Source organism: Nicotiana sylvestris, chromosome 12, assembly GCF_000393655.2.
Source record: "Nicotiana sylvestris chromosome 12, ASM39365v2, whole genome shotgun sequence".
NCBI classification, from domain to species: Eukaryota; Viridiplantae; Streptophyta; class Magnoliopsida; order Solanales; family Solanaceae; genus Nicotiana; species Nicotiana sylvestris.
The window spans coordinates 82,300,433-82,372,521 of record NC_091068.1 but is presented as its reverse complement, the minus strand read 5'-3'; the positions used below and the strand labels follow the sequence as shown (position 1 = coordinate 82,372,521).

Sequence of the window (72,089 nt, the reverse complement as noted above, 5' to 3'; positions counted from 1 at the left end):
GTGATGGTATGCGAATATTAAACATAGAAATTGAAAAGGTTAGAATGGCTCTTAATTGGCTTTTTTATTCAAACCGTAGAAGTAGACTTAGAGAGTATTTTAAAAAATGTGATGAATATGGCCTTAGAGAAAGAAAGGTTCCTAAACCTTGCCCGACTAGATGGAATTGTATGTACGAAAGTTTAGTAGTAGCATATGAATATAGAAACCCAATTAATGCAACGTTTAATTCTCGGGTAGGTGGTGAGGATGATGATGAAATGCTTACCACTCAAGATTGGACTAATGTTAAAATTCTTTTAGATTTTTTAGAACATTTTCAAATTGCTACAAATGCATTTTCTGGGCAATATTATCCTACTATTTCAAACTGTTTAGTTTATATTGCAGCACTATCTGATTTGTTTGTTGAATTTAGTGAGGGTGGGGATATTTATGAACTTGCTATAAATGAAATGAAACAAAAGTTTAAAAAATATTTTTTTCCTATCCCTCCTATTTATGGTCTTGCTGCAATGCTAAATCCTACAATGAAATTGGGAGGTCCTCATTTTTGGTATTCAAATATTTATAAGGCTTTAGATCTTTCAAATGAGGAAATTGCGACACTTGCAGATGCAAAAGCTTCAATTAAGATTAATGCTCAAACAGTTTATAATGCTTATCAACTTGCCTTAGAGCATGCTAGGCCAACTATTCCAACCCCTACTTCGTCTAGCTCACAATCGTCTAAAAGAGTTGCGGGCTTAAAAGCTCTTAAATCTTGGACGGAGTTCAGGGGGTCTCAAGGTGAAAATTATGATGAAACTTCACATCTAAATGAGCTTCAAGTTTATTTGTCTCAGGGACTTGAAAAGGAGAATCCAGACGGCTCTTTTGATCTTTTGGAATGGTGGAAGGCAAGGGAAAAACATTTTCCTGTTCTTGCAAGGATGGCTCGGGATATTTTATCAATTCAAGCTTCAACTGTTGCATCAGAGAGCGCTTTCAGTCAAGCAAGACTGCAAATAGGTGATCATAGAGCGTCTATGAGGGATAGCTTGGAAAAATCAGTATTGTTTAGAGATTGGATCCGCTCGGAAAGAAGAAACTTTGGAATTGCAGAAGCACAACCGGCGATAGATGAAGCTTATGAAGAAATGATAGCGGAACTTGCGGAGGATTCGGCTTCGCCCGGAAGTGGTGATGAACAAGCTTCTTTTCCACCACCACCAACGCAACCTCCTCCGAACCTTGAAGGATTTATGAGATTTGTTAGAGATAATACATAGAATAATATGTAACTTGTATTTTGGCACATCTTCCTTAGTTTTTTTCCTTCTAATGGTGGTATTAGTACCTTGTTGTGCTCATTCCATTGGGGGAAGGATGACTAAGAAAGATATGCCATTTTTGGTAATAAAATTTATTGCTTCTACCCATGAGCTTCTTTTCGCAATATTTCTTTGTCTATACTTAGAATTATTTATAAGCTACAATATATACATAATATACAATATATATACTACAAGAAAATATATAAGAGAATATATATACATAAGATACAATATAATATACTACAAGAAAATATATTATGCGAAAATATATACATAATATACAATATATATATACTACAAGAAAATATATAAGAGAATATATATACATAAGATACAATATGTATACTACAAGACAATATATTATGCGAATATATATACATAAGATACAATATATATACTACAAGACAATATATTATGCGAATATATATACATAATATACAATATATATACTACAAGAAAATATATTATGCGAATATATATACATAAGATACAATATATATACTACAAGAAAATATATAAGAGAATATATATACATAAGATACAATATAATATACTACAAGAAAATATATTATGCGAAAATATATACATAATATACAATATATATACTACAAGAAAATATATTATGCGAACATATATACATAAGATACAATATATATACATAAGATACAATATATTATGCGAATATATATACATAAGATACAATATATATACTACAAGAAAATATATAAGAGAATATATATACATAAGATACAATATAATATACTACAAGAAAATATATTATGCATGACAATTTAGTGTTTTACTATTGTTTTGTTATTTTCTTTTTCGTCAAGCACTTTAATAATTAGATCTATATATGTACTACATATATATTTTTAATATAGCCATGATACTACAAGAAATTGCCTTTAAAAAAAAAAGCCCGCTAGGCCCGCGAAGCCCACGAGCCCGGCCCGTTAAGCACAGGACCATGTGGGCTTAGGCCCGTCACGGGCCGGTTCCACCCATTGAGCCCACGAAGACCGGGACCGCCAGGCCCGGGACCGCCAGAGCCCAGGACCACGAAGCCCGGGACCGCGAGGCCCGGCCCGTTAGGCCCACTAAGGCCCAGGCCCGGGCCAGAATACAGCATTAGATGTTATATCCCGCATTTTCGTACGTTGAAGTTTCGTCGTAAGTTAATCGACGTAAGCTCGGGAATGAGATTATTTTGAGGTTATAAGCATTTATGCTATTTCAAAATAAGCGATAAGTAAATTCGTGAAGGTGAGAGGTAAGCGAATCGAAGAAAATGAGTTTCGTCGAAGTTTGACATTTTGGGATAAAATACGGCCCGAGCTATAATACCCGGTATTTATGCACTGGTGTCATACATGATACCACATGACCATGATAATAAAACGTATAAAGTGTGTTAAAAGTAAGTAGTATTTTAAGTAATTTAAGATAATTCCTAATTATGTGGATAATTGGGTAGTTATAAATTTTTAGTGAGAGATTAACTAAGTAATTAAACTAATTAAGTAATTAAGATTATGGATAAAGCTTAAGAGGTCCCAAACGTGGCACCAAGTTAGGTGTGAATTAAAACTCAAATGAGTGACTCTTATACTATGTAGCTAGGTGGCACAATTAATGAGATTTGTGGCCAAGTCATCACCCACTTTGATAAAAACAATTAAGGAGGATGTATAGGCTTTCTAAGCTTATGGATGGAATTCACAAAAGCAATAATCTCAACATGATTGCTTCAGTAAATATCATACAAGGTTATGATCAAATTCACAAAGAGATCATAGGGAATTTGCCAAAAATAATTCATACAAGATTACTTAGCAATGTGAGAATTTGTGATTCTAAGAGAGCACAGTGCAATCTTTCTCTAGAATATACGGATTTTTCCCTACTTCGATCCGCAGCTATGTGTTCTTCGTAAAAGACGTGTGTTAGAGGGATTCTTAAGAGAATCAGCTCAGGTATGTTAAGGATAAGCCCTTCCTTCATTTTGGCATGATATCGTAACTACATGAGTTTGATAACGAGGCATAAAGAGAAGCTTGTATTACTGAATTTATATACATTATCCTAGTCTCATAAGGTACAGTATTCTCTGTATCGGGACTTTATATTCAATTGAGTATTATCTTCTTCCAGTCAAGATATATATATATATATATATATATATATATATATATATATATATACAGTATTATGGTATTTTCACCACCGTCAAGCTATAATAGGTGGGCAGACCCTATTGGGCAACCTCCAATCAGATGGTAAGTTATATACCAAGCCTATTGTGGCCGAGCGCCTATGAGCAACCCCAGAATGGCTGAGATACAGAGCCTAGTATGGTCGAGCGCCTATGAGCGAGCCTACTACAGCAAAGCAGTTATACATACCGAGCCTTATAAGGCCGGACAGTTATTTTACTTACTATATTGAGAGAGTTGAGACGGTATCAGCAGGTAAGCATATCTTCAGATTATCTTTGACTCCCAGTTACTTTCAGTTATTATATTATCAGTTATTTTATTGTCTTACATACTCAGTACATTATTTTGTATTGAAGTCCCTTTTTCTGGGGACGCTGCATTCATGCCTGCATGTATAGACAATCAGTTTAATGATCCCTCATAATAGACGAGGTTAGCATTCAGCGAAGGATCGATAAGACTCAACCTCATTCGCAGTGCAGCCGAGTTTATGAGTTATCATGTTAGAATTTTGTTGCAATATTATGGGTAGGCTGGTGCCTTGTCCCATTTGATGTCCAATAATCTTAGAGGCTTTGTAGACAAAGGTTCATTTTTTACAGTATGTCAGAGGCCTTGACGGCCCATATCTATTCATATTTTAAGAAAGATGGTTCATTGATACAGTGCTTTCCCATTTATAGTTATACATTATGAGTTGTGGCCATGTTGGCCTAATTACCAATGAAAATACGATAAGAAAGATATGTAATACTGGTACTTGGTTGAGTAAGGTACCGGGTGCCCATCGTAACCCTTCGGTTTGGGTCGTGAAAAAAGTGATTTTAGAGCAGTTCTGTCCTAGGGAATCTACAAGCCTTCACTCTTTCTTCTTACTCTAGATTGGGTAGTAGAGCTCAATTGTAAGAACTCAATTTCCTAAACTTTATCTTATAATACGACGATGCCTACATCTAGAAAGGCAGTTAGTAAGGAATTGAATGTGGTTGTGGAAGATTTGAATCAGAGGAACTCGATTTTGCATCATGCTTATAATGAATAAATGTAAGGTCTTCAGCATATCATGTGTATACTAATACGTGTAAGCTTCTTGATAAGGAGATTTAAGGCAAGAATATCTATCCACCAATATGGTGAAAAGCAATGAGCGAATCAAAAGGTACACGTTTCAACAAGTAAAAGAAGCAAGATGGAGAAGGACACGAGGTGCCCAGTTAACGAAGCTTATCAATATTTACAATTATGGCAGATGAATATAAGTCTTTTGAGTTACCTTCAATAATAACAGAGGTATGTACAATTGGCCACACCTATCACAGTTATGACCTATGGGGGATAATAAAAGAAGTATAAGAGAAGGACGGATATCAGGATCTGGTTGAGGTTAGAGTGACCAAAAATGGTGGATAAATTATTTGCTTTAATTGACATTTCTGAAGGATATTGCAAATGTGCTAATAGATCTTCTTGTGAGACACCCAGATGGTATACTCAAAAATAGTACAGCTAGATATGAGTACTACAAAGATAGGCACTGGAACCCTTGAAGGGATAAATATTGCCTTAGTATGGCTCCCGTCCCTAGTAGGGAGAAAATGTTAGGCAATTCGAAGAGCCAGTGGATGGAGCAAGGGGAACTAAAAGAAAAAGAATGTCTTGTTGAGGTTTTCAGAATAAAGTGATAGACATAAATGTTAGCGAGATATAAGAAGAGAGTTAATGAAGCATTATGAGTAAGATATGATAAATGGATGACAACTGTATATCAAAAAGATGACAGTATTACAGAGTTTATAGTTAACTGAAGGAAAAGACAAGAGGTGACAGGCCTTGAGACAACAAAAGAGTATAGGCCATAAATTCATATCCTCATTTCGAGAAATAAGTTCGTGACTCCAACGCAACTACCAGAAGGAAAAGTTAGACCCAGAATACTAGAAATCAGTATGGGCTAGTGAACAAGATAAGCTAAACATGAATTAGTGACTGAGTGAGTTGATAATGGTCGACCTCATCAGAATTTCAGATTTCGTACCGGCGATAACAAAATGGACAACAGAAGAAGATTCATGAGAAATTTTGAGAATGGTCATTTAGGAAGACGCTTCCCTAATGTACCAGTTATACTAAGAGACGCTTCCCTAAGAGACTACATGTACCAGTTATACTAATTGTCACCCTTGCGAGTAAGGAATTTTGTTATCCTTAGTACAGAAGGATTATCATAAGGCAAGTAAGGGTCATCGATGATGTGAAAAAACACCAAAGATGAAAAGGTAAAACATCTATAGGTAGATTGTCGTAGCTCCAACCCTTAGCACTCCCCTAAAGGAGGGAATATGGAGTGACGTGATATTAAGTCAGAAATAAATTGTCCTAGTAACTATGGAGTGGTAAAGAAGGAATGCAATAAAAATGAGAAAGGAATGAGATTTCACTTATCCGAATCCTACAGATATGCTACAATTCCAGAACATTATGCAAGCACGGCATCAAAGAGAAGAAGTAAGGGTTCTTGCCCAAGATGTTATTGATAAATAAGTCGCTAGTGCGAAATGTAAGTTAAAACAAAGGAAATAACCCAAGAACGGTCACGCAAAATATTGATATGAGAATGGGCCAACGAGTAGTTAGTAGTCGATTCGGGAAAAGACTAGTTTTGGCTAGCTTCACGACCCAAACCGATGGGCCACGGAAGGCACCCGGTACCTTACTCAATCGAGTACCAACGTACCGTATAAGTCTTGTTACATCATCATAGGTAAGTGGACCAAAAGGGACGTCATGAGATAAACAGAGTAAATATGAGGGAATACCCAACATAGAACGACCCAACCTGATATAGAAACGCATACATGTGACATACGGGCCTATAAGGCTAATGTGATCCATTATATACTTAACATAAAGGCCAACAAGGCCATACAAGTATCTGTATACATGACATCTGTCTATAAGCCTCTAAGAGTACATACTTATCATAAAGGTCGGGACAGGGCCCCGCTATACCAAACAATACACGTCTAAATCATACTGACCAAACAAGTAACTATGGAGTAAATGGAGAGTACCAATATCTTCCGTTGAGCTGATAGCCTACTTGGAGGACTCTCGACCTATCTATCAGGACCTGCGGGCATGAAACGTAGCGTCCCCAAGCAAAAAGGGACGTCAGTACAAATAATGTACTGAGTATGTAAGGAATGAAAATCAATAAATAATAGACAATAGACATGAGAGAAACATGGAGTAAAAACTCGGCATGTAAGTCTAGATAACTCTGTAAATTATGAAATACTTATAGTGTCATGCATATGCATATGAATTTCATGTCATCCATAGGTACATGTGTTCATAATATCATCAAGCCTCTGAGGTCATCCCATCATATCATCTCGGCCACTGTGGGCAAAATCATCAACGTATACCAGCTAATCAGGTGGTGGTGCGTATATAATGTCGTAACCTTTTCCCATATCCCATATACGTATATATACATATATATGCGTATATAATGCTATCTGGTCGTGGGTCAGTCTACATGTATAATTGAATGCAATGCATGAGAAGTACGTCAATAAAATCTCTCGGAGAGTCATAAGACCATTATGCCTTTGATTAATATCATAATGTAAACTTTATCAACTTACGTATTTTCTGAGACCCATGAACAGATGATAGAACAATAGGACACATGGGGAATCAAGAACATAGACATCTCTAGTATTTCTATGAATAGAGTCATTTATGAAAGTTGTGCATTTGCTTGTTTCGTTTGTATCGTATGGATCATGCCAAAAAGAAAGAAGAGATAGCCTTAACATACCTTAGCCGATTCTCTTGAAAATCCCTCTAACACATGTCAATTGCGATAACATGTAATGGCATATTGAAGTAGGGGAATATTCGTATGATATTCTTGAGAAAGATTGTACCGTACTCCCTTAGAATTTCAAATCACGTTGCTATTACATAATGCAATCCTGTATGGATTCTTGTTGTAGCTTCATCCATACCTTGCTCAAAGTGTATCACCATTTTATATGATACACTATTTGCCTAACCTTGTGGATTAGAGATGGCATTCTTCAACAAGAATTATAACTTTAAATGTGCACATAACTTAAGGTTATGAATGTTGCCACCACTACCTTAAATGGATTAGAGGTGAACATAACTTTAAATGTTGCCACCACCTACCTGAGGTTATGAATTAGTGGAAATTTGCTGCCATGTTCCCATAAATCCCACGTGGATATTGTCCCCCAACAATTATCCAAATCTCATATGAATAATTATCCACAAAATTTAATTTACAAGTTAATCTCCCACTTAAAAATCCATAATTATTCACATAATTAAGAATTATCTCAAAGTACTTAAAATACTAATCACTTTTAACACACTTTATTCACCTCACTAGCATGGTCATGTGGTACCTTGTATTGCACTAGTCCATAAATATCAGGTATTATAGCTTGGACCATATTTTATCCCAAATTGTCAAACTTCGACGAAACTCATTTTCTATGATTCGCTTACCCTCTCACCTTCACGAATTTACTTATCCCTTGTTTGAAATAGCATAGTACTTATAATCTCAAAATAATCTCATTCCTGAGCTTACGTTGATTAACTTACGGCGAAACTTTAACGGACGAAAACATGGGGTGTAACAACTACAAGAGGATACAGACAAATCACTAGATTGTGTGAGATAAACATAGTAAAACCCAATATAATTAATTCAGCCTCGCAGTTATGACATTGTAATAATTGAGATATATTCATATAGGAGTTAAGGCAGTTAAAGATACCGTATGAGTATTACAAAAATAAAAGATAATTCCACTAGGAAGACAGTCAAAATATCAGTTCAAAATCAATCGTACGAGCACATGAGTATGGAGCTAAGTAACTACGGATGATTATTGGCGAGGAAGGACATCAAAAATTCCGTCGAGTATGTGACGTAATAAGCTTGCAAATTTACAAGAGTCAGAGGGTCCTCCCAAAGTACTACAATAAAAGACTAGCTGAGAAAATAAGGAAGAAGACTTCAACCTAAACATGGTAACTCGAAGGAGAAATGGTCATGTAAAAACAATCTCACTACAAAATTGTATGTACTCCAAAAGAAAGTGGCACCTACTATGGCTAATGAACAGGGAGTAAAACCAAAAGTAATATTCGAGACCATATGATTTGCACAAAAAATTTGGCATGCATGGAAACTAAGATATGCTATGTCTGCACGCAACCAGGGGGAAGAAAAACCAGGAAAAGTAATTGCTTACGTTTGAAAAAAAAGCTGAGATGGAACGAAAGGAATTATTTAATCAATGATCCAGAGCTAGTTACATTATGAACGCACTTAAGATTCCGGAGCATTATCTATACAACATATATGTTGACAATCATACAGCCGTAGAGGACTCCGGTATAAGTAAAAGAAAAAAATTGAGTCCTGGTCATAGATAAAGGATGGAATTGTTAGAAGATTGTATCAATAGCTAATACCATGAGTTGCATATCGGAAGATAGCTTAAGCCTACATAAAGATTTATCAAAGGGGAGGGGAAACTAAAGAGTTACATCAACTAAGTAACCCAAGAGTTTGATTATTGTACCAGAAAATTGTGGTGATTGAGAACATTGCAGAATTACTCTTAATATCAGAGGTACGAGAGAGACAGTAGAGTAGCCATATTTTATAACGGCTCTATGATAAAGCCAGGTAGAAAAGTAACAGCCTCATAAGAAGATAGTATGAAGCTTCTACCGGATTGCGTGTGCACCAGAGGTGCAAGAGCTATAATAGAACTTCAAATTGTGGATGTGAAATTATACCTATATGAAAGGGAGGTTATGAAAGAGATAGAAGATGTGAGGCGATATTTTAAGGTAAGTGAGGTAAAGATGAACATTGTACGAGATACTCAGGTGTAGAAGGTTGTGAATAATCTATACTTCATATAGAAGGCTAGAAGCGCGGGGATTCAATATCCATGAACGATAGCGGCATTGTCAGTGGCATATCTTCCAGCCTATGATTTCTAGGTATCAAGATGTCTAGTTAAGAGAGTAAAGAAAAGTTAGAGACGAAGTGATGCCTCGCTTGATGTTCCAGAATAACACAAGGAAACCTATGGTGCAAACAAGTTGAAGGAAGGTTGCGAGTAATATAAATAGATGTGTGTAGGTCGCAACTAAAGTATGGTAGAAGACAAGGTTTTTAGGAAGTCATGAGTAAGGGTAAGAAAAGGCAAGTGAGAAGGTGACGATAATGGATAAGTCCTCAGGATTAAGCCTGTGAAGAAAAAAAGAGTTGATGGTTCCTCTAAGTTATAGAAAGCTCAGTATAGCCTGATTGAACTCAAGGGAGTTGCTTATTATAAGTAGTATTTAGAAGAGATGCAATGTTTCCTTGATAGTAGAATAAGGGTGTAATTGTGATAAATAAAGGATGATGTTTGGTCCTTGGATTGAGTAATGATTTGAAGAATTGTGTAGGATTAAAATACTCTCATAAAGAGGATCACATTGGGATGATATGAAATATGTTATTGAAGTATAGTATTGCCCCTAAGTGGATTAGGCAAGCCACTTCAAATATTCCCTGATGAGACGTAACCCCTAGTGGCAATGTATTACATAAGAAATTTTAAGTTACAAGTGGTAGGATGTAAATTAAGAATGGTTGGATAAAAGTTACAAAATATGAGATGAGATTAGGCCGTCATTCTTAAGATGAACAGTAATGAAGAAGCATTAAAGGACTTAGATTTATGCATACAGGATAAGCAATGAGAGTAAGCTGGAGTTTGGTAGAAGACCTCAGTAACGATAGATTAAAGTAAGAGTTGTAACCGTACAGTCATACGGATGGATAAACGGAACTATGAAATAAGGTATAGCAATAATCGTAAGTTCAACAAAGTAGCGAGCAAAGAACTTTAGTATACCCATAGATGCCCAGGACATCTTATCAAGCTCTGTGTATGTCTATAAAGTGAGGCCTAGAGATTGGCAAAAAACTGGAGGAAAAAGGAGAGAAGAGTCGTATAGGCACATTTGCAAGGTCAGAGTCGTACAGGCTGCATGATGGAAGGTAGCAACAGTTGTGGCATGAGAAAGAGGCCTAAAGGGGGGATGCCCTGGCTTGTGAATTCATTCACATAATAGTTGTCTAGATGGTAAGGAGAGTACTAAAGTATTCGGAAGACATAGGTTATGAAAATGATAAGTTTGTATCAGTCAACATTCGAGGACGAATGTTCCAAAAAGGGGAATATGTTACACCCCATGCTTTTGTACGTGAAATTACACCATAAGTAAATTGATACAAGCTCGAAAATGAGATGTTACAACCCACATTTTCATATGTTGAAGTTTTGTCATAAGTTAATTAATGTAAGCTCGGGAATGAGATTAGTTTTAGGTTATAAGCATTTATGCTATTTCAAAACAAGCGATAAGTAAATTTGTGAATGTGAGGGGGTAAGCGAATCGAAGAAAATGAGTTTCGTCGAAGTTTGACATTTTGGGATAAAATATGGTCCGAGCTATAATACCTGGTATTTATGGACTAGTGTCATACAAGGTACCACATGACAATGATAGTAAGACATATAAAGTGTGTTAAAAGTGAGTAGTATTTTAAGTAATTTGATATAATTCCTAAATATGTGGATAATTCGATAATTATGAATTTTTAGTGGGAGATTAACTAAGTAATTAAGCTAATTAAGGAATTAAGATTATGGATAAAGCTAAGGTGTCCCAAACGTGGCATCAAGTTAGGTGTGAATTAAAACGCAAATGAGTGACTTTTACACTATGTAGCTAGGTGGAACAATTAATGAGATTTGTGGTCAAGTCATCACCCACTTTGATAAAACAATTAAGGAAGATGTATAGACTTGCTAAGCTTATGGATGGAATTCACAAAAGCCATAATCTCATTGTCATTGCTTCAGCAAATATCATACAAGGTTATGATCAAATTCACAAAGAGATCATAGGGATTTGCTACAAAAATTAATACAAGACTACTTAGCAATGTGAGAATTTGTCATTCTAAGAGAGCACAGTGCAATCTTTCTCTAGAATATCATACGGATTTTCCCCTACTTCGATCCGTCGTCATGTGTTCTTCGCATAAGGCGTGTGTTAGAGGGATGATCAAGAGAATCGGCTCAGGTATGTTAAGGCTAAGCCCTTCCTTCATTTTGGCATGATCTCGTAACTCCACGAGTTTGATAACGAGGCATAAAGAGAAGCCCAATTCCTGAATTTATATACATTATCCTAGTCTCATAAGTTACAGTATTCTCCCTTATCGGGACTTTATATTCAATTGAGTATTGGCTTCTTCCAGTCAAGAGAGAAGAGGTTATATATATATATATATATATATATATATATATATATATATATATATATATATACACACATACATACATATAGTATTTTCACCACCATCGAGCTATAATAGGTAGGCAGGCCTCTATTGGGCAACCTCCGATCAGATGGAAAGTTATATACCGAGCCAACTATGGTCGAGCGCCTATGAGAAAGCCCAGAATGGTCGAGATACAGAGCCTAGTATGGCCGAGCGCCTATGAACAAGCCTGCTACGGCAGAGTATTTACACATATCGAGCCTTATAAGGTCGGACATCTATTTTACTTACTATATTGAGAGAGTTGAGTCAGTATCAGCAGGTAAGTATATCTTCAAATTATCTTTGACTCTCAGTTACTTTCAGTTATTATATTATCAATTCAGTTTCAGCTTTCTGTTATTTTATTGCCTTACATACTCGATACATTATTTCATACTAACGTCCCTTTTTCTGGGGACACTGCATTCATGCCTGCAGGTATAGACAATCAGTTTGACGAACCCTCATAATAGACAAGGTTAGCATTCAGTGAAGGATTGGTAAGACTCCACCTCATTCGGAGTGCAGCCGAGTCTATGAGTCATCGTGCCAGAATTTTGCTGTAGATTTATGGGTAGGCTGGTGCCCATCCCATTTGATGTCTAATACTCTTAAAGGCTCTGTAAACAAAGGTTCATTTTGTACAGTATGTCAGAGGCCTTGACGACCCATATGTATTCATGTTTTAAGAAAAATGGTTCATTAATACAGTGTTTTCCCATTTATAGTTATACATTAAGAGTTGTGGCCATGTTGGCCAATTACCAATGACAGTACGATAAAAAAGATATGTTACACTAGTACTCGGTTGAGCAAGGCACTGGGTGCCTGTCGTGACCCTTCGATTTGGATCATGACAATTAAGTACTAACATTGTCTCGCATCTACTTCCCATCGATCCTACCAGACCGTCGGTCAAGCAGAAACCCAGAAAGTTCAAACTTGATTTAAGTGACCAAATAGATAGAAGAGAATATGGTAAGGGTCACCAATTATCCAAGTTGGATGACAAACATTGTCCTATTACCCAAGAAAGATGGAAAGATCAGGATATGTGTGGACTACCGAGATCTCAATAAATCTAGTCCAAAAGACAATTTTCCTTTGCCAAATATCCATATCCTCATCGACAATTGTGCGATCCACGAACTGCAGTCGTTTGGGAATTGTTTCGTTGGGCACCATCAAATCTTAATGCATGAGGAAGCTGCAGAGAAGGCGGCTTTAACCATACCATGGGGAGTCTATTGTTATAGAGTTATGTCGTTCGGTCTCAAGAATGATGGATCCACCTACATGAGGGACATGACGACCCTCTTTCATGACATGATTCATGAAGATCTCGAAGTGTATGTGGATGATGTCATCATAAAGTCTCGAAAGAGTTTGGAGCACTTGGACGACTTGAGAAAAAATTTCGAACGCCTGTGCAGGTACAATTTGAATTTGAACCCAGCAAAGTGCACATTCAGAGTCCCCTCTTGAAAACTATTGGGCTTCATTGTAAGTAGGAAGGGGATTGAGCTGGACCCATCAAAAATCAAGACCATTCAGGAATTACCGCCACCGAAGAGCAAGAAAGATGCAATGACTTTCCTGGGCAAATTGAATTGCATCAGTCGTTTCATAGTCCAATCTACGGTAATTTGCGAACCCATTTTCAAGTTGCTAAAGAAAGATTCTGCCACAAAATGGACAAAAGAGTTCCAGAAAGCCTTTGACCAAATAAAGGAGTATCTCTCAAACCCACCAATGTTGGTTCCCCCCGAACCAAGGAAGCATTATTACTCTGTTTGTCTACCTTGGATAACACCTTTGACTGTGTGTTGGGCAGCATGACGAAATTGGGAGAAAGGAGCAAGCCATCTACTACTTGAGTAAGAAGTTCACGCCATGCGAGGCCAAGTATACTTTGATAGAACGCACTTGTTGTGCTCTGACCTAGATTGCTCAAAAACTAAAGCATTACATGTCATCATACATCACGCATCTAATATCTCGGCTCGACCCACTCAAGTACATTTTTAGAAGCCAATGCCTACCGAAAAGCTAGCTAAATGTCAAATTCTCCTTAGCCGACCATCTCGCAGAGAATCCGTAGATGGGGACTACGAGCCGATTACTACGTATTTTCCCGATGAAGAAGTATTATTTTCCAGAGAAGATATTGCATAATTATACCTTGGGTGGAGAATGTTTTTCAATGGAGCAGCAAATTTTGAAGGAGTCGGAATTAGGGCAGTCCTAATTTCAGAATCCAGACAGCACTACCCTGCATCGGCAAAGATATATTCCCTTGCACCAATAATATGGCTGAATACAAAGCATGAATCCTTAGGATCAGAATGGAAGTCGACATGAACATCAAAGAACTTTTGGTCATAGGAGATTCCGATCTGTTGATACACCAAGTCCAAGAGGAATGGTCCACCAAGAATGTCAAGATACTTTTGTACCTACACTACATGAAGCAGTTGTGCAAGAAGTTCACAAATATTGAGTTCAAGCACGTCCCCAGGATTCAGAACGAGTTCGCTAACACCCTTGCAACCCTATCATCTATTATTCAGTATCCAGATAAGAACTACATTGATCCTATCGAGGAAGAATCATGGATCAACATGCCTATTGCTTCCATGTAGATGAAGAACTAGATGGTAAACTATGGTATCACGACATCAAGAGATTCCTCGCAACCAGAGGCCCGGAGAATGCTACTAATGGTCAAAAGCTAGCCCTTAGGAGGCTAGAAAACCATTTTTTCCTTAACGGGGAAATCCTACACAGAAGGACCTCAGACTTAGGTTTGTTGAGATGTGTAGATGCCGCCAAAGCAACCAGATTACTAGAAGAAATACATGCAGGAACGTGCGGACCCCACATGAAGGGGTTCACATTAGCTAAGAAAATCTTGAGAGCTGGATACTTTTGGATGACTTTGGAATACGACAGTATTCGCTACGTATAGAAGTGTCACCAGTGCCAGATTCATGAGGATTTCATCCGGGTTCCACCAAATGAGTTAAATGTAATGGGTTCACCTTGGTAATTCAACGCCTAGGGCATAGACGTGATTGGACCTATAGAGTATGCCACATCAAACGAACATCATTTCATCTTGGTAGCTATCAACTATTTCACCAAATGGGTTGAGGCATCTACTTACAAGGCCATCACGAAGAAGGTAGTGGCGGATTTTGTCTGAAACAACATCGTCTACAGATTTGGGATACCAGAATCTATCATCACTAACAATGTCACTAACCTCAACAGCGACCGCATGAGAGAAATCTGCGAGAAGTTCAGAATCGTCCACCACAATTCCACAGCCTAAAGACCACAAATGAACAAGGCAGTCGAGGTAGCCAATAAGAATATCAAGAGAATTTTATGGAGGATAGTGGACAATCACAGGCAATGGCATGAAAAGCTACCTTTTGCTTTACTGGGTTATCGAACTACCATGAGAACATCCACTGGGGCAAAGCCGTATATGTTGGTATACAGCATTTAAGGTGTGATACCCGTAAAGGTCGAAATATCATCTTTAAGGTTCAGTCAAGAGGCAAAGTTGGATGACACAGAATGGATACGGGTCAGACAGGAATAACTCATGCTCATTAATTAGAAAAGAATGGATGCAGTATGTCACGGTTAGCTATATCAGAACAGGATGTCCAGTGCATTTAACAAGAGAGTGAAGCCTCTCTAATTCACATTGGGGCAGTTAGTTTTGAAGAAAATATTTCCCCATCAAGAAGAAGTCAAAGGAAAGTTCGCACCAAATAGCAAGGTCCTTACGTGGTTCACCAAGCACTGTTGGGTGGAGCTCTAATCTTGGAAGAGATGGATGAAAGAGTCAACACGAAGCCTATCAACTCGGACGCAATCAAGAGATACTATGTTTGAAGACAAATAGAGTTAGGTTTTTGATGTAACATAACTACGTTCAACCTGACTTCCCATGGAAGGATACGTAGGAGACCCACATAGGGTTCAGTTTCTCTTCCCCCTTTATCTTCTAATAGAAAAACCAAATCTCACTTTTGTACATTGCTCAGGAACTACACCAACTTGATTTCCTTAGAAAAGGAATATGTAGGCAATCCTCATCGGATTCAGTCATCTTTTGTAGTTGAACTACGTTCTGGCCTAATTCCACTTGGATACGTAGACTGTCTGAGTCAAACTCGGCCGTTTTCATTCTTAATCACATCATTTCGTATCTGTTGTAATCGAACTACGTCTTGACCTGATTCCATTTGGATACATAGGTTGCCTGAGTTAGGCTCGATCATTTTCATCATATTTCATCATAATCCACGAACTATGTTCTGACCTGATTCCGTTCTGGATACGTAGGCAACCTAAAAGGGTTCGGTCATAACCTTGGGAAAACCTTGTAATGCATTAGTTCAAAATTAGGACGTAGTCATGACAACAAGCAGCCGCATTGTCAGAAGCATCACGAGAGGTCGACACCAGCTGGACAAAGTTTTCAAGAGGATACGCTTGCATGTGGAGAACCTTTCATAGCATGTCATAATTCGGAACAATGGTATTTAACTTAAAGAACAAGCTATTTTCAAAATGTTTTCTAAAACTATATATATATATATCGTAATTTGTTCCATCTACCGAACTTCATGGCGTAATCATGTCAAAGGCCGGGGTAAACCAACACTATGGCCGACACAAACCAACTTCCTCCCCCCCCCCCCACTAAGAAGTTTTCTTTGAGTGCAGGGTCGACAAGGAGTAAGGAAGCACTAAAACCACACTGGGGCAAATGAAGGATCCGCCACTTGCCTAAGACTATCTCTTTTCCTTTTTCTCTTAGAATTTTCTAGTACAGCTAAATATAACTTTTTAATCCTTTGCATGTACCTCAGAATCAGACAGCTGATACGGAAAAACCTATACATAGCAAATCATCTACTCAACTAATCGGAGTATATTGTACAAAACGAGTCGTCGGCTTCACCAATTGAAGTCTTGTATATAGAAAACTGTCTGCTCAACTAATCGGAGCATCTTGTGCAAAACGAGTTGTTGGCTTCACCAATTGAAGTCCTATATATAGCAAATCGCCAGCTCAATCAATCGAAGAACCCTGTACAAATCGTACGTCGGCTTCACCAATCGGAGCCTTGTATATAGTAAACTGCAAACAAAGCAATTCGCATCACCGCTCTATCGCAATAGATGCCAGAATAGACAATCAGAAACCTCGTTGCTGATGTTCTATCAATTGGCCGCAACTTAGCTTCGTATCAAGAGTATCTCTTGGGAATGCTTTTATTTCATTTGCTATTACTTTGAATGTTTTAACTTTTTGCTCATGTAGCTTCAGGCATGATTACGGTTTTAGTCAATCACTCTCAAGCAGATATTACTTTACATTTCAGTGCAAAGCTCTCCCAACAAGCAGAGACGCACTCTACCAATCAAGCTCTCCCAACAAGCGTAGACAATTTTCAAATGCTCTGACAGCTGCGGACCGGCACACAGCCTGGCTAAAAAATTGAGTCAAGATCAAGTATCCCATCATCCCGATCCCAAATAACGGCTCACCGGTAGCCAGGAATCATCATTCTTGCATCATTTACATCGCATCTTAATATATTCTGCATTACAATATATTGGTATGCGTGTATTTCATTTGTTTTGTAGGAACAAACACCGCAACGTGGAACCTTTTTCTTAGCAACAGACTGAACTACAATGTTATGGGGACAGCCAACCCATTAGCGGGCCTAAGATCCAAGCTCAAGACGATCAGTGAAACTCAAAAATCTCTAATCTTTCAAATCAAGCCGCAAAATTTAATCTATCATGAGTGTCGCCCAATATTTTGTCTCATCGTATCGTCATAATGCTATACTGGGGCAATTCCTGCGAGTGTTGCTTCCCCCAAAGTCTCTACTCCAGAACTACATGAGGCTTGATCCTTGTTAATCTCGATGTATATAAGCAATTCAAAGCTAGAATTCGGTGCCAATATTCCCAAATCTTTCCACATTCTTCCTTAACTCAATCTTGTAGGTCATCATCCATATTTCTTGCAATACGTGCCTAAATCGGGACAAAATTGGCTTTGGTTCAATTTCATTGCTCGAAAACTCTTTCATCGTCTCCGATCAAAGAGGCCATCTGTTGACGGCCAATTTTTACCCTCCCTTTTTAAATTAATTTATTTATACTTAATAATTTACAATAAATATTTTTAAAGTGTTTTCTCGTAACAAATACTTATTTTTACAAATTAATTAAGTATTAGTTTTTAAAATTAATCGTGTAGTATTAACATTAGGTAATTGTAAATGTATTCACTTTTTTATTTAAATAAAATTTTTATAAATACATTACGTAGGTTCTATAATTAACTTGATAAATCACTCTTTAATTTCTAGTTAATTAGATTATTATGTGAAATTCCAAATTAGTGTTGCAATTTTGGAAAAACAAAGTGTTATACAAATAGTTAATTAAAAATTAGTAGTATATATAGTAATTATAATTTTTATCACGTTTATTGAAAATTGTTAAATTTATTTAAATTAACTTCAAAAAGGGTTAAAAGACAAAAGGGCCACACTTGCAATTCTCAAACAAAAGACAAAGTGGCCATTTTTAAAATTATTTTAGCTCAATTAATAAGCCTAGTCCGAAATATACCCAACCCAAACACCCATCTCTTTCCATGTTGGCAATCCAGGCCATCCTATTTGCACCAATCACGGCATGCCACGTCACCCTCACTCTCAACTCACAGAACAAATATACCCACATCTGAGACGTTGATCCGTCTGATCAACGGCTCACGTTTATTCTCTAATTTTCTCCTTTTGATCTAAATACCCGCCTAGAGATCTAATCCCAACCGTCCAAAACCCCATCATCTAACGGCCACCGATTTTCCCACTTAAATCATTTCTACAAAATCTAATTACCAAATAATCGAACCCATTGATTAACAGATCCAATGGCTCCCATTCCGTCTCTCATATTTAACCCTAGAGACCAACCCCCGGTTACCTAGAAACCTTAATCATTTCTACCACTCTCTGCCGCCCTCATTTCCCTTTCCTCTCTCTTTTCTCTCCTCTCAATCAACCATCATTCCCAGAATCTTGCAAAAATTCGTGCAAGTTCACTCGAAAATACTATAAATCATCTCTCTTGTCCCTGCTACACCACGAATCTTGCTGCAAATTCCCTTTTTCAATCACAAACCTAAGAACCATTATCCATAATCTCACCTTTTTGCAGACCTATAAGGAACATGACTTAGTAATTAAATAGGTACCCTAATATACCTTTAAATATTAGGTGCCGACTCTCTTTTCATCAACAACTGAGAAACCACAAGTTGAATCTTGTTTTAACTAGTGCAAAATAGGGTACAACATTCATCTCTACCGGATTCAGTAAGGAGCAGCTATTGTGGTCGGAAGATATTACTATGAGTATATGAGTTATGTGGTACATTGTGTGATAATATCTTGGAATATGGTCATGGCTCGATGCAACTTATTTAGACTTATTTAGTATATAGATGTGAGAATCAGGATTATAATGAGTTTCAGATGTTACATATTGGGTTTTAAGGTTTATGGACTAAGGTTGAAGAAAGAATCTTCAGTTAAGTTGTGTTGTCGGGCTTATATAGATTGAGGTGACATGGGATCACCCGTGAGTACGTGAATGGTAACTTTATATAGTGATTTGATGTCTTTGGAACGGCCCTTGGCATGTTCGAGGACGAACGTATGTTTAAGTGGGGAGAATGTAATGACCCAATCGGTCATTTGGGAATTGGGATTTTGTTTGGTGTTTTGAGGTCTTGAATAGCTTCACATTATGTATTACGACTTGCGTGTGTGGTTGGTTTGGTTATGGGAAGATTTTGGAGTGATTTGGAACACGTAGTTCCAAGTTTAGAAGTTTAAGTTGCAAGTGTTGACCAAGTTTGACTTTAGCTTATATAATCTCAGACAGAATTTTGATGGTTCTGTTATGTCTAGATGGTGATTTTGGACTTGGGCGTATGTCCGTATTTGGAATCAGAGATTCCTAGGTTGATTGGGCTCAAATTTGTGAAAGTTGAAAGTTTGATAGTTTGGAAGTTCATAGGTTTGACCAATAGTTGTATTTGTGGTTATCGATGTTCGTTTGGGATTTCAAGCCATGGAATAAGTTTGTATGGTGGTTTATGACTTATGTATAAAATTTGGGGTCATTCTGAGTTTTTTAGGCTTGTTTGACGTAACTTTAGAATTTGGAAATTTGGATTAGTTCATTAAGTTTGAATTGAGGTGCGATTCATGGTTTCGATATTATTTGATGTGATTTGAGGCTTCGAGTAGTTCTGTGTTATGTTTCGGAACTAGTTGGTGTATTTGGACAAGGTCCCGAGGGCCTCGGGTGCGATTTGGGGTGGTTTTAGATTATTTTGGATGGTTTTTGTATTGTTGGTTCCTGGTGCATCTGCTGTGTTTCGCGATCGCAGATGGAGCTACATGATTGCATAGAAGGTTTTGGGGCAGATGGCAGATAGTTCATCACGTTCGTGGAGAGCTATCGTGTTCGCGTAAGGTGGTGGAACAGGCTCTCGCATCACGCATGGAGTCTGCGATCGCGGAGTGTCGCTGAAGGCAGCTGGCTCGTTGGCATACCCGTTTGCAGTAGGGGCTCGCATTCGCACTTCTCTAGTTCATTGGCTGTCACGATCACGGGGCACAGATGTGATCGCGTAGTTCATTTTTGGGCAGTACCACTTTGTTCTTCGCGATCGCGGCGATTTTTCCGCGATTGCAATATGTATAACTGGGCAAATATTTCATTTCGAGGGTTTTATTTATTTTTGTCATATTTTGAGATTGGGAGCTCAGATTTGGGCAATTGTAGAGGATATTTTCACGATTTGAATTGGGATAAGTATTTGTTTTACTCGAATTTGGTCATTATTCATGATGCTATCCTTATTTTTAGCATTTAATTGATGAATCTAAGTGAGAAAAATTGGAAATTGTAGTAAAAACTTTTCTAAATATAATTTGAGGATTTGAACTCCGATTCGGATCAGATTGGATGAAACTTGTATGGTTGGACTTGTATTCGAATGGGTGTTTGAAATTTGTGACCTTTGTCAGGTTCGGGGAGGCGGGCTCAAGCTCGCTTTTTGGGTTGACCTTTTGATTTTTGTTCAATTTATTGTTTGGGGTTGTTTTTATGATTTTTATTGGCATTATTAAGTCTCTTCGCTAGATTCGAGCTGTATGTAGGCTGATTCACGCGGGAAGGGATTTTTAGAGTACTGATTGGCTTGTTTGAGGTAAGTATCTTGCCTAACCTTGTGTGGGGGAATACCCCTAAGGATTTAGTCTTGATTGCTTATCAGTGCTATGTGAAAAGCAACATGTACATGAGGAAATGAACATGTACATGGGTGTTATCTGTATCTTCGTAACCGAGTTGGACCGTAGGCTATTAATATGCCTTAATTTAATAAAGTAATTTATATGGAACATGCTTACACCACTTGTGATTTCATGATCATGATCGATATATTTGACTTAGACATAGCTATGCTTTATTTGTGGAGCACCCCTCTACATTTTTATGTTATTGTCATGTCATTGTGCACTTTATTGATAAGTTATGAGCTTATATTGAGATAAACATTTGGTATTATTATTTTGTGATATTGTGGCACATGTGTACATATTGTGTGGTTTGATTGTTCTAGTGCGGAGTATAAAGGTGGTATTTCACTATCGTTGATTGTGTGGAGCGATACATGTGACTATTACAGGTGGCTATTGTGATATTGTCAGGGCAGAGCGATACAGATGGCTATTGTGATATTGTCATGGCGGAGTGATATGGGTGGCTATATGATATTATCAAGGTGCAGCGATACGGGTGACTATTGTGTTATTGTTAGGGCAGAGTGATACAGGTGGTTATTGTGACTTTTGTCGAGGGGGAGTGATACGGGTGGCTATTGTTGTTGTGATGAATGTGTGGGCACGAGGTGCTATTTATGTGAGTTTCTCTATGATGACTTGTTGAAGCTGAACCCTTTACTTGTAATGAATTGTTATCACTTATTCTGATGAGGTTATTGCTATTAGTTTACTACTATGTTGTTGTTGCCAGTCTTTGATCTATTGCACAGGTTATTTTGACTAGTGAGTATTACATGACTTGAACCTCGTCACTACTCCACCAAGGTTAGTCTTGATACTTACTGGGAACCCACCATGGTATACTCATACTACATCTATATATTTTTGTGCAGATCCAGATGTTGGAGGTAGCAGACCTAGGCTATGAGAGCTTCTTTGATTGATGATTCAAGGTAGAGCTACTTTGATCATCGAGTGCTTTCCTTATGTTTATACTGTCAATTCACTATCCGAACAGTATTGTATTTTGAAATATTTCTTTGTATTCAGTTAGAGCTTGTGACTTTATACTAACTAGTTCTGGAGATATGTTGTGACTATCGTTGTATTGTATCACCTTTATTTTTGCATTTATATTAAACTCTGCTTTATTATGTCATGTTTTATTGGTTTAATTGTTGTAAGTAATCGACTTACCTAATTTTAGGGACTAGGTGCCATCATGACCACTGTGACGGGATTCGGGTCGTGACATGTCTTCAGTTGTAAGATTCCTTGTTTGAGTTTTCACCCTCATATTCTTCTTTTTATTCTTTAACTGCTTCTTTTCTTTCCTTCTTTTTTTTTTTACTTTGAATAAGGTTTCAAGCCTTATCTACTTGAGTTTCTTATTCATCTCTACCGAGATTCCTTCTTTTTATATTCTTATCTCCTTAATTTAAAGTATTCTGCTATCCATGATATTATCATATGATAACATCTAAGAAAGCTTAAATTCCTTGAAGATCATGGGATGTCAAACAATCTTAATGGGCTAAAATATTTCTTATGATTGAAGAAGAGCTGCAACACAAAGAAATTTTTTCAGGCATGTCTTACAACTATTTGGAGACTCTAATTAAAAATCAAGAGCAGGTGAATTTTAGCCCAAAATATGTCCTAAAAAAGAGCAAGTCTAGTAGCCTAAGATAGTATTTCTAGAAGCTTATTTAATGTTATGTTGGTTGCCTTTAAGCTTTGTTTAATAAAGTGTCAGTAGTCTTCTGTGAACCTAAGAAATTTTAACTTATTTAATTTAATTTAATTTGACCGCCTTGAAAGCCTAGAATGTTCTTTTAAGTTTTTTTATAGTGGTAGCCATCATTTACTCCTATATAAGGGAGTGTTTTCTTCTTCATTGTAACTCAGATCGAAGATTAGTATTGATATTAGTATAAGGTTCTATTTGGAGGTTTGAACTTTTTGTTTTACCTTGAATTATTACTTGGATGTCTTCAATTGTAAGATTCCTTATTTGAGTTCCCTCCCTCATGTTCTTCTTCTTCTTCTTCTATGTGTGATTCACTAGTTCAAGTTTCAAATACTTGAATTTGTGTTATTTTCTTTTGATAATCAATCATTTTCCCATTAAATTGTCTAATTTAAAGTCTTCCATTATCCGTGATCTTACAAAATCTCTGCTCAAGATCAGTCAGTATATTAATTGTTGACTGGAATAGATCACAAATTTAACAATCTCTTTTGATAAAGAGTTCAGCAATCAAGAAGTTACCATGTCGCTGCATCGGTTCCATCGTCGAAAATTCCTTTGAAGTAATTGTTGGAACTACACAAGTCCCATTTATGAATCTCAATTTGTTCTTGGATGACAAGGTTGTGAGCATAGATTTGTGACATGCCTGAAAACCTCTGCTATCAAAGTGGGAGTTCATCAGATTCATTCCAAGTGCATCAGATGATGTAAAAAATAGGCATGACTGAATTCATATCGAGCTCCAGTTTTCGGAGTTATCTGGTATGATTCTTTTACGAGATAAAGAAAAAGAGAGTAAAAGAAAGATGAAGATGAGCAAGAAAATTCTCAAAGCTCTGATACCATAATGGATTTAGAGATAGAATTTTCTAAAAAAAATCGTTCTCGTTGTATTGATGTTGTACAATGCCTTTGACTTTATATAAGTATATGCTATAAAGAAAATACTATATTTAAACTTGCACTCTTTCTATTCACTATAATGTAACAAATATAACTAACATTCTTTTCATATGGAAAGAAATACTTACATGTAGGCAGCTTCTAGAAATATTTCTTCAATATGGTTGGTCTATGTTATATCTGGACTACCACAATTCAATTCATCATAAAAATCATTTGTCATCAAGACTGCTCCACGTGTCTCAGTCTTTGTCTGAGAAGATTGAGTTTGAACGAGAGATATAGGGTCCAAATGTTTTGACATTACTTTACGCTTCTGATTCAATATGCACAAAGCGTTCTTCTTCAACCTTTTTCTGTGAGACTCCATAGCTGCCACAATTTTCTTTTCTTTGTAAATTCACACTGAGAATCGAAAATATTGTGATTCTCAACAAGTTCAAGTTTTAAAAATTTAAGAAAATCCTAGTGGGGAGCTTTTTTTTTATTGGGGAATTATCAGTTATGTCCATTTATTATTAGCTTATTACAAAAGTCAATTCATTAAATATTACTAATATTAGTCAAATATTATCTATATTAGCCAATGAGCTATTTGTAGCCAAATAAAGATCAAATTTTTGCTTTCTTTTGAGTGGATGTTATTATAATAGATTGGGTACATCTTAAGAAGTTTGACTCTCAGTTTTGGGATGATTTGGCGGGAGTTTTGATATTGTTTGAATTAAAAATTAGAAGTAGAAGATGAAACATGAAAAAAAAATATGTGTATCACGTTGTGTATCATTTGTGTATTACAATTAGGGGTGGCAATTTCAGCCCAAACCCATCCAACTCGCCCAGAGATTAATGGGTTGGGCTACAAACATTTTAGTTCATAGGTCAATTTGGGTTGAGCCCAAGTTAACCTATTAGTTTTTATAACCCATTCTGACCCATTAAGCAGCCTGAATACAACCCATGAAACTCATCCAAAACAAAAGGATCTCAACCCAACTTATCTAGAAATTTACTTAGTTGCCCTAGTTTTACTTCTTCTTTTTTTATTATCAATTTTATGTTCTTTTGTTTTTCTGCACCACCCACCCACCTTACTCCTACACCCCTCCCCTCCCCCCGCAAAACCCCTAAAAAGTTTACTTTTTTTGTATTTTCAATTTTCTACTTTTTTATTTTCTTGCACCACCCACCCACCCTACCCCTATCCCCTATCCCCTTCCGCTTCCCTCCTCCCTCCCCCCCCCCCCCCCCCGTGTAAACCTGATCAAGTTGAACGGGTTGGGTTATGACCCATTGTTTAGCCCATCTTGACCTAGCCCATCTTAAGCCAAGTACACTTTGGGTTGGGTTGGGCAATGACTCATTTATTGACCTAACCGATCTTGACCCGTCCAAATTCAACCCAACCCGCCATTTGCCACCCCTAAATTCACAATGTATCATATTGGTATCAAATGTGTATCACATGTATATTCATGTATACCTGTGTGTGATACATGTGTCGTAGAAGAATTTTTTTAATTTGATTTTATCTACGAATTTTGATACCAAATCAGTCAAAATCACCTCCAATCTTCCTCAAAATTTGTATATTGACTCCTCTGTATGTTTTCAATGAATTTCAACCATGCTCATTGAAAAAGGTCTTTTTTTGCTTAGATATTTGGAATATTGTGTGTGTATATATATAGGCATCAAATGTGTATCACATGTATATTCATGTATACCTATGTGTGATACATGTGTCGTAGAAGAATTTTTTTTAAATTCGATTTTATCTACGAATTTTGATACCAAATTAGTCAAAATCATATATATATATATATATATATATATATATATATATATATATATATATATATATGCATCAAATGTATATCACATGTATATTCATGTATACCTATGTGTGATACATGTGTCGTAGAAGAATTTTTTTAAATTCGATTTTATCTACGAATTTTGATACCAAATCAGTCAAAATCACCTCCAATCTTCCTCAAAATTTGTATATTGACTCCTCTGTATGTTTTCAATGAATTTCTATCATACCCATTGAAAAATATCCTTTTTTGCTTAGATTTTTGGAATATTGTATGTATATTTCATCACCTTGTTTGCTATCTCATCCATGAAATTTACTTTCCGTCTTGCATCTATTGTTGCTGATCACGCTTAAAAATATATGAGATCTTTGCGTGTGGTTCTTGGAGAGAAAAAACCTTATTTATTTAGGTTTTAATTTATATATGTGCATGACTAGTTTTAATAAATCTATAATTAATGACTAGAAGTTGGTAAGTTGTAACTTATTTGGAATATTTATGTAAGATTCGCTTTTTTATTTTAATGGACCTAAAGTTTGAAGCTAATTTGCATTAGTCGAGGGCTCAATGCCAATACCAGGTGAAAAATAAATAAAAAAATGCATTAGCAAAAAGTGGGACCCGCTTGGGTGGTAGATGATAATATGGCAAGAATTGAACCCACAAAGTCAAATAGAGCAGCGTTTGGATACTGAAAATTACCCAAAATTGCTTACATGCAGGGAAAATTTCCCCTTTCTGTATCTAAGCTGGCACTCTCTCCTCTATCGGGCCGGATCTTAACCCATTTAACACAAAAAAATCTCTCCAATCTCTATAGCTAGCTCAGTGAACCAGATCCCTAATTCACTCAAGATGAAAAATCCACAGAAAACTGCACCAATTTCATAGCAATAACAGCAAATTTATGCTGCTTTTTCTCATCAAAATCTCATCTTGGCTCAAGGTCTCTCTCTCTCTTTCCCGCTTTGTTTACTTTGTTCCTTTGAACAGTTAAACCAAAACCCTAATTTATATTCTCAAAAAATGATTCTAAATTATGGATTTTGAGCTAATTATCAAAATTGATTCTCATCTAGGCTCACAATTTCGTGGCCCTTTTGGTTTTTTCCTTTTCTTTTGATAATTGTTGATTTTTATTCTTAATGCAATTTACCCTAAAAAAGATTGCACCTTTTTTAAAATCCTGCGTCAATTGCTCTTGTTTTTGATTTATTGTTTTATAAATTATTTGGGTTTTCAACTTTTTTGGCTTCTGGCCTGATAAAGTTAGGTTTTCTGCTCAATTTTAGCTGCTTGAATTTGGCGTTGATTTTCTAAGTGGAACAGTAGTATAAGTTATTGGATGAAGGTGAAGATTGAGGGTTTTCATTAAATTGATTAGGAGAAAGAGGAATCTTGATTTTCATTTGGTATAGTGAGAAAGGTCGAATATTTCCCTCATTTAGCGTGGAAATTGGAGGTTTTTGTGTTTCTTTTTTTGTGTTAGGAGAACTGGTGTATTACCATGGGGGACGGTACGCCTAATGCAATGAATCTTGATCTGAATTTGGGACCTGTTGAAAGTCCTAATGATGATTCAGAGCGTGTTCCTGCATCATTTCCCATTGAGGATATGAATTTGGAGGACTTGCTAGATGGTTATCAATTTAGGGAAGTTGTTAGGCAAAGGAGGAGCAGGTGGCGGTCAGTTTTGAGAAACATTCCGGTCCCTGCAGAAGCTAGAAATATTGCAATGGAATTCATTGGTAGAAGTGAATCACAGACAGGTGATGCTAGTGTTGTTACTGAGGAGAGAGCCTCTGAGGTAACAGAGATTTTGGGGAAAAAGGAAGATAATGAAAAGGGTAATAGCGAGGAGGGAAGCTTCTTTGATTGCAATATATGCCTGGACTTGTCCAAAGAACCTGTTGTGACTTGTTGTGGTCACTTGTTTTGCTGGGCCTGTCTTTATCGATGGTTGCATCTCCATTCGGATGCAAAGGAATGCCCTGTTTGTAAAGGGGAAGTGACTATGAAGAATGTAATCCCAATTTATGGCCGTGGAACTAATGTACGAGAACCTGAAGAGGATTCAACTCTGAAAATCCCTCATAGGCCTCAAGCAAGACGTGTCGAGAGCTGGAGGCAAACTATTCAAAGGACAGCATTCACCATTCCAATGGAAGAAATGATTCGCCGTCTTGGCCATAGATTTGATTTGTCTCAGCTGCAGCAGCAGAATCCTGAAGGTTCTCATGAATTACCTGAGCGAAACAGCTCATTGCTCAACCGTATTCTTACTTCCAGGGGAATGCGCAGAGAACAGAATCCTGTGCTGCCTTCGGATGATGTGGTTGACTTGACACAAACCAGTCCTACTAACTCAGATGTGTGGGAAAACCGTCGTCTTTCCTCTCTGTTACTAAATAGATCAAATTCACATCGAGCTGCTAATTTTGCCGATCTTGGTTCTGTCTTTGGTTCTGCTGGAAGGGTGGTTGACCCATACTTCCGTAGTAACAATGTGGAGAGGTTTCAGGAGCTGCCTCTACCAGTGGATGATAGAGATTCTGTTTCGAGCATTGCCGCTGGTATACACTCAGAGAGTCAGACAATGGATACTGCTGCTGAAATAGATTCTAGGGTGTCCCTCTCTACATCATCTTCCAGAAGAAGAAATGATACTTCCAGAGTTTCAGATGTGGATAGTGGAGATTCACGTCCACATAGGAGAAGGAGGCTAAACTGATTTGCATTCTTAGCATTTTCAATCTTCCAAGCATGCTTTACACCCCCCCCCCTTCCCCTGTATGGCGTTGATATTTCTGAGTTTTTATTTAGGCATATCAGTAGGAAATGTACTTTCAAAGCTTCATAAGAACCTTTTCATGTTTTCTGCTTAGTGTACCACCATTAGTTCTCTTACCTGGCTGGTTCAAGCTTTCCAGTTGCAAGTCATTTGCAAAAGAAAAAAAAAAAGAAAAGAAACTTCTATATATGTCTTTACCTCTGTAAATAACCTTGCAAATGGTAGTTTTATTTGTATACCTGCTCTTTGATGTCCTCAATAAATCAAATATCTTGTCCATATAATTCATTTCAGTGGCTTAATTGGTATATTTGTGAACTCTGAAGCGGTGCATGTACCTATTATCATTGTGGCTGTACACAATGCCAGAATGTACTTACTCATGTAGGCAACAAAAATCATCTTGAGATGAAAGATAGAAGAAACTGCCATTCAAGTTCTTCAGTTAAAGGTACTGATAATTTTTTTGGATGTCACTAGCTTAAGGATAAATCATTAAGTGTATTTGAAGTTATCCTCCCTTCATAAGTATAGAAACTCTATATATTTCCCCATTTCTGAGGAAGTCTTCTATGCAGTTGTGCATCCTATAGAACAGAACAAAAGAGCTTTTGGGCTTTTGAATAAATAAATGTAATCTATATGATCTGAGCAATGTTATGTTACTTCTTTGTTTCAAACGTTGTCTCGGCTATCTTGCATTCTTGATTAAGTTGTTTGCAGAATACCATTTTCTATGCCTTAAATCTTTGTTTTGTTTCAACTTTCATACTCTTTTGTTGATCTCAAATGCTTACATGAAGCTCTGCGTAATTTGTTTCTTAAGCTTTGCTTGAATTGAGAAAAAAACATCTTAGAAGCTTTAATTCATGTGGTTAAGAAGGTGCATTTCTAGACATTTGATCTTTAACAACAACAACAAACCCAATATATTCCCATAAGTGGGGCGGGGGAGGGTAGTGCGTACGTAGATCTTACCCATACCTAGTGAAGGTAGAGAGGTTGTTTCCAATAGATCCTTGGCTTACATCTGATTTGTGAGTACTAATAAAATTATTCTTGATGTTTCTATCTCTGTGATTGTTGTTCATTTACCCAAAAAATTCTTTAGTCCTGAACTAAATGGTATTAGCTTGTGAACTTGATGAGATCTTCCAATATAAGTGGTTCTCATTCCAGATATTTGTTACGTGGGACATTGATCCTCATTTTTAAGTTCCATCAAAGAATGGTGGTGTCTGAAGTGACTTGTATGTATCTCAAATTAGTACATGTTATGTTCAACTAGCACAATATAGGATAATTTTCCCTACTGGATCAAAGCAGATGAGAAGAACTCATCTGGTTGTCTTCACTAAGATCTGAATATTGGTTTCTGGAAATTTTACCTGCCTTCTTTGACCTCTAGGCCACTCCTCTTTTTTTTTTTTTTTTTTTTTAAAGCAAATCCACTAGCCAGTGTGCCTAGAGCTATAGGCTACCCCTTTTGAATGGGCATATCATGTTGTTCTTTTTTCTTTTTCTTTTTAAAAAAATAAATAATGAATAGGCTTATATCTAATCTACTCTAAGATAAGATTCAAGAGTTGATTATCCATAAAAGGATGGGTCATTGTTCAATATAACTTCTTTTACAGGAAGTCTCTGTCTTCTGTTTTATTTCGTAGTGTAATTTTGGTCCAGCAAAATATAGAGAGAGGAGATATTTGATAGATACATAATCTAAGTTAGATTCATGACCAATTAACCACATTAAATTGCTAGATCCCTTATTAACTAATCAATTCAAAATGGGCCATTAGACCTCTCTTTCTAAAATTATTGAAGACAACCATAAATGGCTCTATTTCAATTGCAAGGGTCACTCTCTCAAATCCCATTCGTCCATAAACACGAGTAGGGGTGTACATCGGGTTGGTTCGAATTTTACAATTATCAAACCAAACCAATTGTGTCGGGTTATTAAACCTAAAAACCAAACCAATAAAACTCGGATTTTTCACTCTCGATTTTTTTCAGGTTTTCTCGGGTTATTCGGGTTTTTCGGATTTTTTTTCCCGGTAAAACCTTCGTAGAACAAAACAAATAAATTGTGCTCAAAATATTTCTTTAGTCCTAGTAAGATACAACTATATAAAGTATTTTCCAAGAAAATAATACAAAATATGAGATATGTCATGGCATTATCCTAAAATATTCAACAATAAAATTATGTAATATATGTAATATAAGTATTGCTAATTAAAAAATAATAAAAATAAACATAATCTAAAAGTACTAAGTCATGCTAAAATAAGTAGACTAATAAGGGAGTATTAATTACATGACTAAACGCTAAAGGAAAAATAAAAATAGGTTATGCATTTTTATCTAAATTATTGCAAAACAAAAAATAGATATCCAATACATTCCAGTTCGTAGTATTGAATTGAATATCTTTTGTTAGCATTAGTATTTATTTGATTTTGGTTTGGGCTTTTGCTAGCACTACTTAATTTACTAATGTTAATGGCTATAAAACTTATTGCAACATTCAAAAGTTCTAAGTCCAGCCTTGAAATAATACCTCAAAAGATAAAATTATGAAATCTTTTAAGAAATATTTATAAATTAAATCACAATAATTATATTTATATATTAAATATATCTAAAATTTATATATATGTAATGTCGGGTTGGTTTGGTTTCGGTTTGACTTTCTTTAGTTAAAACCAAACCAAACCAATTATGGTCGATTTTTTTTCCAACACCAAACCAAATCAAACCAAACCATAATCGAGTTTTTTTTCTCGATTTGACTCGGATTATCGGGTTGGTGCGGTTTGTCGGTTTCCTTTGTACACCCCTAAACACGAGCATGAAAAAGTATTTCAGTGTTTCTCCTTAACAACTTCCAAATTTTCAAAAATAGAAAATGTGTCACCGACGGGCTTGGTGGGACGACATCTCTTTGTACTTAATCAAAGATTTTGGTTTTTGGATCCGGGTCCTTAAAATGAGAAGTCCCGCTACCTCTTCAATGAATTCTACGCGGCGCGAAACCCCGAATAATCAGGTAAGTAAATTCTGAAAATGGTTAATTAAAAGAAATTAGAAAAGATAGAAAACAAACTGCAATCAGGGGTGGAGCTAGAACACGATTTACGGATTTGGCCGAATTCAGTAGATTTTGTTCAAACCATGTATTCGTTTTAAGAAATTCATCGAATTTGTACGATTTATTAATTTAGAACCCACTAACTTAAACACATAAGATGCGATAACCTAAACCTCAAATCGTGGCTCCGCCTTTGACTGCAGTACCATCACGGACCACGTTGCTCCTGCGGGCCATTTGCATTTATACTCAATTTTGGAGTCACCATTGAATGCATTTGCATCTATACCCGCTTTTTGGGTCACGTTTTAACTTGGGCCCGCTTTGCAAAAAAAATTGCAAGCGTAACCACTTTTTCGCGTAACTTCAGCATACGGGGCTGAAGTAGCAAAGGCAATCACGCAAAACTTCAGCATTCTAGTAAATCAACTGTGCTGAAGTTTTTGTTTGTAATTGTTGAACTTAAGCATAGTAGCTGAAGTTTTGTTCTCTATTTGCTTAAGTTTTTGTTTGTAATTACTGAAGTTTTTGTTTTTGTAACTGGCTAACTTCAGCTCTAGAGCTGAAGTTTTTGTTTTGTAACTGGCGAATTTCGGCTCTAAAGCTGAAGTTTTTGTTTTTGTAACTGGCGAAGTTTTTGTTTTGTAACTACACACACGAAGTAACTTAAAGCTATGGCTTTAATTTTATTTGCTACTATTTGCTGAAGTACGACAGGCAGCTTTGAAACTTCTCTTCTTTATATGCTTATCTCAAGCAGTCCAACAACATAGAACCGTTTCACACCAAGTGGCTCAGAATCATCTCCAGTCCTCATTCCAATAGATTCTGCACAACAAGAGTTCATTTTTGTTAGTGCTAACAGTTGATATTCCTATTCTCTTCCTACTCACTTCATTTTCATCCACAAGGTGCATAAGATTCAAGTTACAAAACCAAGATAGAACCTTTACAGCTGAGGGTGTCGGCGAAAAGGAAAAAATGATTGAAAATTTATAAGACTCACCGGAGAAATAAGAAAAAGCAGATAGGGATGAACCTTACTTCTGGAAAAAGAAAAGATAAAACTTTGAGGAGGAGAAGGAGGAGAAAGGGGGCTGAAGTTGTTTAAAAAGTGGGTACAAGTTAAAAAAAATGGGTATAGGTTAAATGGAGGCGACCAAATAGGACGCCCCGTGCAATTTTATATCCACTTTGCACAAAAATTTGCAATTCTATCCACTTTAGGATCAACTTTAGTCTGAAGTTGCGGGGAAAAAAAGGTTAGAAGTGCAATGCACTTAAGGTCAATTAAATCTACAGTGCAAAAGTTATACTTAAGATGCACTTAAGGCCAAATAGGTCTGAAGTGCAATCAATATTTTTATTACATAAAGCCAAATAGGTCTAAAGTGCAAGTTGTCGAGAAACGGAAATTTGTTTTTCGAATTTCAGCAATGCAATACACGATTCAACACCTAAATCTATTCAAAAATATCTCAAATTTAAAACATAACCTCCAGATATCATATAAACTCTAAATCATCTTAAGTTATCTATACTTTGGGTACTAATTAATTTTTTTAAAGTAAATACATGTTAAATGGGGGCGAGGTGTCCTGTAAATTTTTATATTTTCACGGATAAATGCCAATTAAGAATTGGTAACTAAACATGATTGGTGGAGCTTTCCTGCACCGTCTAGAATCATGTGAAAACAGAAGGGTGGGAAAATGTTTGCTTAAGATCCAAGAACCTAAATAGTACATACTTTAAAATCTTCAGAACTTCAGTCACTTGTCAGTATCATGTTCCCAGCTCAGGTATTTCAAATTCATCATAATACCACTCTTAAACTAAGACACAATGGTCTCAATTTGATGACACGCTCCATGCAAATATTGTTCTTTTAATAACGATGATATTCGAATCAGTTTCCGCACATGTCAACTAATTAAATTGTACGATAATATAAAAATATTGTTAATGTAACTCAAGATGTTGAAATAGCCTCTGACAGAAATATAGAATAAGACTGTGTTACATAGACCCTTGTGGTCCGGCTTTTTTCCGAACCCCGCACATAGCGCAACTGTCTACCCTTTATATTGTTAAGGTAACTCAAATGCACAGGCAATTAGAATACTTAAAACATTGAGAACACCCCATGTGAAGAGGAAAAATAATAGGATTAAAATACCAACAATACTTAATTACTTCTCTATGCAGTCCCCAAGACGACAAGCTCTAATCAAAAGCATCAAACAACTATAATCATAGCCAAGCAGAGATGTCGTGATTAATATATACTTAGATCCCCTAAGCGCGCACAAGAATTAAGAAAATGCTGTGTGCCAAACAACAATTTTGTATAACAATTGAACAAAAAAACCTGGACTACATCTTTGACTAATGATGTATACAAAACCCCTGATCCAACAAACATAATTAAACGTATGATTCATTAATAAATTTAAAATAAATAGTGTAAATAATTATGAAATTTACAGTGTCGAGCCCTCAAGACTCAGTAAAATATAGGAGCAAGTGACAGAGACTTACAACTGTTTGATTATAAGTAAACAGTCAAAATCTCTTTGTCACTTTCCTCTTATAAATACACATAAAATAAATTACTCTAAGTTCACATATCTCTCCTAAAGAAAACTTCTCTAATCTCGCATATATAGTTTACATTATGAACATACTCTTTCTCCAAGTGCTTGTTACCCTTTTTTTTTTTTGGGTATCATAACCGAGAAATCATCGAGGGTCAATAACGCACAGTTCGAAACTCACTCGATGAATAATGAGCCCGCACAGTTCGAAACTCACTCGATGAATAATGAGCCCGCCCCTCTATGTCTTTTTGTCATCTTGTTTTTTCATGTGTTGATTTACTAAAAGTTTGGCATATAGAAGCTCATTCCAAGCATCAGGTACACCAGGGAGACACCAATGGCTGCAATCTTGGAACAACAATTCAGATTTTTTCTCCTCATTGGTCAATTTTTGTTTCCTATATATTGATGGGTGACCATCTTTTCTATAATCTGTCATTCTTGTGACATTCAGATAGGAGACTTGAGTTTTCATTCCTCTCAAGACTCTCTCCAATACATTCATCTTAGATGGATAAGGAGTAAGATATGTGTTGTTCTTGATTGGTTCTGTTTCATGGTCACAAGCTCCACCAGAATTCCACTGTCCACCACTGTCAAAAAAAATACATGGTTTAAGCAAAAGTTTTGGTGCAATTTTTTCATAGTTCAGTTAGTTACTTTAACGTGACAAAGAATAGTTTTGTAACTTTTTTATTATAGTGGATAGTTAAATGGTAACCAGATATATAAATATAATGATACAGCTACAGAGAAAAGAAGTTGGAACTATTGACAAGTAAATGTAATATGGTGTGTTTCAAGGTTATAATTACCTAAAATGAGATGCAGAATAACCTCTAAAGAGAACAAATGTCTTGTGGGGATTTACATGGGAATCAATCCATCTTCCCCATGTTGTTAAAGCTTTTCGAAATGCCTCAAGGACATCTAATTCGCTGTACACGTGACTTCCTTCTTGATAATAGTCCTTCCTGTAACATGCAACATTGTTTTAATTATTTTAAGCATAACAAACAGACCATATATGTTGAAAACTCAATAAATTTTACCCCAAGGAAGTCTTCTCGTGAGTCCACCAGTGGCCGGTGTTGAAGATTAATATATCTGCATTTTTATATTTATCAGCAGACTGTCCAATTAAATCAAGTCTAAGAGTTTCCTTCTTCACTCCTTTTTTATCTGCAAATTCCCATTCTTGAACCAAGAAAGGAGATACAAAGAACTCCACTCTGCAATTGTACTCCTGAATATTTAAGAAACAATTCATAAGAATAGGAACATATAATGATGGAAGGTAGTCTTGGCGTAACTGGTAAAGTTGCTGCCATGTGATCAGGAGGTCACGGGTTCGAGCCGTGAAAACAGCCTCTTGCAGAAATGCAAGGTAAGGCTGCGTACGATAGAACCTTGTGGTCCGGCTCTTCCCCGGGCCCCGCGCATAGCGGAAGCTTAGTGCACCGGGCTGCTTTTTTATTTTTATTTTTTATGAACATATAATGATGATGTTTAACAGCAGAAATGAATATCTTACTTCGAATAGAAATGAATAGGAAGCTTCTGTCCTAAAATGGTGTCTCCCAAATTCTTCATAAACCTTCTTCTGATCTTTTACAGAGTTTCTAAGTATGCAAACAAGTGATTCCCACATGTTCCTATTGAGTGAATCACCAACAAATACTAATCTTTTTCCTCTCAATAATTCCAGCATATGAGTGCCATTCAATCTGTCAAAAAAATCAACTGTAAGGATACTTAAATATGGAAGTAAATACCAATTTGACTAATCTGAGATCTGTTCAGTACATAATTGAAGAAAAAGAACAACTTTCAGATAAAGAAATCATGGTTTAACTAGTAACCGAAATCAAATCTAACAGATAATAATCGAAAATGGAAAATGCCATATTCCATAAGCATGAAACATCTTTAGAAATGGAAAACTAAAGAAGCATAGGATCCTTGAAGCCTATAATTTGGAGTTCATCAACAGCAACAACAACAACGCTTTAGTTCCAAACTAGTTGGGGTCGATCTAATTTGGAGTTCATAGATCAGATAAAAATATTTAAACAAGAATTAGGTTGAGCATAAACAGTAAAATCTTACCTTGGAAGAGTACAGGCATTGGGCTTCCATTTCATTTTAATGTAATTACTATCAGGTCTACCATTGAGAAAACAGTTGAATTGCTCATCAATAAGAGAACAAGAACCAGGTTTATACAAAGGGTAAGACTCATCTTTCACCCAATTCCCATCAAAGAAATCACAATCCAACAAAGACTTAACCACATCTTCATCCTTCTTCTTCGCCGACACATCTAAGTTAGTCCCATTACTCTGTTTTTTCACAAACGAGGATGTGAAATTACTCTTCACTCCCTCAATTTCTTTCTCTTTACTCCCATTAGCAGATTTTGGTGCTGAATTTGTTGTCTGATTTGCCTTCAAGACTCCAACTTTATCATCAAAATCTTTACTTTGGGGCTGATTCTTTGCGCTTGATGATTCTTTATTAGTTCCAGAAGAAGATTTTGGTGCTGAATTTGAGCTCTGATTTGCCTTCAAGACTCCAACTTTATCATCAAAATCTTTACTTTGGGTCTGCTTCTTTGGGCTTGATGATTCTTTATTAGTTCCAGAAGAAGATTTCGGTGCTGAATTTGAGCTCGGATTTGCCTTCAATACTCCAACTTTATCATCAAAATCTTTACTTTGGGACTGATTCTTTACACTTGATGATTCTTGATTCGACCCAGAAGAAGATTTTTGAGCTGTCACATTCACAGAAGGCTTCAAGGGGTTTTTCAAAACTTCAACTTTATCATGTGAGTCATTATTTGAAGTCACATTTTTCCCAATACCCAATTCTTTTTGCAAATTGGGAGGCTCAAATGTTGAGTTTTGGGATCTGGGAGTAGTAAAGTTTTGAACTTGCTGTGAAGAGTTGGGAAAAAAGTAAGAGTAAACTGAAGAAAAGTGAGATCCATAAGATTGATCAGAGGAAATTGGAGCTGATGTTGTAGAAATAGTTCCACTAGTACTAGTGCTACCGCTTAAAGAGAAAATGTTTGTGAACCAAGGAGAAGAAGAGTTAGGGGAAGGACTAAAAGCCAAGAAAAATGTAACAGCAACGAATACAAACATGAACCCATATGCACAAGTAACAGTTCTTTTGGTTTTCAGAAAAGAGAAGTGAGCTTTCAGGTCTGTAAAGAGAGTTTTTCCACCATTAATGGGTGTATATTTTGCTGTATCCATTTTCCTAGTGGCAATTTTTTTTTCAGAAAGTTTCTGGCGAGAAACACAAGTTATAGAGAGAAGTAGTTCAGCACTTCAGCTCAGAAAAACAAGGGAGATAAATGGCAATGGAGAGAGAAGAAGAAGGAGAGAAAGTTGGGTGAATAAGCGCGTTGTGTAGTGTGGTCTCTTCTGTGTGAAAGAGAGTGTGTAGAGAGAGAATGCCTTGTGGAGAAACACTTGACCTCGGTGTTTTCAAAGAGATTAAGTTAGTGGGCGTTTGGCCATAAGAATAAATAAATTTTGGAAAATAGTGAAAATGGTATTTGAAAATTAGAATTGTGTTTGGACATGAATATAATTTTGGATTATTTTAAAAAAATTTAAGTGGCTTGAGTGTGAAAATTTTGAAAAATAACTTTTTGAAGTTTTTAAATTTTTGAAAAATTCCGGTTGATTTTAATTAATTTTTTAAATTATTTTCACACATATTAAGAAATTCACCTTTTAATATTAATTAATAATAAAATTGACCATATTAATCTTAAATTATTTATTAAAAATATAATAAATACTTCTGAGCTCTTTACTTCAAAGACAACTTCGAATATTTTAAAAAAATATTATGAATTATAAAAAAGGACTAAAAATTAATTAAGATAGATCGGAGGGAGTAACTAGTAAGAGCCTGTTTGGCCAATGTTTGGGAAGCTAAAGTACTTTTTGTGTTTAAAATTTGAGATGTTTGAGTTTGACCAAGATGAAACGCTTTTGAGCAATAACAATACAACATAATGAGCTTCTTTGAGCTTTCCGGAGAGAGAAAGACCAACCTCTCTCCAACTAGATACTAACCTCCAGCCAACTAGGTATGGCCACATCCCCACTCCCCACTAGTGACCCCTGTTAGAAAACCATCGAAAACCCCCGATATACCACTTTTAGATCCAAACTCTGCTATGGACGAAGACAAAGCAGATAGAAATTCCAATCCAGTGTTCACACACAGGCCTTTGAATTAAATTCAGGAAACATTCCAATCCCATTGTCAGATGAGGACAAAATCAAGCTATACAAATCGTGGAAATACTACTTGATTATTAAACTATTTGGGGAAAAATCCCACACCATTTACTCAAGGCCAAATTCTCCAATCTATGAAAACCAGATGAACCCCTCACCCTAATCAACCTAGGATGAGACTTCTTCATCGCCAAATGTAACAAAGAGGGAAGTATGAGCAAAATCCTAAGTGAGGGGCCATGGTTTGCGGCATAGAATTTCCTATCAATCCGCAGATGGGAACCAAATTTTATTCCGGTAGAATCTAAACTTGCCACAATGGCGGTATGGATAAGACTCCCACAATTGCCAATGGAATTTTATGACACGGCAATTTTAGAACAAGTGGGCAACAGAGTGGGAAAGCTTCTGAAAATCGATACTTGCACCTCTTTTATCCTAAGAGGAAGATACGCAAGAATAAGTGTCTAGGTTCCTCTGGACATTTCGGTAACAACGAACATCACTATTGGCATACACAACCAAGTGCTCGTTTACGAAAGGGAAGGGATTCTTTCTACGGGATGTGAGAGAATTGGCCATACCCTGAGAAGCTGCGAGTTCCTAACACCCGTCACCCAAAGAAAACATATCGGCGACACCAACAGTGAAGGCACCACAAAGGAACAGATCTCCGAATGGCGTACTATTCCTTTTTCAAAACACAGACGCCATACAAATAAGGTCACTCAAGTCAACACCTAGGTAAGAGGTTCAATGCCTCCTCAGGTACGTTCCTTGATCCCACACCAAAATCGGAAATAGATTCCGGCAATCGAAATCCAAAACAAAAGTAGGCTATATATGTCATGGGGCTTAATGAACAACCTTTACACACTGTCAAAAATGGATTACATGGGGAATAAAAATTGGGCCTGGGGCACCTTGGCCCGTCTCCTACCAGCTCTACGGGCAAAGCACACGCTAGCCCAAACAAATGATTCTCTGGGTTAAAAAGGCAACTGGATGCCTTCGACCCATTGACAAAAGATCCCTTTCTTGGGATTACGGAAGCGTGTCAGGAACAGAGGGAAAGGATGGAGCCCAAATCGAGTAGTATCTCAGCATTTGACACTTACCCAAATTTGGGTAATTATACCATGACAAACAAAACCCATATTAAATACGCTACAGTGGGCCACCCACCCAACCCAACAACCTAACCATTCCCTATCCCAAACCCACACTCAAACAATGAACATACCCACCCCGACTGCACCCCTCTCAATAGAGGAAATCAAGTGCCTTGGAAAAATCAAACTCACCTTCTCAGCAGTGAAGTGACACTGAGTGTCAATCCCTCAAGATTGAGCAAAGATCTCAATCGACACAGCACGAATTCTAACAGCCTTCAAACGGATTATATCTAGGCAACTGAATATATGCCTCCGATTCTAAGCTTAACCAGTGATCCGTCCCAAAAATCATCTCTCAATGGCGACTCCAAACAATCCCAACTCCCCACCAAGCAAACACCCCTCACAATGTCCACCCTTCTACTACCACCAGACTTGATGCCGGAGTCGTGGATGGAGATGGCCCTACAAGTACACTCCTAAAACTTGCAAATGATGGTGGGACTAGTACCGATCTCCATCACCATCCAAGACCTACGCTACCTGGCACAGCTAGCAACCTACCTTCTCCACTAGGGTTTGTCCAATTATTGGACATCAGCTATGGCTATCCACCCTCCTCCAAGCCTAGTACATAGACACACAACAACCCCTATCAATGGAGGAGCTCAACTCTCTCATGGGGAAACTCTGCCAAATAATGCCCTTCTTTCTATTAATGGACCTGAACTTTCCTCTCCTATCACCGGCCTTCACCATGTGGCCACAAGTGAACCAACCCACTCTCCCACCAACAAATCAGTTTGCAGCCATGGACATGCTAATAAAGGAGAAGAACCAAACCCTAGTCTACCTCAAAGAGTCCAACGCAAACCTGGAAAGCACATTGGAAAAGCTAGGAGTCCCAAAGTTAACAGTCCTCCTCATGCAAGAAACCCAGGTGATCCAGTTCAAAGAGTTGTTCGGAGAAATGCTTATTGCTCTCTGCCCCAGAAAGCTAGTAAGCTGCCAACTAAATCTCTAAGATCCCTCATCTCCAAGCTTAGGGAACTCGGCAGTGTCAATAAGAGTGAAAGCGACCCTTGTGGGAAAGGTGGAGGGACTCAAGAGGAAAGCCCCTTCTAAAAACCCACTACTGATGAATTTCATAATATGGAATGCGAGATGAGCCAATAGTGCTGAATTTTGCAGACAAAACGCCTCCATGGTGAAGCTGCACAAGCCGGTTGTTCTTGTTCTCCTTGAAATTAGAATGGTTGACCACCCATACCTAAGTGTTGAGCTTCAATTCACAGCTCAATTCTAATCCCCTGCAGTTGGCCAATCAGGATGGATAGTTTTCATGTGGAAGGATGACCTAGTGAAGCTCAAAGAGGTCTGTACCACACCCCAGGTTGTGCATGTTACGGTAAAGGTAAACCCTAATGATCCTAAATGGCTTTTCTCTGCTATCTATGCTAGTATCCACTTACAGGATAGAATTAGTTTATGTCAGTCCCTTGAGGACATGGCCTCTATTTATAAAGGTAGTTGGCTTGTAGGAGGTGACTTTAATGAAGTCCTAAAATCCAAGGACAAATTTGGGGGAAATAGCATTAGTAGTAATAGAAGCAATCGCTTCTGGAGCTGTTTGAACCAATGTAAACTAGTTGACCTAGGCTTCAAAGTTCTAATTATACATGGACCAACAAAAGATACACCAACAGGCATGACCTTATCCTCGAAAGGTTGTATAGGTGCTTTGCCACCGATGACTGGATTGAATTATACCCAGAAGCCTCTATTACCCACCTCCCCAGGACCCACTCTGACCACTGTCCCCTCCTATTTAGCATAACTAGTCATCAGCACAGTGATCATAGTAGGCCATTTAGGCTATAGACTATGTGGTGTGATCACCCTGACTTCCCAAACATTGTGCAAAATAGCTTCAACTCTATTAATGACATGTTGGGGACACCAACACTTTTAAAGCAAATGTGGCCACATGGAATAAGGTAGTATTTGGCAACATCTTCCACAAGAAGAAGCACATTCTAGCTAGACTGAATGACATTCAGAAAGCTAATGCTTATCCCTTTAGCACCTTCCTTCAAAACTTAGAAGCCAATCTCCAAGTTGAATTCTCAGCTATCCTTCTAAACGAAGAGGACTTTTGGAAGCTGAAATCTAGAGTCAGCTGGCTATGTTAAGGAAATTCCAATACCAAGTTCTTCTACACAACGACCCTCAACAGAAGAAGGAGGAATATGATTTTTAGCTTAACTGATGAGGTAGGTAAGCATATCATAGACCCTAAGCTAATCAAGGAGACTACTAGGGATTTTTTTAAGAACCTCTTTATCACATCCCATACCTCATCCACCTACAAGAGAGGTCACAGTGAGAACAGTCCCACTAGTCCTTACTGATTGCATGAGGGTGTCCTTGGACCAACCACTTAGGATCTCTGAGATTAAAATAGCCATGAACTCTTTTAATCCTCTTAAAGCACCTGGGCCTGATGGGTTGTCCCCTTTCTTCTACCAAAAATACTGGTTTATCCTATCCACCCATGTCAACCAGCTCTACCACAAAGTGTTTAATACCTCAACCATGCCCCCTGAAGTTAACAAGACCCTCTTGTGCTTGATCCCTAAATGCCAGAATGCTATCCTTGTAAAGAGCTGTAGACCTATTGGACTGTGCAACAGAGTGTACAAACTTGTAAAAAAATAGTTAACAAGATCAAGCCTATCCTTCTGACTATTATTGGGCCATCTCAGGCTAGTTTCCTCTCAAATAGAAGGGCTACTAATATTGCCATAATTTTTCAAGAATACATTACTCATTTTCAAAAGATGAAAGGAAAAATACCAACATGATTCTCAAGATTGACCTAGAAAAAACCTTTGACAAACTTGAGTGGTCCTTCATTAAGGACTCCCTATTTTTTTTCAACTTCCCCCTTAAGCTAATCAAACTGATCCTCTCTTGCATCTCCACAACTTCCATATCTATCCTGGTCAATGGAAGCCAAACTGAACCTTTCCGCCCTACTAGAGGTATCAGGCAGGGAAACCTCATCTCTCTCTGCCTATTCATTATTTGCATGGAAAGGCTATCAAGGAATATTGACCAGGCAGTCCTAAGAAAAGACTAGTTTTCAATCACCATCAGTAGAAATGACCCAAAAATCTCTCATCTTTTTTTTTTGCTGACGATCTTACACGGTTTGGTAGAGCCAACAAAAAGAGCAGTGAAACAATCTTGGCAACTTTAGATGAGTTTAATAATGCGTCATGCCAAAAGGCCAACTTTAAAAATCTAAGGTTATATTTTCTAGCAATTGCCATGAGGATTGGGCAAATACTTGCAGCTCAATGTTAGGAATTAGGAAAAGCAGAGATTTTGGTAAATATCTAGGCTTTTCCATCTTCCATAAAAGGCCTACCAATAAAGTCTTCCAGTTCATTTTTGATGGTATGAACACTAAGCTGGCTGGTTGGAAAACCAAAATGCTAAACATGGATGGTCGTGCAACTCTAGCAAAATCAAGCCTGGGAGCATTCCCAGCCACATCCTTGAGCTATATAAAGTTACCATCGCACATCTCCAACCAGATTGATAATATCCAAAGGGACTTTACATGGGGAACACCTGCTGAAAAAGAAAGTTTCACATGATTAAATGGGATACCATTATAAAGCCTAAAAGCAACGGGGGTCTGGGCATTCAGCAAGCCCACATAAAAAACAAAGCTAGCCTGACCAGCCTAGCTTGGAGGCTCTACAACAACATTGACACCATGTGGGCTAAAGTTTTGATTAGAAAACACTATAGTGGTAACCAACCTAGAGCTAACCCTAAAATCAGGACCTGGCAGTGCATTCAGGAAGGATGGAAGGTTGTCCATAAAGGGGATAACATACTTACTGTCTTAAGGCCTTTAGATGGGTTGTCCATAAAGGAGACATAGCCAATTTCCTATCTGACAATTGGATTCCCAATATGCATCCCCTCAACATAATCGTCCAGGAGCCTTGGCAAAACCATGACCTGACTATTAAGATAAACACCATCCTCAGCAATGGGGAATGGAACTTTGATGCTATCCACTACCCCTTCCCCAAGGAAATTAAGTATGTTATCCAATCTACATTCATCCATCTTTCTACTAACTCTGAGGATAAGCTCATCTGGAAGTAAAAATTGCACGGGGCGCCCTATTTGGTCGCCCCTATACCTATTTTTTAAAAAGATTTTAACTTGTACCCATTTTTTAAACAACTTCAGCCCCCTTTCTCCTCCTCATTCTCCTCCTCAAAGTTATATCCGCCCTCAATCTGATAGTTCCATTAGAAGAAATTCAAAGCTTCCTTACCAAATGTGTTTTGGTGATGCTGTCAAACTATTTTATAATTCCAAAAAACCTGAGAAAAACAAGGTATTCAAGACCCACAGTAAGTCAATAGGACTGAAAAAGGTTAAACATGAACACATAAATGAGAAGAAATTAAATGGGCAAGCAGTGGCAGTGGAAAAGTATCCAACAGAGAAACTTCCTAGCTTCTAGGTCTTTGAATATCAAGTTAATACCATTTGAAGGAGGCAATCCAATCAAACCAAATTGACATCGAATCATATGGAAAATCAGTTAAAACTTCAACTCTAAGAAGGCTGAAGTTCGCCAGTTACAAACAAAAACTTTAGCTCTAGAGCTGAAGTTCGTCAGTTACAAACAAAAACTTCAACTCTAAAGCTGAAGTTCGCTAGTTACAAATAAAAACTTCAGCTCTACAAAACAAAAACTTCAGCTCTAGCGCCAGTTACAAAACAAAAACTTCAGCTCTAGAGTTGAAGTTCACCAGTTACAAAAACAAAAACTTAGCTGAAGTTTGCCAGTTACAAAATAAAAACTTCAGTTCTAGAGCTGAAGTGCACCAGTTACAAAAATAAAAACTTCAGCAATTACAAACAAAAACTTCAGCAAATAGAGAACAAAACTTCAGCTACTATGCTTAAGTTCATCAATTACCAACAAAAACTTCAGCATACTGAGTTCAACACACTTGCTACTTCAGTCCCGTCTACTAGAATGCTGAAGTTTTGCGTGATTGCCTTTGCTACTTCATCCCCGTATGCTGAAGTTATGCGAAAAAGTGGGTACGCTTGTAATTTTTTTCAAAGCGGGCACAAGTTAAAACGTGACCCAAAAAGCGGGTGTAGAGGCAAATGCCCCCATCTGGAACCTCAATAGCAATGGGCTTTTCAGCTCCAAATCTGCCTACAACTTGATTAATTCTGAGACCAACCCCAACTCTAGCCATGATGACGCCTTCATCTAGATTTGGAAGCTAAGAGTCCCTAACAAAATTAAGTTCTTCACCTGGATAATGCAACATAACAGACTCCCCACTGCCATACACTTAAACAACATCGGCTTAAATGTTAGCCCATTATGTCACTTCTGCTCCTCTGGCTTGGAAGGCATCAACCGCATCTTCTTTGAATGCTCCAATGCAAGTGCATTTTGGCACTCCTTAACTCTGGAGTGTACCAACAAATCCTCCCACCCACATCTTGTGTTCTCAATAACCCACAGGGAGGATACATGGCACAAAGTCAAGAATATGCAGTTTAACAATGCTATCACCTGGAAATCCCTTCTACCATTCTATTTTTGGGGCCCATGGCTCATTAGAAATAATAACCTTTTTGAGAACAAAAAGAACATTGTCCCAGTTAAACAAACCATTGCTAGAGCCACGGAATGCTATACTATTGTTGTGCAACATAGGGAAAAAAATGAAATAACTGAAATCCACATCAAGTGGAAGCCACCCCTATTGGCGCATATAAGCTCAACATTGATAGGGCAGCATGTCCTCCATCAAGAGTAGGTGGAATTGGGGGTGTCATTAGGAATAGCATGGGCGGCTGGATTCTAGGTTATATGAGAGGTCTACCTCATACCACCGGCCTAGAGGCTGAAATTCAAGCTCTATGGCAGGGGCTCACATTAGCCCTCCAGCACAAGCTCACACCACTTCAAATTTTCACTGATTCTGGATAGGTTGTAAGAATGATAAAGGAGGGAAACATGCATTTTAATTCTATTATTCTTGAATGCAGGTCATTGATGGAGCAGCTGGGGAATCCAACATTGGAGCATGATTTCAGAGAGCAAAATCAGGTGGTGGACCTCCTCGCAAAGGAAGGAGCAGAAAAAAAGACTTTTGATAGGACAAGAATTTTGACAGTCCCTCCGGTATTTGTAAACAAGGCACTATGAGCAGACATCCTAGGAACTGTGTTTTTACGTAAAATTAGGGTGAATACCCTTGTAAGGCAAGACAATATTAACGAAACAATGATGTAACTATTTTGGCATTTATATAATTATCTAGTTCACACAAAAAAAAAAAAAGTAGTTTTTTTTGTTTTAAGAACAAGTTATAATTTACCAAGTAATATCAGGCTCAAAAAGGTATTATTTGTAGAGAATTTTTCCAAAAAGCAAAAGCAAAAATAAAAAATTTCTTTATTTAGGACAAAAACATCACTTACAATAAATTTATATTTTTTGAATTATCTCAATAATTAAACCTTTTTTCCTACGATCTCTTCTTCATTTTTTTAATTCATCTTATTCTTGTTCCTCTTTGGAATACAAGAAATAGTTATCTTCTTTTATATAGTAATTTATAGAATACATTTTTAATTTATAAATGAATGATGTAGTTTGATATATCTAAATTATCATGTAAACAATAAGTAATATCAGATATTTGATATTATTACTTTGGATAATTATATTTATTAAAATCTTTAATTTTTATTTTTACTTTAAGTATTATATTTTAATTAAATTTTTTAATAATAAATATTTAAGTTTATTTCTCCTTTTAAAAAATATTAATCGCAAACTAAATCTTTACTGTTCTTTTTTGTAATTTAATAATCAAAAGTATTTTTTTAGAAAAACTAGTTAATCACAATTTGCTTAATAAGTATGATAAAAAGTATTATTCAAATGAATTGGTCAAACATAAACTACTATTCTCTAAAAGTACTTTTTAAAATAAACATTTTTTTTTTTTTGCAATTTGGCCATTATTCATTAATAATTTCGGATTTGAGCGATGAAAAGTTAGTCGTATTTGATAGAAAGTAACAAACACGGAAGAAATATCAATAAAAAAATTTAATTTATTATATATTTGCGCAATAAACTTTCTTAAATAATCAAATTATCTAAAAAGTAATTTTAGATAATTTTTTTATAATTGCTAAAATTAGTAACTTAAAAATAAGACAAGTATACGAAACCATAAGTTAAAATGCAATATTAACATAAAAATATATCTATCAATGTATTCAACTTAAATTTATCTACAAATACGAATTTGGCAATCTGGTGTGAATATTGACGAAATAAACAAGCTTACTCACACATCTTTAACTTTCGCCAAAAAATATTTGCAAGTAATATTTATATCATATACAACTTATCAACTGTCAAATAGTACCTTTTTTTTTTTTTTTAACTTGGACCAACTTTGTTCAAATGCCTAGTTATTTAACAATGAACCAATTACTTAAATGAAAAACCGTTAATACTAAATAAGTATAGATTAAAATAAGAGCTGCATCAATACTTATTAATAAATCCTTTATTGAAAAAGTATTAGTGATTCTGCAAGCGAAGTGGACTCAAAAAGTAAAAGTTAGCTTCACCTTTCGGAAACTTTGTCAATGTGTGTTGACACTTTTGGGCGTTAAAATGACACTCGTTTTGATGTTATTAGCCGGAATGCCACTGTCTCGGTTTCGCCAGAGAGAATTGAGGAGACAGATGAGTTTACGGCGGAAGTGCTTCCACGTGTACACTTCTTAATGTGCCACTTTGCCTGGCAAATGTTGTGTTTTAAATTAGAATGTTTTTTCTAAAGATAGAAAGTGTACTACAAAATGAAATATTTTTTTCTTTTTATAGTAGTCTTCATCAAATGAATTACACAAAACTGAACAATGAAATACTCTTTTTAGATTTAAGAAAACCACAAATTGTTAATGCAACAGGTGGCATATTCTGTTTTCACCAATATAAAGTCTAGCATGAATAATAAGTAGCTAGTTACAAATTTACTGTTTTATGAGTAAATTAGTAACAAAAAAGCAGTTCCATTGTTCAGGAGAAGGAGCTGATATTGTATTTTAACCTGTTTTTTTAGTCGGGTTTCTATCCTTTTTATTTTCATCGTTGTACTTAATCTATATTGTGTACAAGTAAAATCAGAGAAATGGAAGGAAAGCACAACCTGACATGGCCTCAAGTAAAGTCAAGGGATTCCACGTCTCAAAGCCCGAGGAGGACGAATAGTGCACTCGAGACCGGACGCAGCCGAGCATTGCGCCCGAGCAAAGTGAAAAGCAGAGACTAAGGGAAAAAATGGTTAGACAGGATAAGCAAGGAGCCGAAATATCCGCCCTCAACCGTGTATTACGAGACGAACAGGAGGACGAATAGTGCACTCGAGACCGGACGCAGCCGAGCATTGGGCTCGAGTAGAGTGAAAAGCCGAGACTAAGGGAAAAAATGGTTAGACAGGATAAGCAATGGGCCGACATATCCGCCCTCAATCGTGTATTACGACACGAATCTTGCTCGATATCAACTGTGTATCAACGTTTACGGGAAAGAGAAGATTTTTTTTACCTTATTTAGATTTGTACTAGGAATGAAATTTTTCTACTGTACGAAGGGGAGACCTTTTATATTTTAAGACCATTGTTGGCACACACATCAAAGCAATAAAGTTAAGCTTTGTTCTTTAGCTATTGTTCAAAGTGTTCATGAGCTGCTTGTTTATTAAGTTGCGACCGAGCTCATTCCAAGGTCTAAATCGAAATCGATTTTTGAACGTTCATTGCAAAGCTAGACTTATTCATCAATTACATTTGGTTTGATCGCTCTAATTTCCTTTAATTCAATTATATTTTTCATAGTTTGTTCGTGTTAGATTGAACCACATATCCTTTAAACCGTGTATAAATTCAGTTGTTTCTCATTTTAAGGGCAAACATTTAGGCGCACACTGTGTGGTAAAGTATAATAGTGGATTTAATACTAATCTCCATAACACACCCTATTTTACACTTATTCTTTGATGTTTGATTTCGGGTTAATCTAAAATGTCAAATTCCCAGTTTGCTCACTTAAATGTTGACATCGAGTTAGGCCACCACGGTGAAAACAATAACACTGTACCAAGCAATGACGTATCCCCTGTTGATCCCAAACATTGACCCGATCGATGCTAACTCACAAGTTGTCATCAACATCAACCTACCAACTGATCCCGAAAATAGCATTCGCGGGGCACCCGACCATCAGTTCGAGAAGCACTCGAAGGGGAAGGTGATAGAGTTAGATTACGATTTATTTTCGAGATGTTACAAGCTCAGCAAGCGGTGATAGCACAGGTACAGATCCAAAATTACGCCCAGAACATGACCGAACCCAAGCAGGTTAGAGAAAACGCTCAAAGAGATGAACAGGTTACCATGGAACCGGATGAGTTCGGACCCGAAGAAACTTCCGAGGTTATGAAAATGCTCGAAGCACCAACAAAGCGAGTGGAGTCCAGTGAGAAAAAGATAGAGGCAAATTACAAGAAGGTGAAAACTTACAATTCGAGGGTCGATAAGGTCTCGGGAGCGCCTCCAATAATAAAAAGGCCGGCTTCCAAAAAATTCATTTAGAAACCATTCCCCCCAAGTGCGGCACCGAAGCCAATTTCGAAGAGATTCCGAATTCACGACATTCCCAAATATAATGGGACCACAGGTCCAAACGTGCATGTAACCTCCTTTACATGTGCAATAAAAGGCAATGACCTAGAAGATCACGAGATCGAGTCGGTGTTATTGAAGAAAATTGGGAAACCTTGTCCAAAAGAGCAATGATATGGTACCATAACTTGCCTCCAAATCCAATTGATTCATTTGTTATGCTTGCAGTCGCCTTTTGTGATGACCCAAAAGGTCATCTCGTGTTTTAGAATCCACTTCGCAGTTCTGAGGCCTTCAAGATCTCATTTTCTTTCTCCTCGATTTGTGTGCACAGTCCGAGCGTATATACGGAAAGCCTTTATGTGAAAATTTGATAAAATGCTAATTTTGCCTTTAAAATTGAATTTAAGTTGACTTCTGTCAATATTTTAGGTAAACGGATCCGGACCCGTGATACGACGGTCCCGATATTCCGTAAAAAAATATAGGACTTGGGCGTATGCTCGGAATTGAATTACGAGGTCCCTGCCCGAGAAATGAATTTTTGAAAGAAATTGTTTAACTAAAAATATAAGAGTTTTTGGAAATTTAAGATGCTTGAATTTGATGGTATCGAGCCCGTATTATGGTTCCGGAGTCCGGCACAGGTTTAATATGGTATTTAAGTTGTGCGTATAATATTTGGTAAGAACTGGAATTCATATGACGTGATTCGGACCCTCGGTTGTGAAAATAGAAACTTTAAGAGTTCTTGAGATTTTTCTTTGATTTTGATGCTAAACTCGTAGTTTTAGGTGTTATTTTGGCGATTTGATCGCACGAGTAAGTCCGTATGATTTTTTAGGTTGGTGTGCATGTTTAGTTTGGATCCCCGAGGGCTCGGGTGAGATTCAGATAGGTTTCAGGATGTTCTGGTGTCCTAATATTTTGTTTTTTTGCGTTCGCGATGCAGCTCACGCAAACGCGAAGCACAAGCTGGGCTGGGGAGGGATTTCTTCTAGGCAAATGCGAGGCCTTGGTCGCAAACGCGGAGCACTGGGGGGCTTGCTCTTCGCGAACGCGGCTGGCCACACACGAACGCGTAGTGTAATGGAGGTGGGCTGGGAATCGATCCTTTCTTCTACGTGAACACATACAGCGGTCCGTGAACGCAAAGGCCGGGGGGGCTACCCTTCGCGAATGCATGGAAGATCTCGCGATCGTGTAAGCCTAAGGAAGGCTGCTCTTCGCGAACACGACAGTGCTCACGCAAACGCGATGAACACTGTCGCCCAGCACTTAAAACGGAATCAGAACAGGAATAAGGCCCTAATTTCATATTTTCAAAAATTAAAAGGCATAGAAGCGATTTTCAAGAGACAAGTTCTTCCCCAAAGTGTTGGTATATGATTCTAAGCCACTTTATTTCAATTACCCATTGCATTTCATCAATTTTCATTCAAAAATCTAGGGTTTGCATGGTAGAAATTGGGGATTTGGGTAGAGTTAGGGCTTTTTGTATAATTGTAATTTAGACCTCGATTTGGGGTCGAATTTTGAAACTAATTGCATATTCGGGATTATGGGTGAATGGGTATTCTGGTTTTGGTCCGAACCTCGAGTTTTGACCAAGCGGGGCCGGGGTCGATTTTTGGCTTTTTGGAAAAAATGATAGAAAAACTATAATTAAGCATTGGAGTTGAATTCTTTAGCATTTATTGATGTTGTTAAGTTAATTATGACTATTACAAGTGAATTGGAGGCAAAATTGAGAGGGAACGCGGTATTTGAGGCTTGAGTTGGCTTGGAATCCGAGGTAAGTGTTTGGTCTAATCTTAGCTTGAGGGAATATGTGTTGTGTCTTATTTTTTATGTGTTAGTGTCGAGTACGACGTATAGGTGAGGTGACGAGTATCTATACGTTGGTGTCAAGCATGCCCATGAGTCTTATATTAAGATTGTTGTGATTTTATTATGTATTGTTCATGCTTAAATTGATGATTAGCACTGTGGAACAAGACTTATGATAAATTCTTGGTAATTGACCATTGTCGAGTATTGGCTCAAGTCGAGTTTTATTTTGTGAAGTAACTATTGAAACTAGATTGGTTATAGCTGATTCCCTTGCCGGGATGATATTGTTTCTATTGTTGACTCCCTTGCCGGGACGGTATTATTTCTATTGATGTTTCTATTGTTAATTCCCTTGCTGGGATGTTATCATTCATTTGTTTAAGCGGGGAAGAGTGTAAAGCACGAAGGGTGATGCCGTGCATGATATTGAGAGTGAGAGTTAATGCACGAAGGGTGATGTCGTGCCGATATTGTGAGTGTTAATGCACGAAGGGTGATGTCGTGCCATACTAATGAAATTGAAAGCATGAAGGGTGATGTCGTGCCATGATTATGAGAGAGTAAAAGCACGAAGGGTGATGCCGTGCCGTTTCTGTTGATTTCTATGGTGAGGACGAGGTAAAAGCACGAAGGGTGATGTCATGCACTTGTTACTGTGTTATTATTTCCGTTGCTTCAAGTTTGATATTTGCCTTGTAGCCTTACTTTATTATTGTCATAACCTGATATCCCCCTCAGCATGTTTCCCATTTCCCAACTTATTCTGTTTAATTCTTGTTATTATTGCTTCTTGTATATGATTTAATTGCACAGGTTTATATGGTTATTGCGTCCTAGCCTCGTCACTACTTCGCCGAGGTTAGGCTCGACACTTACCAGTACATGGGGTCAGTTGTACTGATACTACACTCTATACTTTTTGTGCAGATCATGGTACTGGACCCTATGGATCGTAGTTCGAGGTTGCTGGCTTCAGTTCAGTTGAGACCCGAGGTAGTCCTGCAGGCGTCCGCAAGCCTTGGCGTCTCTTTCTATCATATTTCCTTTCTGCTGCATCTATTTCTGAGACAGATTTGTATTTTCTTGTTCAGACCACTGTTTGTAGTATTCGTAGACAGTCCCTGAAATTGTGACACCAGTTCTGGGTGGAGTTTTATTATGGATTTCGTATTAGTATTCATTTAAACTGTTAAATTTTGTACTTCCGCATTTTGTTTTCCACTGATTCTCTCATATCATCTGGTAAATTGTTAAAGATAAAGGAAAAAGGTAAAATAATCAAAAACGTTGGCTTACCTAGCGGGTTCAATGTTAGGCGTCATCACGGTCCCGACAGTGGGAAATTCGGGTCGTGACAAGTTGTTATCAGAGCTCTAGGTTGCTTTGGTCTCACAATTCACGGACAAGCTTAGTAGAGTCTGAGGGATCGGTACGAAGACGTCTGTGTTTTCCCCCAGAGGTTACGGAGTTAGAAACAGTTTCATTTCTATTCATCTCTGTCGTGCAGTTTGATTCCTCAATGCTAATTAAATTTCTACTATGTTCTTTCGCAGATGGCGAGAACACGTGCTTTTTCATCCACTAATCAGCAGCCCGAGCCCCAGTGGCAGCTCCTACGAGAGGTAGAGGATGAGGCCAAGGCCGAGGTAGGGGCAGGGCTCAGCCCAAAGCAACAACACCAACGGCGGAGCCTCAAGTAGAGTTTGAGGAGGGGGCTCCAGCCCAGACCGTTTCGGCAGGACCATCTCAGGTTCCAGAGGGTTCATCGCTACCCCGGTACTCCAGGATGCTCTAGTCCGTGTAGTAGGCCTTATGGAGAGTGTCGCCCAGGCAGGCTTACTTCCTGTAGCACCAGCTGTCTCTCAGGCTGGGGGAGGAGCACAGACTCCCTCTACCCGCACTCCAGAGCAGATAACTCCTCAGTTTCAGACTCCAGCAGCTCAGCTAGTTGGGGTAGTTCAGCCGGGTGTTGTAGCTCAGACCGGTGATGGAGCAGCTATGTCTGTTGATGCTTTGTGGAGGTTGGACAGGTTCACCAAGCTTTTCACTACTACCTATGGCGGTACATCTTCAGAGGATCCCCAAGACTATTTGGACAGCTGTCACGAGGTTCTACTGAACATGGGGATAGTGGAAACCAATGGGGTCGACTTTACTGCTTTTCGTCTGTCAGGTTCCGCCAAAACTTGGTGGAGAGATTATTGTTTGGCTAGACCAGTTGGATCACCGATTTTGACTTGGGACCAGTTCTCAGCTATTTCTGGAGAAGTTTCTTCCTATCACTCAGAGGGAGGACTATCAGAGGTAGTTTGAGCGTCTCCAGCAGGGTTCTATGACCGTCACTCAGTACGAGACGAGATTTATTACCTTGGCCCGTCATGCTCTTATTATTCTTCCCACCGAGAGAGAGAAGGTGAGGAGGTTTATTGAGGGATTAGCTCAGCCTATTAGATTGTAGATGGCTAAAGAGACAGAGAGTGAGATTTCTTTCCAGGATGCAGCCAATATAGCTAGGCGAGTTGAGATGGTTCTATTGCAGGGGAGTGGTCAAGGGTCTGACAAGAGGCCCCTTCATTCTTGCAGGTTCAGTGGTGCCTCATCTGGAGGCAGGGATTCTTTTGGTAGGGGCCATCCTCCTAGGCCGTTTCATTTAGCACTTCAAGCTTTTCACAGTGCTCCAGGTGGTCGTGGTTCTCATATGCAGTATTCTGATCCGTTGCCCTATAGTGCACCACCATCTCCTATCATTCCACTGCCAGTCCAGAGTTTTTAGGTGGTTACTCAGGCCGTTAGGGTTAGTTTTAGGGTCAGCAGTCTCAGTAGCCGAGATCTTATTATACATGTGGTGATCTGAGGCACATTGCTAGATTTTGCCCTCGAGCATCGAGCGGTTCTCAGCATCAGGGTTCTCGTGCCATGGTTCCGGCACCGGGCGTGCCACCGTCTGCTCAGCCAACTAGAGGTAGGGGTCGAGGTGTTAGAGGTGGAGGTCAGGCCATTAGAGGTGGAGGTCAGGCAGCTAGAGGTGGAGGCAGCCAACAGGAGGCCATCCCAAGGATGTAGTTCAGAGTGGTGGGGCCCAACCCCAATGTTATGCTTTCCCAGCCAGGCCTGAGGCTGAGGCATCCGATACTGATATCACAGGTACGGTTTCAGTTTGCAGCAGAGATGCTTCAGTTCTATTTGATCCAGGATCTACATACTCCTATATATATTCTTATTTTTCTTCATATCTGGTTGTGCCTCGTGATTCTTTGAGTGCTCCTATTTATGTGTCTACACTGGTGGGTGATTCTATTGTGGTAGATCGTGTTTATCGTGCTTGCATTGTCGTTATTGGGGGCCTTGAGACCCATGTAGATCTCCTACTTCTCGATATGGTAGACTTTGATGTCATTTTAGGGATGGATTGGTTATCCCCTTATCATGCTATATTAGACTGTCATGCCAAGACTGTGACCTTAGCATTGCCGGGGTTGCCTCGTTTAGAGTAGAGAGGGACTCCTGGTCATTCTACCAGCAGGGTTATCTCATATATGAAGGCTCGGTGTATGGTTGATAAGGAATGTTTGTCCTATTTGGCATATGTTCGTGATTCTAGTGCCGAGGTTCCTTCTATGGATTCTGTGCCCGTTGTTCGTGAGTTTCCAGAGATATTTCCTTCGGACCTACCGGGGATTCCACCCGATAGGGATATAGACTTTTGCATTGATTTGGCCCTTGGCACTCAGCCCATTTCTATTCCACCATATTGTATGGCCCCGCCAGAGTTGAAAGAATTGAAAGAATAGTTGCAGGACTTGCTAGATAAAGGCTTTATTAGACCTAGTGTCTCACCTTTGGGTGCACCAGTGTTGTTTGTTAAGAAGAAGGATGGGTCGATGAGGATGTGCATAGATTATCACAGTTGAACAAAGTTACCATCAAGAACAAGTATCCATTGTCGAGGATTGATGATTTGTTTGATCAGCTTCAGGGTGCCAAGGTATTTTAGAAGATTGATTTGAGATCTGACTACCATCAGTTGAGGATTAAGTCATTCGATGTCCCTAAGACAGCTTTTCGCACTCGGTACAGGCATTATGAGTTCTTAGTGATGTTATTTGGGTTGACAAATGCCCCAGCAGCTTTCATGGATTTGATGAACCGAGTGTTCAAGCCTTATTTGGATTCCTTCGTGATTGTCTTCATTGATGATATTTTGATCTATTCCCGCAGCCAGGAGGAGCACGAGCAGTATCTATGAGTCGTTCTTTAGACTCTGAGGGATAGTTAGTTGTATGCTAAGTTTTCAAAATGTGAGTTTTGGTTGAGCTCAGTAGCATTTAGGTCATGTTGTATTAGCAGAGGGTATTCAGTTGGATCCTAAGAAGATTGCGACAGTTAAAGACTGGCCTAGACCCACATCAGCTACAGAGATTTGGAGTTTTTTGGGTTTGGCGGATTATTACCGCCGGTTTATGGAGAGGTTTTCATCTATAGCAGCCCCGATAACTAGGTTGACTCAGAAGGGTGCCCATTTCAGGTGGTCGGACAAGTGTGAGGCGAGCTTTTAGAAGCTCAAGACAGCTTTGACCACAGTATCGGTGTTAGTATTGCCCATAGGTTCAGGACCATATATAGTAGATTGTGATGCATCTCATATTGGACTTGGTATGGTGTTGATGCATAATGGCAAGGTTATTGCATATGCTTCGCGGCAGTTGAAGATTCATGAGAAGAATTATCCAGTTCATGATTTGGAGCTAGCAGCCATTGTTCACGCGCTGAAAATTTGGAGGCATTATTTATATGGCGTGTCATGTGAGGTGTTCACAGATCATAAGAGTTTGCAGTATTTATTCAAGCAAAATGAGCTAAATTTGAGGCAGAGGAGGTGGTTGGAGCTATTGAAAGACTATGATATCACCATCTTATATCATCTAGGGAAGGCCAATGTAGTGGCCGATGCTTTGAGTAGGAAGTTAGCCAGCATGGGCAGCCTTGCGTATATTCCGTTCGGTCAGAGACCACTTGGTTTGGATGTTTTGGCTTAAGCCAATCAGTTCGTGCGGTTGGATGTTTCTGAGACCAGTCGTGTGCTAGCTTGCACAGTCGCTCGTTCTTCATTATTTGAGGGTATCAGAGATCGACAGTATGATGATCCCCATTTGCTTGTCCTTAGAGACACAGTGCGGCACGGAGGTGCCAAGTAGGTTACAGTTGGATATGATGGAGTTTTGAAGATGCATGATTGTATTTGTGTGCCTAATGTGGATGGACTTCGTGAGTTGATTTTAGAGGATGCCCATAGCTCCCAGTACTCTATTCATCCAGGTGCCACTAAGATATATCAGGACTCGCGGCAGCATTATTGGTGGAGGAAAATGAAGAAGGATATTATGGCATATGTAGCTCGGTATTTGAATTGTCAGTAGGTAAAGTACGAGCATCAGAGACCTGGTGGTTTGTTTCAGAAAATTGAGATTCCTGAGTGGAAGTGGGAGTGTATCACTATGGACTTCGTTGTTGGACTTCCACGGACTCAGAGGAAGTTCGATGCAATATGGGTTATTATGGATAGGCTGACTAAGTCAGTGCTTTTCATTCCTGTGGCGGTCTCATATTCTTCTGAGCGGTTAGCGGAGATTTATATCCATGAGATTGTTCGTCTTTATAGTGTGCCCGTGTCTATCATTTTTTATCGAGGTACGCACTTTACCTCGCATTTCTAGAGGGTAGTGTAGCGTGAGTTGGGTACGCGGGTCAAGTTGAGCAAATCATTTCATCCTCAAACGGACGGACAGACCGAGCGTACTATTCAAATTTTGGAGGATATGCTCCGAGCATGTGTTATTGACTTTGGAGGTTCTTGGGATCAGTTCTTGCCATTAGCAGAGTTTGCCTACAACAAAAGTTACCAGTCGAGCATCTAGATGGCTCCTTATAAGGCATTATATAGTAGGCGGTGTCGGTCACTGGTTGGGTGGTTTGAACCGGGAGAGCCTCAGTTGTTGGGTATATATTTAGTCCAGGATACCTTTGATAAGGTTAAGATCATTCAGGATAGGCTTCGTACAGCTCAGTCCATGTAGAAGAGTTATACCGACCATAAGGTTCGTGATGTGGCATTCATGGTCGGGGAGCGAGTGTTGCTTTGGGTGTTGCCCATGAAGGGCGTGATGAGATTTGGAATGAAGGGCAAGCTAAGCCCTAGGTTCATCGGTCCTTTTGAGATTCTTGATCGAATGAGAGAGGTGGCTTACAGACTTGCATTGCCGCCGTGTTTGTCAGCTGTGCATCCAGTGTTTCATGTGTCCATGCTTCGAAAGTATCACGATGATTCATCCCACGTGTTAGACTTCAGCACTGTCTAGTTGGACAAGGACTTGACCTATGAGGTGGAGCCGGTAGCTATTCTTGACCGGTAGGTTCGTTAGTTGAAATCGAAGAGTTATCCTTTGGTTCATGTGCAGTGGAGAGGTCAGCCTGGTGAGGTAGCGACCTGGGAGTCTGAGTCCGATATACGAAGCCGATATCCTTATTTTTTCCCTGACTCAAGTACTTTTCTATGTCCGTTCGAGGACGAACGGTTGTTTTAGAGGTGGAGAATGTGATAACCCAAAAGGTCATCTAATGTTTTAGAACCCAATATGGGGTTATGAGGCCATTAAGACCTCATTTTCTTTCTCCTCGATTTGTGTGCACAGTTCAGGTGTATATCCGGAAAGCATTTATGTGAAAATTTCAGAAAAATGCTAATTTTGCCTTTAAAATTGAATTTAAGTTGATTTCGGTCAATATTTTGTGTAAGCGAACCAGACTCATAATATGACGGTCCCGGAGGGTCCGTAGACAATTATGGAACTTAGGCGTATGCCCAGAATTGAATTCTGAGGTTCCTAGCCCGAGAAATGAATTTTTGAAAGAAATTGTTTAACTAAAAATATAAGAGTTTTTGAAAATTTAATGATGTTTGAATTTGATGGTATCGAGCCCGTATTTTGATTTCGGAGCCCGGTACAGATTTAATATGGTATTTAAGTTGTACCTGTAAAATTTGGTAAGAAACGGAATTCATATGACATGATTCAGACCCTCGGTTGTGAAAATGAAAACTTTAAGAGTTCTTGAGATTTTTCTTTGATTTTGATGTTAAACTCGTAGTTCTAGGTGTTATTTTGGCGATTTGATCGCACAAGTAAGTCCGTATGATGTTTTTAGGTTGGTGTGCATGTTTGGTTTGGAGCCCCAAGGGCTCGGGTGAGTTTCGGATAGGTTTCGGGATGTTTTGGACTTAAGAACTTCTACTGTATTTGCGCTTCTGGTGTCCTAATATTTTGTTCTTTTGCGTTCGCGATGCAGCTCACGTGAATGCAAAGTACAAGCTGGGTTGGGGAGGGATTTCTTCTACGCGAACACGAGGCCTTGGTCGCGAAGGCGGAGCACTGGAGGGTTTGCTCTTCGCGAATGCAACTGGCCACATGCGAACGCGTAGTGTAATGGAAGTGGGCTGGGAATCGTGTCACGGCCCAAATCGATGGGCCGTGACGGGTGTCTGAGTCCTACCTGTCAAATACCCCTAAGCATGCGTCTAAGATATGAACCTGAATAACATCTGCTGCATTATGAAATTAACATATGTGAAGGAAACCTGCCATCAAGGCATATGTACGTATACATGCAGAATATAGTGGGCGAGCCGGCAAGATTGCCATAGACAACTATACATCCAAAACTGAAAGCCAACAAGGCCACATACAACTCAACTAGACATACTGTCCACAGACCTCTAACAAAAACATAACTATACAAAGACGGGACTGAGCCATGTCATACCCATACACACACACACACACACACACACACACACACACACACACACACATATATATATATATATATATACACACAAACGTATCGTACCAAAATCAAAAGCAGCTCTGGATCAAATGGAGCACACCAACTCTCACTATCAGGGATCCTAAGAAGAGGGACCGTCAGCTTGGCTACATGTACCTGCGGGCATAAAATCCAGGCCCCGTGAAAGAGGGCGTCAGTACGAAAAATGTACTGAGTATGTAAGGCATGAAAATTAGTACGTAAAAGACATAGATGAGACATGGAATATAAAAACACATCTTTAAATCTGAATAACTTTGTAAATTCTGAAATGTTTATAATGTCATGCACGTGCGTATAAATGTTGTGCCATGCATAGGTATGGGTGTACATAATATCATCAAGCCACTGAAAGCATCCCATCATATTGTCTCGGCCTCTGTGGGCAACATCATCCACATATACCAGCTGATCAGGTGGTGATGCGTATATAACGCCGTAACATTTTCCCAAATCCCATATACATATATTTACATATATACGCATATATAACGCCATCTGGTCATGGGTCAATGCACATGTATAAATGAGTGAAATGCATGAAATATATGTAAAAATCTCAATATTTCTTTCGGATAAACTTTTCCAACTGCGTATTATTCTGAGACCCGTGAACAGATGACAATAATAATTCTCATGGGGAATCAAGAATATAGACACCCTTACTATTTCTATGAATAGAGTAATTTATAGAAACTGTGTATTTGCTTGTTTCTTTAGTATAATTTGGACCATGCCAAAAGAAAGAAGGGAGGGCTTTAACATACCTGTGCCTAAAATTATTTGAACGAATCTGCTTCTGCGAAATTTACACACGAAATTTGGCTTTGGATTTTTGTTGAAATGTTAAACGAACAGCTTCTGTTCTTGCTTTAGAACTTAAATGTTCTTGGTTGATTTTTGAAATCTATGCAAGAATTTTGGACGAAACTTTCTTCTGTTTTCCAAGTGCTTGATTTCAAACCAAAGAAATGAATTGAGACTTAAGGCATTAACTGAAGCTAAAGGCAGAATGGGATAAGTTTCACATCTCTTTCTAAGACTTGACTTTAAGTCTTGCTATGTAGCCACCTAGCATTATGACTACTTAGTCATTTTTCTAAGTTTGTGACTCCTTGCCACGTGGGGGGGGGGGAGATTAATTATTAATTATTTATCCACTTATTTGTTAACTGGGTAATGTTCTGTTACCCGATAATTAATCAATTACCCGCATATTTAAAATTACCATAAATTACTTAAAATTCTATTTATTTTTAAAATACTTCATATATACTTTATATATTATACTACCATGGTCATATGTTACCTTGCATGTACTAGTTCATAATTATCGGGTATTATCGCTCGACCCGTATTTTATTCCAAATTGGCCACTTTCAGCGAAACTTGTTTTATTTATTCCGTGTACCCCTTTATCCTTCATAACACTTATTTATCGCTTGTTATAAATAGCGTACGTACATTAACGTCAAGATGATCTCATCCCCGAGTCTACGTCTGTTAACTGAAAATGAAATTTTAACGTACGAAAACACGAGATGTAACATCCTTCCCCCCTTAGAAACATTTGTCCTCAAATGTTCGACTCCCCGTGATCTATGTAACTTCTGGAAGGGTTGCCTCTGTAATAACACCACTACCAACTCTTCCTGTAGAAGCTTAATAATCCAATGACACACAGGACCATAATTATGAATAACGACAATGGTCTCACATGACCAACGACAATAACCGACACAAGAATTTTGTACACATAACTTATGATTATGACGTCTAAGTCGGACCCTTTTCTGGAGGAGGAAATAAATAGGGATATCTAAACTTCATATTTTCCTCGGCCTCCCAATTCATTTCTTCCACATTATTGTTTCTCCAAAGTACTTTCACGGAGGCTACCTCCTTATTCCGTAGCTTGCGGATTTGTCAGTCTAGGATGGCAACCGGAATTTCCTTATATGATAAGTCTTTTGTAATTTGTACATCATCCATGGGCACCACTCGGGTAGGATCGCCAATACACTTCCGTAACATAGATACGTGAGAAACCGGATGAACAGAATCTAATTCCAAGGGCAATTCTAACTCATAAGCTATTCGGCCCACTCTCCTAATGATCCTATAAGGCCCAATATACCGTGGGCTAAGTTTGCCTTTCTTGCCAAACCTCATCACACCCTTCATAGGTGACACCTTTCCCAGTCATCAATCCTGAATTCTAAATCTCGACGCCGCACGTCAGAATATGACTTCTGACGACTCTGAGCTGTCAATAGTCATTCCCGAATCAACTTTACTTTTTCTATGGCTTGCTGAACCAGGTCTGACCCAGTAATCCAGATTCTCCAATGTTGAACCACCCTATAGGCGATCTACATTTCTATCCTTAATGAGCTTCGTATGGAGCCATCCGAATAATGGAATGGTAACTATTATTATATGCGAACTCAATAAGCGGCAGATGATCATCCCAGCTACCTTTGAAGTCTATTACACAAGCTGGTAACATATCCTCCAGTGTTTGAATAGTACGCTCAGCCTGTCCATCTGTCTGGGATGAAATGTTGTACTAAGACTTAGTTGTGTCCCCAATCCCTTTTGGAAGGACCTTCAGAAGTTAATTGTAAATTGAGCTCCTCTATCCGAGATAATAGATACAGGGACACCATGCAGTCGTACTATTTCCTTAATATAAAGTCTTGCATAATCCTCTAAGGAATATGTAGTTCTAATGGGCAGAAAAAGGGCTGACTTTGTAAGCCTATCAACAATCACCCATATCGAATCAAACTTACGTTGGGTACGAGGTAAGCCTACGATGAAGTTCATATTGATTACTTCCCATTTCCAAGTCGGAATCTCCATAGCCTGCAATAATCCACCGAGTTTTTGATGCTCAATCTTAACCTGCTGACACATAGGACACTAGGCAACAAATTCTGCTATATCCTTTTTTCATTCCGTCCCACCAATACACCTCCCTGATATCATGATACATCTGTCGCTCCTGGATGGATAGAATAACGAGAATAGTGAGTTTCTCCCATAACCTACTGATGTAGCCCTGTAACATTAGGCACACATAATCGCCCTTGATATCTGAGGACACCATCTTCTGTAATTTCAAACAGTGCCTTCTCCTTCTGAAGGGTGGTATCCCTATGATGAACTAACACAAGATCCCCGTACTGGCGTTCTTTTACTTCAGTTACTAAAGAGGATGTTGCAGTATTCTGAAGAGTAATTCCAGCGTCACCTGAGTCTAGTAACCGAACTCCAAGACTAGCTAACTGATAGACCTCATGGGCTATTCCCCTCTTTTCTAGCTGCAAATACGACAGGCTACCTATAGATCTACGGCTGAAGGCATCGACTACTATGTTCGCCTTCCCCGGATGGTATAAAATATCAACGTCATAGTCTTTAAGTAGTTCCAATCATCTTCTTTGACGTAGATTCAATTCCTTTTGCTTGAAGATGTACTGGAGGCTCTTATGATCCGTATAAATATCAACATGAATGCCATACAAGTAGTGCCTCCACATCTTTAGTACATGAATCACCGCAGCTAACTCTAAATTATGGGTCGGATAGTTCTTCTCGTGTTTTCTTAGTTGTCTAGAAGCATAAGCCACAACCTTACCATGCTGCATCAGCACACCACCCAATCCATTGCCTAAAGCGTCGCAATAGATAACATAATCATCGGTCCCTTCTGGGAGCATTAGAACTGGTGTTGAAGTTAATTTGTCCTTTAATGCCTGGAAACTCTGTTCACAAGCATCAGTCCATTGAAACTCCACTCTCTTCTGAGTCAACTTTGTTAAAGGTGCTGAAAGGGAAGAAAATCCTTCCACAAACCTCATGTAATAACCTGCCAAACCAAGAAAGCTACGAACCTCCGTTGGTGTTGTGGGCCTAGGCCAAGTCTTTACTACCTTAATCTTTTGTGTATCCACCCGGATGCCTTCACCCGAAGTGATATGCCCAAGGAAAGTTACAGAGTTCAACTAGAATTCACATTTAGAAAATTTTGCATACAATTTCCCTTATTGTAGAACTCTAAGCACAGTATACAGATGACCAACATGCTCATCCTCTGAACGAGAATACACCAATATATCATCAATAAATACAATTACGAACAGATCTAAAAAGGCCTGAACACATGGTTCATCAAATCCATGAATACTACTGGGGCATTGGTCAGACCGAATGACATAACTCAAAACTCAAAGTGCCCATATCTAGTCCTGAATGCTATCTTTGGATTATCTTCATTCTTAACCCTTACCTGATGGTACCCGAACCTCAAGTCTATCTTTGAAAAACACTTGGCACCTTGCAACTGATCAAATAAATCATCAATTCTCGGAAGCGGGTACTTATTCTTGATCGTCACCTTATTCAGTTGCCTATAATCAATACACATTTGTAAGGAACCATCTTTCTTCTTTACAAACAAAACAGGTGCTCCCTACGGTGACGTACTAGGTCTGATAAAGCCTTTTTCAAGTAAGTTATTTAATTGTTCTTTCAACTCTTTCAGCTATGCGGGGGCCATTCTATAGGGAGGAATAGATATTGGGTGAGTATCTGGTAGTAAGTCAATAGAAAACTCAATTTTTCGCTTTGGCGGGAGACCCGAAAACTCATCGGGGAAAACATTTGTAAACTCGTTCATCACAGGGATGGACTGAATGGTTGGTGACTCCACTTCCACATCCTGAACCCGAACTATGTGATAAATACAGCCCTTTCTGATCATCTTCCTTGCCTTGAGATAGGAAATAAATCTACCTCTCGACGATGTCGTGTTACCTTTCTACTCCAAAACAGGCTCCCCTGAAAATTGAAATCGGACTATCTTTTTTCTATAATCAATGTTGGCATGACAAGAAGCCAATCAATCCATACCCATTATAACATCAAATTCTACATATCTAACTCGATTAAGTCTGCTACGGTAGATCGACTATGAACTACTATTATACAACCCCTATATACTTGCTTAGCTATCACCGAGTCCCCAACAGGTGTAGATACCTCAAAAGGTTTAACCAATTCAGGTCTAATTCCAAACTTACCAGCAACTAGCGGAGTAACATATGATAAGGTGGAACCTGGGTTAATCATTGCATATATATCATAGGAGGAGACTGATAATAGACCTGTAACAACATCAAGCGATGACTCCTGGTCCTATCGTTCTGCCAACGCATAAATGCGGTTCTGAGGGCTGCTCGAGCTAGATGCTCTGCCTCTGCCTCTACCATGACTCATTGGTGCTTGGGGACCTTGCCTAGGGGGCATACTGATAATGACGAACCAGCTGCAGATCCCGATGGCTGAGCTATGCTTTCATCATCTCTCATTGGACAATCCCTCATAACGTGGCCCGGATAACCAAAAGTATAACAAATACCTGATCCCATATGGCACTACCCAGTATGCTACTTACCATATTGAGTACATTGTGGCAGGGGTGGCCTCATCTGATTTGACTCACCCCTATATTAAGAACCTGAGGCCCTAAAATTCTGTCCAGACCCTAAATATGTAGAACAATAAAATCTCTTACTGCCAAACTGAGCGGGTGCGCTAGCTGAGGGTTGGAATGGATACCTCGAGTACTGCTGCCTCTGACCATCTCAAAACTCACCAGAAGGACCCGAAGACCTCGCTCTCTTATTCTAGACCCTATCACGCTCACGATCGGCCCTCTATTTATGTTTACGCTCCTTTACACCCTGAGCGTATTCTTGAATATGAGAAATATCCATGTCTGGCTGAAGTGAGACCGACATACAATCATTAAGCAAGTGAGACTCTAATCCCATCACGAACCGGTGAACCCGATCCTCCATCTTAGATACAATAGTGGGAGCATACCTAGCCAACGAATCAAACTAAAGACTGTACTCCCGAACACTCATGTTTCCTTGCCGAAGGGTCAAGAACCTATCAACTCTAGCTCGCCTAAGCTCTGGTGGCAGATAATGACAAAGAAAAGCTTCTATAAACTCCTACCATGCTGTTGGAGGGGCATCCTTACCTCGGGACAATTCCTAAGACTCATACCAATTAACTGCAATATCTCGAAGTCTATAGGAAGCTTGCTCAACTGACTCAGTCACAATGGCCTTCATTACCCGTAACGTCCTTTGCACTCTATTAATAAATACCCGAGGGTCCTCGTTTGGATCTGCTCCAGTGAATACTGAAGGGTCTAAATTGATAAAGTTACAAACCCTCGCACTCACGGACCTATCTGCATGACCAATACCTACTTCTTAACGCCGAGCCTGTGTGACTACTAATCGGGTCAATAACTGAATAACATCTCTAATCTCCTGACCCGGTGCATCCGGCTGAGGTGCTGAATGTACAGGGGCGGGCGCTGGAGCTGGTGTCCCTTGGAGCTCTTCCGAAAAAGGTGGGGTATGTGAAGTTTGAGATGGAACCTCACCATGAGACTCTCCCCGAGCCCTGGTAACTCGTGGCGCTTGACTAGTAGTGTCACCAGCCATGGACTTCCCTTCTGGGTGGCCATACTCTTTGGAGGCATCACTGAAAATATAACGTATCATTAGGAACATGAATTCTTATATCGCACGATCTGAGATAAAAAGAGAGGATAACATCCTATATGTCCTGTAGCCTCCTGTTTATAAGTGTGGTGAACGACACACCCATAAATAAGACTCTATTAGATACGGTCTGCAGACAGCCCTAGGACTGAACTGCTCTGATACCACTTTTGTCACGACCCAAACTGATGGGCCGCGACGGGTGTCTGAGTCCTACCTGTCAAACACCCCTAAGCATGTGTCTAAGATATGAACCTGAATAACATCTGCTGCATTACGAAATTAACATATGTGAAGGAAACCTTCCATCAAGGCTTATGAACGTATACATGCAGAATATAGTGGGCGAGCAGGCAGGGCTGCCATAGACATATACATCCAAAACTGAAAGTCGACAAGGTCACATACAACCCAACTAGACATATTATCCACAGACCTCTAACAGAAACATAACTGTACAAAGATGGGACTAACCCACGTCATACCCATATACATATATATATATATATATATATATATATATATATATATATATAGAGAGAGAGAGAGAGAGAGAAACATATCGTACCAAAATCAAAAGCAGCTCCGGATCAAATGGAGCATGCCAACTCTCACTGATCAGGGATCCTAAGAAGGGGGACCGTTAGCTTGCCTACCTGCACCTGCAGGTATGAAATGCAGGCCACAAAAATAGGGCGGCAGTAGAAAAATGTACTGAGTATGTAAGGCATGAAAATTAGTACGTAAAAGACATAGATGAGACATGGAATATAGAAACACATCTTTAAATCTGAATAACTTTTGTAAATTCTGAAATGTTTATAATGTCATGCACGTGCATATAAATGTCGTGCCATGCATAGGTATGGCTGTACATAATATCATCAAGCCACTTAGGGCATCCCGTCATATCATCTCGGCCACTATGGGCAACATCATCCACATATACCAGCTGATCAGGTGGTGATGCGTATATAACCCCGTAACATTCTCGCATATCCCATATATATATATATATATATATATATATATATATATATATATATATATATATATATATATATATATATATTTACATATATACGCGTATATAACGTCATCTGGTCATGGGTCAATGCACATGTATAAATGAGTGAAAAGCATGAAAAATACGTAAAAATTCTCAATATTCCTTCCGGATAAACTTTTTCAACTGCGTATTATTCAGAGACCCGTGAACAGAAGACAATAATAATTCTCATGGGGAATCAAGATTATAGACACCACTATTATTTCTATGAATAGAGTAATTTATAGAAATTGTGTATTTGCTCATTTCTTCAGTATAATTTGAACCATGCCAAAAGAAAGAAGGGAGGGCCTTAACATACCTGTCCCTAAAATTATTTGAACGAATCTGCTTTTGCGTAATTTACACATGAAATTTAGTTTTGGATTTTTGTTGAAATTTTAAACGAACTGCTTCTGTTCTTGCTTTAGAACATAAATGTTCTTGGTTGATTTTTGAAATCTCTCTTGAAATCTATGCAAGAATTTTGGACGAAACATTCTTCTATTTTCCAAGTGCTTGTTTCAAACCAAAGAAATGAATTGAGACTAAGGCATTAACTGAAGCTAAAGGCAGATTGGGATAAGTTACACAAGTCATTCTAAGACTAGACTTTAAGTCTTGCTATGTAGCCACCTAGCATTATGACTACTTAGTCATTTTTCTAAGTTTGTGGCTCCTTTCCACGTGGGGGGAAGGGGTTAATTATTAATTATTTATCCACTTATTAGTTAACTGGGTAATGTTCTGTTACCCGATAATTAATCAATTATCCGCATAATTTAAAAATTACCACAAATTACTTAAAATTCTATTTATTTTTAAAATAATTCATATATACTTTATATATTATCCTACCGTGGTCATATGGTACCTTGCATGGTAATAGTTCATAATTATCGGGTATTATCGCTCGACCCGTATTTTATTCCAAATTGGCCACTTTCAGCGAAACTCGTTTTCTTTAATCCGTGTACCCCTTATCCTTCATAACACTTATTTATCTCTTGTTATAAATAGAATACGTAAGTTAACGTCAAGTTGATCTCATCCCCGAGTCTACGTCGGTTAACTGAAAATGAAATTTTAACGTATGAAAATGCTAGATGTAACAAATCGATCCTTTCTTCTACGTGAACGCGTACAGCGGTCCGCAAAGGCTAGGGGGCATACCCTTCGCGAACGCGTGGAAGATATCGTGATCACGTAAGCCTAAGGAAGGCTGCTCTTTGCGAATGCGACAGTTCTTACGTGAACGCGATGAACACTGTCGCCCAACACTTAAAACAGAATCAGAACAGGAATAAGGCCATAATTTCATATTTTCAAAAACTAGAAAGCATAGAGGCGATTTTCAAGAGACAAGTTCTTCCCTAAAGTGTTGGTATGTGATTCTAAACCACTTTCTTTCAATTACCCATTGCATTTCATCAATTTTCATCCAAAAATCTAGGGTTTTCATGGTAGAAATTGGGGATTTGGGTAGAGTTAGGGCTTTTTGTATAATTGGAATTTAGCCCTCGATTTGGGGTCAGATTTTGAAACTAATTGCATATTCGGGCTTGTGGGTGAATGGGTATTCTGGTTTTGGTCCGAACCTCAATTTTTGACCAAGCGGGTCCGGGGTCAATTTTTGGCTTTTTCGGGAAAATGATAGAAAACCTATAATTAAGCATTGGAGTTGAATTCTTTAGTATTTATTGATGTTGTTAAGTTAATTATGACTAGATACAAGTGAATTGGAGGCAAAATCTAGAGGAAAAGCGGTATTTGAGGCTTGAGTTGGCTATGGAATCCGAGGTAAGTGTTTGGTCTAATTTTAGCTTGAGGGAATAGGTGTTGTGTCTTATTTTCTATGTGTTAGTGTCGAGTACGACATATATGTGAGGTGACGAGTATCTATACGTTGGTGTCAAGCATGCCCATGAGTCTTATATTAAGATTGTTGTGATTTTATTATGTATTGTTCATGCTTAAATTGATGATTAGCACTGTGGAACAAGACTTATGATAAATTCTTGGTAATTGACCATTGTCGAGTATTGGCTCAAGTCGAGTTTTATTTTGTGAAGTAACTATTGAAACTAGATTGGTTATAGCTGATTCCCTTGCCGGGATGATATTGTTTCTATTGTTGACTCCCTTGCCGGGACGGTATTGTTTCTATTGTTGATTCCTTTGTCGGGATATTATCATTCATTTGTTTGGGTGATGAAGAGTGTAAATCACGAAGGGTGATGCCGTGCATGATATTGATAGTGAGAGTTAATGAACGAAGGGTGATGCCGTGCCATACTAATGAAATTGAAAGCACGAAGGGTGATATCGTGCCATGATTATGAGAGTGTAAAAGCACGAAGTGTGATGCCGTGCTGTTTCTGTTGATTTCTATGGTGAGGAAGAGAGGAAAAGCATGAAGGGTGATGTCGTGCACTTGTTACTATGTTATTATTTCCGTTGCTTCAAGTTTGATATTTGCCTTGTCGGCTTACTTTATTATTGTCATAACCTGATATCCCTCGCACCATGTTTACCATATCCCGTCTTATTCTGTTTAATTCTTGTTATTGTTGCTTCTCGTATATGATTTAATTACACAGGTTTATATGGTTGTTGCGTCCTAGCCTGGTCACTACTTCGCCGAGGTCAGGCTCAATACTTACCAGTACATGGGTTCGGTTGTACTGATACTACACTTTGTACTTTTTGTACAGATCCCGGTACTGGACCCTACGGATCATCGTTCGAGGTTGCTGCCTTTAATCTAGTGGAGACACGAGGTAGTCCTGCAGGCGTCCGCAGGCCTTGGCGTCTATCATATTTCCTTTCTATTTTATCTATTTCTGAGACAAATTTGTATTTTCTTGTTCAGACCACTGTTTGTAGTATTCGTAGACAGTCCGTGAAATTGTGACACCAGTTATGGGTGAAGTTTTATTATGGATTTCGTATTAGTATTCAGTTAAACTGTTAAATTCTGTACTTCTGCATTTTGTTTTCCACTAATTCTCTCATATCATCTGGTAAATTGGTAAAGATAAAGGAAGAAGGTAAAACAATCAAAAATGCTGGCTTGCCTAGCGGGTTCATTGTTAGGCGCTATCACGGTCCAGACGGTAGGAAATTCGAGTCGTGACACCTTTGCTAAAGCCCATGGTGGCACCATCAAGGTCAAGACGAGGAAATTAGACCTCTTCAAAGTCAAGAAGAGAGACAACGAGGTGTTTAGGGAATTCATGTCGAGGTTCTACATGGAAAGAATGGACCTGCCCCCGGTCTCAGATGATTGGGTCGTTCAAGCATTCACTCAAGGGCTTAACTGCCGAAGTTCCATTGCTTCTCAGTAATTGAAGAACTACTTGGTGGAGTCTGGTTACTTGGGCCGATGTCCATAATAGGTATCAGTTGAAAATCAAAGTCGAGGATGACCAGCTGGGGGACCCCCTAGGGGATCTGTTTACCCTAATAGAGAGAACAACAGATCTAAAATAATTGTGGACCAGGAGCCAAGAACGGTCCGAGAACAGTATCAACCATACAGTTCGGACAAAAGGGGAAACAGATCCGGTCTCCACCCAACCATGAACCATATGAGAAGCTACCAAGGACCTAGGAACCAGGGTCAGATGAATAAAAATGCTCTCGACAAATCACTTGGGGGCAGGGAAGCCTCGAGACTATCAGAATATAACTTTACCGTGGATGCTGCAAGTGTAATGTCGGCCATTGGTCGCATCAAGGAGACCCAATGGCTAGGCCACTTCAGTCGGATCCCTCAAAAAGGCATCCCAGCTTTGTGTGTAAATACCATGGTACTCATCGTCACAGGACCAAATATTTTCCACAACTAAGAGAGGAAGTGGCTCGACTATTCAATAACGAGCATCTTCGAGAGTTCCTAAGTTAGCGGGCCAAAAGTCATTTCAAAAACAGGGATGCCAACAAAAAAATTGAGTAGGAGGAGCCTCAACACGTGATCAACATGATCATTGGGGGAATCAATGTCCCACCAGGACCAATGATAAAACACACCAAGGTTTCTATCACAAGGGAAAAGTGCACCCGGGATTACATTCCAGAGAGGTCCATCTCGTTTAGTGGCAAGGATGCCGAGGGCATCATCCAACCTCAAAATAATGCACTAGTAATATCCGTACTTATCAATAAATCTTGAGTTAAATATGTGTTAATTGATCCAGGTAGCTCGGCCAACATCATCCGATGGAGGGTCATAGAGCAATTGGGATTATTGGACCAAATCATACCGGCAATACGAGTATTGAACGGGTTCAATATGGCATGCGAGACGATGAAGGGTGAAATAACCCTACTAGTAAACACTGTCGGGACCACCTAGGAAACAAAAATTTACGTGATCGAGGGGATATGAGATACACGTCTTGTTCGGATGGCCATGGGTTTACAACATGAGAGTGGTGTCTTCGACCCTACATCAAGCATTGATGTTTCTCACTCTGGGGGAATCAAAATGGTCTACGGGGAACAATCGGCCGCAAAGGAGATGTTTGTTGTCGAGGAAGTGACCCTGGTGCTCGTGGTCACGACATCAAAAAGCATGGGACTAGTCAAAGAGAAAGAAACCAAATAGCAATAGTGATCTCGACCCTGGCCGGGCCGGGGAAATAGGAGGAGCAAACGGAAAATGAGGAGGATGATTATAGTGTCCCAAGATACTTTATAGCACCCGATGATACCGATGCCACCAAATCGACAATCGAGGAATTGGAGCAGGCCATACTGATCGAGCATCTACCGGATAGAAAGGTATACTTGTTCACGAGGTTAACTCCCGAGCAGGAAAAAACTTATTAATTTCCTTAAAGCTAATGTCGATTGTTTTTTCTAGTCCCACTTAGATATGATAGGGATCCCATCGAAGGTGACAACTAACAAATTGAGCTTGGATCCAAAATTCCACCTAGCGAAACAGAAGAGGAGGTCGCAGTCCGAGGTCAAACACACATTCATCAAAGACGAGGTATCTAAACTTTTGAGCATAGGTTCCATTCGTGAAGTCAAATACCCGGATTTGCTAGCTAACATAGTGGTCGTGCCTAAAAAACGAAACAAACTTAGAATGTGTGTAGATTATAAGGACCTAAAAAGGCATTTCCAAAAGATTCATTTTCTTTGCCCAACATCGACCGAATAATCGATGCAACAGTCGGGCATGAAATACTGAGTTTTCTTAATGCCTA

General features: G+C 38.5%; 2 protein-coding genes across 2 annotated transcripts; one reads left to right on the top strand and one right to left on the bottom strand.

The window, feature by feature from the left end:
- The first annotated feature begins 26,560 nt into the window (after nt 1-26,560).
- Nucleotides 26,561-28,952, top strand: LOC104210190 (uncharacterized). The gene has a single exon (XM_009759017.2). The coding sequence runs from the start codon at nt 27,381-27,383 to the stop codon at nt 28,602-28,604; it is 1,224 nt and encodes a 407-aa protein (XP_009757319.1). The 5' UTR covers nt 26,561-27,380; the 3' UTR covers nt 28,605-28,952.
- A 5,233-nt stretch (nt 28,953-34,185) lies between these two features.
- On the bottom strand, nt 34,186-37,853 carry LOC104210181 (protein trichome birefringence). Its single transcript, XM_009759006.2, has 5 exons — nt 36,471-37,853; nt 35,896-36,088; nt 35,414-35,607; nt 35,177-35,335; nt 34,186-34,954 (listed from the first exon to the last, which is right to left on the bottom strand). The coding sequence occupies exons 1-5, from the start codon at nt 37,622-37,624 to the stop codon at nt 34,600-34,602; spliced, it is 2,055 nt and encodes a 684-aa protein (XP_009757308.1). The 5' UTR covers nt 37,625-37,853; the 3' UTR covers nt 34,186-34,599.
- Nucleotides 37,854-72,089: the final 34,236 nt, after the last annotated feature.

Excerpts from the sequence above, each read along its gene's own strand:
- LOC104210181 (XM_009759006.2), bottom strand. The coding sequence starts at position 37,624 with ATGGATACAGCAAAATATACACCCATTAATGGTGGAAAAACTCTCTTT. Across the intron at positions 36,089-36,470 it reads AATGCCTGTACTCTTCCAAG|ATTGAATGGCACTCATATGC; the intron begins GTAAGATTTTAC and ends TTTTTTTGACAG. Across the intron at positions 34,955-35,176 it reads TATTCTGCATCTCATTTTAG|TGGTGGACAGTGGAATTCTG; the intron begins GTAATTATAACC and ends TTTTTTTGACAG.
- LOC104210190 (XM_009759017.2), top strand. The coding sequence starts at position 27,381 with ATGGGGGACGGTACGCCTAATGCAATGAATCTTGATCTGAATTTGGGA.